Below are 72,089 nucleotides of genomic sequence, written 5' to 3'. Positions count from 1 at the left end.
TCAAAGATTTGACCGTACTAGGGACAAGGATCAAAGATGACATTCGTAAAGGGCTCTTGTCCAAAACGATAGGTCGTGGATATCAAGGCTCAACAAGTCGTTCTTACGGCTCCACTAGCAAGACTGATGAAGTTAACCTCCTTGAGCCATCTAAGAAGAGTACCCCTCCAAGGAAATTCACAAATCTAGGGGACACATATTCCAACGCTCTGAAAAGATTGATGAAACTCGGGAAACTTCAACCCATAGGCCCTACGCCCGAACCAGAAAAGAAATCCAAGTTCTGGGATGAGAATTCGTATTGCGAATACCATAGAGGTAAGGGACATGATACAGAGAAATGCTACAAATTGAAAAATGTACTTCAAGACATGATTGAAGACGGTCGCCTACCAATACCACCTGGAGGTAAGCCTAACAACACTAAGAATCCTCTTGGAGTTCTAGTGATTACAAATGAAGAATCTACCATAGATTGTTCATATCTCATTTCCCCAGTCGAAGATGAAGTTCATGCAGTAGAAAATGAAGGGAACTACTCCACCATTTCCCCAACCATCACTGATTTCATCGCATGGGCAAAAAGTGTGGATAGGCAAGTCTTGGAACTAGAGAGTGCAGTGGCAACCTTACGTGGCCCCAACGCCACACCTAAAGAACGTGCACCACTAGTTTTCTCTCAAAACACTACAATGCAAGAAGTAGTAGCCATGGTTGATGAACTAGTCGACCAGATTATCCAATTAGAAGCTGAAATCATAAAAATGAGGGAGCTTGCTACTATCAATGGAATATGGGCCGATGATGACGAAGATCTGTATCTCACTGAGCACTACTTAGTCAAAGTCAGTGAGGAAATAGTCCAAAATTGTGAAGATCAAGATGTAGATCATCTCACTCGTTCAGGACGCCCATACCAAAATACTTCTCAAAATGGTCCCATAGCAAACGGTCCAACTAATGTAGCCGTCCCAAATGATAATGAAAAAGGCTCTACCGACCATCTACTAAAGCAACTACAAAAGACAAAGGCTGATCTTTCAGTCTGGCAACTAGTGTCAAGCTCATTCCCACATCGCCAAGCTTTGCTGCAAGCTTTGGCCAAACTAAATGTGGCACATAACTCCACACCCGACGACGTGGTCAACTTGGTCTTCCAAGAATCACCAAAGCTAAGTAATCCTATTACTTTCTCGGATGAGGATTTGCCACCTTTCGGTGCTAGTCATAACTTGGCTCTTTATATCACCGTCATTTGCTTAAAGAAGAATGTGCCAATGACCTTGGTAGATGATGGCTCCGCGGTCAATGTCATACCCTTGAAAACGGCATATAAATTGGGCATGAAAGAATCAGATTGGACTCCTACCAATCAAGGTGTTCGCGCATATGATGGTACACGACGAAAGGTGGTGGGACTTGTTGACCTAACCATAGCCATAGAGCCGATTGAGCGAAAGGTCAATTTTCAAATAGTGGACATCGAGGCATCCTTCAACATACTTCTGGAAAGACCCTGGATTCACGCTTCTAAAGCGATAACATCCACACTCCACCAGAAAATCAAAATCCCACTAAATGGTAAGGTGGTGACGATCACTTCGTCGCCCATCAAGGCAATCATCGAAAGGAAGTCAAGCAATCAAGTCCTTACAGATCCAGTGCACGAGCTTGGGGGCTTCCATATCATAAACGTCATAGAGAGTGAATTGGCACCATTATACTTCAATCCCTACTTTAACCTAGTGGTCAACCACATACTCAAAACCCAGGGATACTTCCCGGGAATGCCTTTGAATCCTATCCGAAGGAGCACTATTGCCCCCTACAAGGAGGGTAATTCAGAAATAATACCCCTTGGATTCGGATAAAAACCCACCAAAGAGGAAGCTCTTGAGATGCTCGCTCAAATTCAAAACCGTAAGAATGTGGGAATCCAAATGCGACCCTATCTCCCTACCCTAAATGGATACTTCGTTAGGGAAGGAAGTCAAGAATTCTTTCATGGATTTCCAGAACCTTGGCATTATCTCGAAAGGAAGTTAGCCGGAATCGAGATCTTTCACGATTGTTACTTCATTCCTCCAGAAACGGTTCCTACCGTCATGACTCGCCAAGCACCTTGCCTAGACGAACAAGCCGCGAGTCTATTATTTGGAGAAGATCGATTTGTTAGAGCCGCACAGGACGAGATCATTACTATGATACTTCAAGATGATCACTTCAACCCTACTGCGTTAATCACTGAAATCAACACTAATCAGCAGAAAGGATGGAGAAAATCGATCAAGTGGACAAACAATCAAGGAAGACTCTTGATGTATGTCGTTGTGTGCACCAAAAATAAAATTTATAAAAACAAACTACTACTAGCAAGTGGTAGTAAGGGTCGATCCGCAGGAAGGTAGGGAGATAATAGTTACTTTCTATTTTTAGTCTAAGGGTAACAATGAGGGGGATTTTGAATGATTAATAGCTAAACTAAATGTGAGTAAAATAAAAAGACAATTAAAAATAAGCAATGAAAATAAATGATGTGAATAAATAATAAAAAGGAGCTAGGATGGTCGGGTCACTACAGCTACGATGGCACATAAGTCTAGGTAGGTCTCTAAATACAGTCGTGGGTGATGGGTATGACAAGTCCTCTCGGTCCAAGTCAACTAATAGCCCCTCTCGGTCTATGCTATTAGTCCCTAGGTGTCACTAATACTAACTTTCGTTCTTGACTAGTGATCCTAATGCCTAAATCACTTACCTTTCAGTCTAGCAATTCAGCCGTCTTAAATCGTTAATCTAAGCCCTTCCCTATCTTTCGATCTACGGGTTGGTCAAAACTAAGCATCTAACAAGTCTTCGCTAGGTCTCATTGATAGATATTGTACTTAACGATTCAAACGAAGCAAAACAGACACGAAGGTGGTCGATCGACCAGCTACCCCAAATGTCGGCCAACCAACTCGACTCGGCCAGACCGGATAAGCCAGTCGATCGACCAAGCCCTAATCCGAGGGTACCTATTCGTATGCCATCTACGCTAAGTTCGCCTACATCCTAGCAAATGGTATTTAGCTAGACATGCTGAAAGTAATTACGGCAATAAAATTAACAAATATGACATTAGAATTCATAATCGAAATAATTAAACAAATAACTAACATGAATCAATAATACGGCTTTGGGAATCCTAACTAGCAATTCTAACTACGGAGGAATTAAAGCAATAAACTGAAATAAGGAACAAAAAAATACCGATAGAAAGCAAGAGAAGAATCCGTAAGCACGAACGAAAATAAATTGTATGAAACGAACCCTAATTATTCGATACTTAGAATCTGATGTTGAATGACTTAAAAACTGAATTCCTAATACAGGGGAGGAGTATTACGTTATATAGCAAAGTCACGTAATACCCTCTCAAAACCTAATTACATATGGGCTTAAATCACGTCTTTTAATTTCCGTCTAACAGCTAGGGTGGTCGACCGACCACAGGTAGCAGTCGACCGACCAGATGTCGGGGTAACAGTAGCTTCTGACAAAATAAATCCCGTGCTTCAGTATACATGGTCGGTCGACCAATGTATCCAGTAGATCGACCAAACGTACTGTACAGCAATGCATTCTGACGAATTCTGCAGCGCGCGCCGATCTTAAAACAGCTGCCATTTCTTCGTTACTTATCGGAATAAAGCGATTCTCGCGGCGTTGGAAAGCTAAGAGGATAAGCTTTCACCTCCAATTATAATCACTTGATTATCAGCTCTAAAACTAAATATATAGCAATTTGAAACAGGCTGCAATATCGTGAAGTGCTTCTTTGCTTGTCAAATGCTTGTAACTTGTACACACCCATGCTTCCGCTATCTTTAGGCCTTGAAACGTGCACCAAGTTCGCTTCCCGAGTCTTTAATCCATGTCAAATACTATGCTAAACACTTAGGGACGGATTTGGCTCATTTCTACTCATTTCCGCATAAATCTGCAATATTACACAAAAATACGAAAGTAGACGAAATGGGGCAAATAGTAGCATAAACTACTTAATTGAGCTCTGAAATGCGTGTAAAATGAGGTGTAAAACATCATATAAATGACACGCATCAACTCTTCAAGCTTACTACTGGAGAAGGAGAGATGTTCAAAGGAGAACCAGAAGACGATGAATTCGAGTCATAGTCAGAGTCGGAGTCAGAGTCGGAGTCTAGAGAAGTTCCTAGAGAGTCTCCTCCTGTCGTCATTCCCACTCCCCTCGTTTCTCCTAGCCTAGTATCGAATAGCAACAGTAGTTCGGGAAATGTCCCAACCGCTGTGCCTTTGCCGCCACTGACCACAGATCAGATGGCTTCTTTGTTTCAACTTTTCTCAAATCTTAATATGAATAAATCAGGTTCTGCTTATTCTTCGTGTTATCTTGAATGCAATTCTGTTTACGATGATGATGAGAATGACCCAGACCCTGACTCAATTGAGATACCTCCCTACATAGACAAAGAAATACTACAAGAGGGGGAAGGGGGACCAGTGATAGAAAATACTGAACCCATCAACGTAGGAACTGAACTAGAACCCCAAGAACTTAGGATATGGACAACCCTGAGCCCCACCGAAAGGACCAATTTCATAGACCTTCTACACGAGTTCAAAGACGTTTTTGCTTGGTCCTACAAAGATATGCCAGGGATTGACAGGGAGATTGCAGAGCATAGAATCCCAATCAAACCAGGGTTCAAACCCGTGAAATAGAAGCTTCGAAGAATGAGGACAGAATGGGCACTTAAGATCAAAGAAGAAGTCGATAAACAACTCAAAGCCGGGTTCATCAAAGTTTTCGAGTACTCAGACTAGGTAGCTAACATAGTACCCGTACCCAAAAAGGATGGGAGAATCCGTGTTTATGTTGACTTTAGAGACTTAAACAAAGCAAGCCCTAAGGACGACTTTCCTCTACCACATATCGACATATTAGTGGATAATACGGCGGATCACGCGTTGCTATCCTTCATGGATGGATATGCGGGATATAACCAGATCAAGATGGCCTTAGAACATATGCATAAGACCGCCTTTGTCACTCAATGGGGAACCTACTGTTACACGGTCATTCCGTTTGGGTTAATCAAAGCCGGAGCTACATACCAAAGAACCGCAACTACGCTCTTACATGACATGATGCATAAAGAAGTTGAGGTATACGTAGATGACATAATTGTCAAGTCCAAGGAAAGAGAGGGACATATTGCGAACCTTCGCAAATTCTTCTCGAGGCTACGGAAGTACAACATGAGGCTCAATCCCTAGAAATGCGCATTCGGAGTAACATCTGGCAAACTCCTGGGATACGTGGTTAGCCAACGAGGTATAGAAATAGACCCTTCAAAGATCAAAGCTTTAATCGAAATGCCGCAACCTCAAACAGATAAAAAAGTTAGGGGATTCCTATGCAAGGTACAATACATCAGTCGATTCATATCGAAACTCACCATGATCTGCGAACCCATATTCAAGAAGTTAAATAAAATAGATCACACTGGGGCTACTCCTTTCTATTTAACCTACGGCATGGAAGCTGTACAACCAGTCGAGCTAAAAATACCATCCTTGTGTATTTTACTCGAAAGTCAAATACCCGAAGCCGATTGGAAGAGGGATAGATATGAAGAACTCATCCTCCTGGATGAACGAAGGTTACGTGCATTACATAATGTGCAGACATAACAGGCGCGTATCAAACGAGCCTTCAACAAAAGGGTTAAGCCAATGAACATCAAAGAAGGAGACTTAGTCCTCAAATCAGTTAGGGCTCTTTTACCTGTCGATCCACGAGGAAAATTCAAACCCAATTGGGCCGGGCTATTCCTAGTCAAGTCCATACTTTCAGGGGTGCGGTTAGGATCACAGACTTAGACGGGAACGAATTTGCCAACCCAACAAACCTTGACCAATTAAAACGTTATTATGCCTAGAGTAGGAGCAAAAAACGCGCCTCGCGTAACCTCACGTGTCGCTCTTGTGGCACAAAATAAACGGCCCCTGGCCAAGCTGAATCAAGCTAATGTCATCTTGCTCTTGCATTTTGACAATTTGTCATTCTCATATCATCAAATAAACTAAATTGCATTTTCGGAGTAAGTAAAGCACATGCTTATTTTCTAAAAGTTCATTACAAGCTCTTGCTTAGAACAATTATTCTTTTACATTTACTCGAACTACGCGCAAGGGTTTGATTTCATTTTTTAATGAATACGTAGGCAATCTTTCACGGGATACAACCCACTTAATCGCTTTAAATGTAAATAGAAGGACATTTGCAAATGCATTTGAAATTCAACAAGAATAATGAAAAGAAAACCACAACGGTTTCATAACCAATCAACCTCTTTTATTTCATTCATAATAATAATACGTTACATAATAAAATCATAATAAAAATAAATAGGCTAGGATTCTAAAAACCCCACCTTCTTATTACAATAATAATAATAATAAATAATAATAAAAGACATAGGCTACTCTTCCATTTTCCCTTTGCCTTTGTCATTCTTATCATACTTCTTGTCGCGACCTCGAGCCGGACGCTCCTGCGCCACTTTCGACCTAATCACCAATGGTCTCTCTCGTGGTCTCGCTTTGCCATTCTTGCCAACCACCATCTCGACGGCAGGAGAGGTCTTCGGTTTCTTTGAAGGATGAACAACTCGAAACCCGGCTTCTTCCTCTCCCTCGGTTATATGCTTCTCCTTCTCCATTTCCACCTCGCGAACCTTGTAGTCAACAGGTTCACGCTTTCTCAGTCTCTCGCGCTCCTCCGGAGTAGCAGCCTTCCTCCACCGCATATAGGAATCTGAAACCCATAGAGCACTGACAGAAGAATTCAAGAACCAAATGTTCCTCTGAGCCCATTTGATGGCCCACTCTCTTCGACTCTCCGTAGTAAGCGCCACGGCAGTCTGCGGGACAGTGTCAAATTTCGGGTTCATCTGCTTTAATCCAACCTGCCTCATCAACCTCTCCGGGAAGATGCATATCATAAACTCCAAACCGGGAATGCGAACAGCTCGGGTAGGATCCAGGGAAGATACTCCAGTGACAGATTTGAGGTGTCACCATGGTACAATCCATCTAACTAAGGGGCCATCTTCACTTTTCAACTTGTTTTCCCAGTAGTTGCACACTCGAGTGAAGTCCACCATGTAAAGCCTGGTCCTCATTGCAATCGAACGAGCATGATAAGAGGGAACATTAGCTGGGGGCTCGATCAATCGAAGACGCTCCATAAGCCAGACCTACCAAAAGCGGGTATTAGAAAAAAAAAAGAAAAAAAAAATCGAAAAAAAAAGAAAAAACAAAAAAAGAAAACGAAAAAAAAAAAGAACGAAAAGTATTCTTTTACCTGCAAAATAATGGGACTTCCCAGATAAGGTAGGTCGCGATTGGCTTTCCTATTATCCAAGCCCAATATGATCTCTCCTAAACATAGACAAGTTGCGCTCCTGCGCAGCTCCATTTGCTCAATCAGGCTCAAAAGACGAGGTTCGCCCCTCATGTCCTCATCAACATGCCCTTGAAGGACATATACATGTAACAGGCAGAATCTGAATGCCCTTCGCCTCGCAACATAAGAAACAATAGGATCAGCCGTATTGATGAAGCGATCGATGAAATCCAACATTCGCACTCCTTTAGAAGTCACAAGACGGTCAACATCAACTCTAGCCAATCCAAGCAAGGCTCTAAACTTATTCTTATACCCTTGAGAAGTGGAGGGAATAACAGACAAATGTTCCGGATCCCAACCACCAATCGCAGCAATCTCCTCAGGAAATGGGCAAATGTCTCCTCCAGGAAAGGCAAATACGTGATGATTCGGGTCCCAATAGTCAAGGCAAGCATCGAGAAACGGTTTGACTACCTTGATCAACTTCAGGCTCAAAAGTGCTCCAAAATTATAAGCACCCATGTCATACTTCTCCACACTAGAGAACTCATTTGTCCATTATTTTAGACGAATTTCAAGAGTATTCATGATGTAGGATTATTTTGGGAGTTTTGTGTAATAAGACGAAGAAAGACGGAAGAATTATGTGAATAAAACCTCCTTCGACGTCTCTATTTATACTAAACGTTGTTTCCTAAAATCCGTCAGAACGGACGATTTGGGAACAACAAAGCGCAGGCCAGTCTTTGCGCCTCTTCGGCGGACGCAGCCTCTTGCTGCGCCTCTTCCTCAGCTGTTTTTCTGTGATTTTCCGCGTTGGATCTTTCCTAAATTCCTCAACGAATAATTTCCTATTCATACGGGTTATTATTTTGGTAAATGCGTCAAGTTACCATATTTCATGTTTCCTAATTTCGCGGGCACGCATCTCGAGACGATATCGACATTTTCGTCATTTTAGCACACTTGTACATTTCTTTTTAATTTTCTTTTTTGGGGAATCATTTTACCAATTTAATCTCATTTATTCTTTTTTACATTTTGGTATTTAATTATATCATTTTTTTGAACTTTACCCTTTTTTCCTTTTTTTGGGAATCATTTCACTCTCCACTTCAAACTTATATGTTTTTTATTTTTTCTTTTTTTAGGGGTAACCCTCCCTACCGTCCGGCCATTTCCGACCAAATTTTTGCATTTTTTTGCCATTTCCGACCAAATTTTTGCATTTTCATTTCTGGTCATTTCTTTGCATTTTCGAGTCATTGTTTTGCGCTAATTTAGGCCATATGTACAAATATATGTTCTGTGTAAATTTCGGTAGCATGACGGCGTAAACCGTCATCTACCAAATCTGTTCAAAGCTAACCTGCGGGTACAAACAAGGCAACCCAGCAGCAAAGGCACTCAGGCCGTCATATATACGATCAAAAAGGGATATGTACACCAAACTGGGGGCTCGAGCCCCAAAACAAAATCCAAATGTCCAAAAATGTATAAATGTACAAAAATACAACCAAAAAAAACAAGAAGCAACGCGGAAGCTACTGCTCGTCGCCGTCTAGCTCAGCAACTCTCACCTCGAGAGCAGCAACCTCGGCGTCGCGAACCTCGAGCTCCCTCAGCAGACGAGCCGTCTCCTCTAGGGACTGAGCAAGCTCTCGCTCCAGCTCGCGCTCCCTCTGCAAACGACAAAACTGACTCATGCCAATCATTTCAAGCATAAAGGAAAATTAGAAAACTCAAAAATAAATTAAACGGAAGGTTCATACCTGACGTCCTCGGCCACCAGCAAGTGCCTCGACGGCAGTAGCCCGCAGCCGGTTGGCTACCCTCCACAAAGCCACGAACCGGGATGGCGCAACCTGCATTTCAAAAGAAAAATGTTTAGCAATTGAGCAAACTTGAGCAAATGTGTTCTTACACGAAAACTATGCGAGCTAGAAGACTCACCCTCCGGATCAGATGCTGCCAATCGTCCAAACCAGCATCTCTCACCGCCACGTCAAAGTCACGTAGCTCGGAGATCGTCGTCATCCCCGTCGTGTCGGTGTACTCAAGGGTCTCGGGGTACTCTGGGGGCTCGATGCCCGCCGCCTCGACCTCCTACAAAGTCAGATGATTTCGTTAACCGATGATCCTTCATCGTATGCTCAAACAATCAAAAATGAAAGAGGGCAAAGCACCTACCACAACCGGCCAGTACGCCAACCTCCCGTAGAGGAACGCCGAGTAGTCCTCACCAGGAAGGAGGAGGGCGTCTCCACCGACGCCAGCCAAGTCAGTCTCCCTCTCAGCCTCAGAAGGCTCCCTAAACATCATCCGAGGAGGATTGATGGGAACCGTCAAGACATCCCGAGAGCATTGTCGAGCCAAGCGCTCGCCCAAGTACCACACAAGACCCATCGACGTCCTCAGCAGCAGCCGGCTCGAGCTCCTAGGTCGAAGGACCTCAGCCACGAAAGGAGGAGCGCCAGCGTACTCCTCCCAAGGCCTAGGCACCCACTAGAAAAGCAAACGAAGGGTCATTCTTATGATCAGTTCTAAAAGAAAGAGAAAGTAAGACAGACAAATGTAAGGTAAAGTACTCACGCCGTCCAGCTGAAGAGCGTTCACCTCCCGCCGACAGACGTCGTGGAAGGAACGCCGACTCCTCGTGCGGCACATCACCCAATCCCTCACAACGGGATAGGCCTTCTCCACCGGCTCCGTCCTCTTGGGCGCGAAGCCCGGAAAGTAGAAGTACACCCATGCCTGTAAATCAAGATAATCAGCAACGGTCTTTCGTGATTTGATAAGAAAAAGGAATGATCTTTCATGAGAAGAAGTGAAGGCTCATACCTCCAACAACAGTCTAGGGCCGACAGCAGCAAGAGAAGTCCCCTTCTCCATCAACTCCGGATGAACCATGGCCCTCATGAAGCGGATGAGGACCGCAAAACTAGCAGTGACCCAGTCCCAACGGCCTAGGGAGCTCAAGTCAGAAACAAAGGGAAGAAGCTTTGTCGAAAGCCTCTCTCCCTTGTCTCCGAGGTAAATCGAAGACAAGAACCACCAGAGCCACAAGCGGACTCTCTGCTCTACAGTGCAGGGAGGAGGAGCCTTCTCCCTCCCCTCGATCACCACCAACGCTGGGGTCTTCCCCGCGAAGTAGTCCCGCACGTAATAACTAGGCACCAAGCCAGGTACCGCAGCCGCCTTCGGCGCCAAGTTCCAGCCGATCAACCTCCTGGCCTCCGCCGAGTCAACCCTCATGGCCGTCTCTGGCCACTCCACCACCTCAAAGACCACACCTGGCAGAAAAATCATGCCGTAATCCTCCAACGTGACCCCCACCTCACCAAAAGGCATGTGAAACGTAGAGGTCGTGTCCCAAAACCGGTCCAAGAACGCTCGGACGAGACTGAGGTTAGCCCGAAGCTTCCTTCTCGCAATATCCCTCCAAGCCTGCACCAAGGCGCCGAACGCTCCCCGCTCGATCATGGCCCGCTCCTCAGCCGACAGCCTCTCGTAGCACCTCATCGCTGTCGTGTAGCCCGAGAACGACCTGATGTTCCCAAATTCCTCCTATGTTGATTTGAAACAAAAGCTATCTTTAGCTCAAATGAAGAAGAAAAGGAATGACAAACAGAGATGAAAAAAGATGAATGAAGAGTTATGAATCCTATTTACCAAGCTCTTCACCGTCCTGTAGGACAGGTGACCCTCCGCAGCCCAGAGCAGGTGCCTACTGTCCTAGGTCTCAGCCCACGCAGGTGCTTCCCTCATATGGCGACCACCTCGTCCAATGATGGCCCGTCTCGGGGCCTCCTCCTCCTCAGCAGCCTCCTCCTCCCGGACCTCGTCCTCAGCAGCCATCACCGCAGAGGTGAAAGCCTCCTCCAACGCCTCCTCAAGCACCTGAGAAGAGTGCACAGCAGTGTCCACGTCCATGGGAGTCCTCCCAAACGTAGAAGCCTCGTCACCTGCAAAATTAAAGTAAATTTAGGCCGCGTCAAGTGACGACAAGCCTTGATTAGGGGATTTTCGAGTTTTCGGAGCTCCGAAATCGCTCTTTTCTCGCCATCTTTGGCAATTTTCCCATAAACCCGCCCGCTCATGTGGTAATTTGGGTCAAGTAAAGCCTAAGTTGAAGCCTAGTCATGGGTTCAAGTCGGAATTTCGGCAGCATTTCGTTATAACGACGATTATGCCCTAGAAAAGTGTCCTGAAAAAGCCGTCACAAACCAAAATTCCGAGATGGTATGAAGTTTACCCATCATACAAGGATTCCAAATATCAAGTTTCGTCACAAATGGGCAATCCTAAGGCTATTTTCGAAGCAATTTACGGTTTAGCTGTGAAACCGTCTCAATTTCACTCAAATGCTCAAAACTCAACGAAAATTCGAAACAAATACATGGTTATGATCCTTATATTACCAATTGGCCATTTACAAAGTCAATTTTGCAAAGCAAAATCATTTGGGGGAAAAGCCCCAAATTTTCGACTAATTAGGGTCGAAAACCATAATTTTGTCGATCCCATTTGAGCAAATACGGAAGATAAATGCAAGATTGATACACATATCTCGATTAGTCATGGCAAATGCAAGCTTTTGGATCAAATTTTGACGGAAATGGTTGGAATTTGAGAAAGTAATTGAGGAATTATGTTTCGAAATAATGAAATGAAACCCCTGTTTCATCGGGTTTTTACGCAGAAAAGACACGCCCAGGAAAAGACGCAGCAGGTGTTGCGCCTCTTCCAAGAGATGCATCTCTTGCTGCGCCTCTTCCTCAGCTTCCCTTCATACGAGTTTTCAAAAATTCATTGTGAGTTCGTTATTTTTGTGGGCCCATCCTTGGTGCGCCTCTTCCTTGATGCTACATCACATATTTGGTCCGTTTGACGTATGTTCTTCGCCCGGATCCACATCTTCCAAGCCAACAACAAATTATTGCCTTATTTTTTACCCAAGACCTAGCTTGTCACAACGAGCATTCCTTCTTTGACAGGTGTTTCGACACGCCTTTATTCTGTTCCCCCAGCGAGAGTACACGGATAGACTTTCCCTCTCGAGACATGGAGATCAGTTCCCGATTACGTTCCCCCAGCGAGAGTACACGGATAGACTTTCCCTCTAGAGACATGGAGATCAGTTCCCGATTAAGTTCCCCCAGCGAGAGTTCACGACCGACAGTCACTTCCTCTCGAGACATGGAGATCAACATCGACCCCAAATACTTCCGAAGTTTGTTTGAAGTCGAACACAAGCATTTCTCCCGGCGAGCCCAGATCGTGTCCTGCTGTCTTCTCCCAATATCGCGTTTCGTTTTCCCTAGAGTTTCAAAGAATTTCAGGTATGGTTTCTTCTTATGGTCAAGCGAGCCTCCTTACGTAGTCTAATGGACTTTAAACGACCCTCCCTAAGTCGACGACTCTAAAATGTTCCCGACGACAGTCATTGGTTCGAGACCCCTTGAACCGCCTCGCGTCGCCATAGTCGTCGGGTTGTAATCTTCGATTGACCTGATGGCTATACTTTGACATTCGCCTTGTCCAAGCCTCGGTCAAAGTGGGGGCTCAGAGATACCTCATTTCTGCACCTTCCGCGAACCACCCGGTGATGATTGGGCCGCATGTTTGGTACGCAGAACTATTTGTGACAGTTCGTAAGTTTATCGTCAAGTGATCGCTCAAACATTTATGTCTACCTCTTAATTGTCATCTACGTGCCGATACGGTCGTTTTGACAGTAATTAGAGTACATTTGGAGTCCGGGCCTAAAATCGTCTTCATTTTCTGACAACCATTAAAATGCTGAGTCGGAATGTTCTGGAATGTTCCGGATATTTCTATTCTATATTTTATAAATCTTTTAATCTTTGGTAAACAATTTCCCGTAATATTCACACAAAATATTAAGGAAAACCAAATTATTCCGTTATTCCATAAACTAAACACGGAAATCTTTCTTCCGCGGGAGGAAACCACTTGGGAATAGACGCAAAGCAGTCTTTGCGCCTCTTCCAAGAGACGCAGTGCTTGCTGCGCCTCTTTCCAAGTCCTTTTCTACGTATTTTTCGTATCTTTTCATATTTTTTCGAGATTCACTTCCAAAGTCTCTCCGAAAAACCCTACTTCCTCCACGTGATTAGTATAAATAGAGACCTTCGGTCTCACATATTTCTCACGCGAGTGTCCGCCCTTCTCTTCTCCCTTTGCATTCTAGACCATGTTCTTACTTTTTGGCGCCTACGTGCTTGAACTTTCGACCACGTAAGCTCGGATCTTTCTGAGTACCAGCCTCGTTTTGCATGACCGACCAATTTGACCAACTCCACCATAATCATCTTTAATCAATCTATTTTAATTCCTCTTACGAGGGCACTTTCGTCTACATTCGAGTCGAGCATCACTAATCGATAACTTATTTCATCTCATTTCGTCAAACATGTAAGTCTGAGGGTGTAAATCTCTCTTTTATTCATTGTTATTTATTTATTGTAATCATATTGTAAGATTTATGTCGAAAATACAATTAAAACCGATTTCTAAAACCCTTTGTTTAAAACCCTTTTTTACGGATTATCATAGGACAACCGTCGAGAAAGGACGCAGCAACTGTTGCGCCTCTTCGAAGGGACGTTGTACCTGCTGCGCCTCTTCGTAAGGCTGTCGCAGTTCCTGCTTCTTTTCTTCTTCCTTCGTCTTTCGTTAATTCGTTTATTTTTCTTTTGTTTTCATTTGTTCCTTGTTTTAATATAACAATCTGAACATAATAATTTGACATGTGTATTATTAATCATCATTAACATATAATTCATCTCTTAAATTCCCGACTTAAATCCCAAGTAATTAATATTTGCGGGTTTTCGTCATTAAAGTCAAATCCGGGTTGTAGAAATTCGATTCATTCATATTGGGTTTCTGGAATTCGATCTTTGATATATTCTCACCTGTTTATTATCATGTTCGTCATTAGTCCGTAATTAATCCATCATATTTAACCTAATTAATTAGTTATAGTTTGTTTAATTTATTTCATTAATCCTCTTTAATTTTGTAATAATTCGTTCTAATCGTTTTCATCCATGTTTATTGCTTTTATGACCGTTAATCATATGTAAATAACCTGATAATCACTTTCATCTGAGTAAATAATACTAATCAATCATTTAAATCACCAACGAATATTAACGACTTGCAATTCCAGCTTCACAAATTTATTGAGCCAAGAACGACGCGAAAGAATCGCTGCGCCTCTTCCCAAGGGACGACTCTCTCTCGCGCTGTTCTGGTTGATTTACTGTCTCTGAACTCCCGTGTTGCCTTGACGTAGTTTTAGTTACGTATCTAATTAACTATTAATCGTATTATCCCATAATCTGTTCGTTAACTCCTTCGTTTATTCTTTCTCTTTTCCAAATTATCCGTTTTAGATGTATTTTCGACACAAATCAATAAACCCGATGTAATTATTGTAATTTTCCTTTATTGTATTTATCATTGTATTTCTTTATTATCACTTGTATGCCTTCATATGTAATTGAACTTAAATCCCGATTCGACCTAATTGTATGCTAAATTACATGTTTTACCGACTTAGTATTAATTCTCACATGTTAGGATTAATCTAATGGATGTTGCATTGCATGCATATAATCGACAGTATATCGAGTACAGATGATTTTCCCTAATCATTAGTAGAGGCCGCTATCGAGGCGGGCGGGATTAGGTGTTCGATCAAAAGAGCTTCCTAATACGTACCCTCACCCCTTACTCCAGATCTCTGTGAACATCCGTGTTCATTGGCATCCACGAGAGTCATTCTAGACATAGAATGCTAAGGGTAACGAGTTCTTGGTGTTCATGTCACTATTTTGTGTCTTGACATGACGCGAAGTATTCGAACGGTTTCCAATTTTCCACAATAAATTGGTGGCGACTCCACAAATGCAAACGCTTGTTTCCCAAGCGCCCCCGTGGCCCATGTCCACACTCGTGCACTCATGTCTCTTGTGGCCTACACCGCCACAGCCAAAGCAGGTCATCCCCCAACTACTACTACCGCTCCCACGGCCACGTCCAAAGGAAGCCCCAAGATCAACCCCGAACTGTAAGAAAACGCTCTAGCCTGATTATGGTTGCCTTTCTTGTAATTAGATTGGCCACCAGCCTCACTCTCAGCCTTCCTTTTCTCACCTCCTCTCTCCCGGGCCATCTCTACCAACCTCTCAGCTCTCCCAGCCCTCTCATAAGCTTCCTTAACATCTGTAAGGATTCCCACGGGTAACTTCTCCATTATCCTGGGGGTCAACCCCTTCTCAAACCTCAGAGCTAGGTTCTCATCACTCAAACCCATATCCTCAGCATACCTAGACTTCTCATTGAACTGTCGATAATACTCAGCTACCGACATATCAGATGTCATCTTGAACCCATCAAACTCCTCCCTCAGCTTACTCCTCACATGCTCCGGCAAGAACTCCCTCTTCATAGCTTTCCTAAACTCTTCCCAAGGAATAATAGGCAGCCCCTGCTTCGCATACATATCTCTAGCGCTCACCTTTACCTTATCCCACCACTCTCCTGCTGCCTCTCTCAAGTAGAACGCAACTTGTTCTACTTTCATCTCATCGGGACAATGTACCAGATCCAGAATGTTCTCCATCTCACGATGCCAATTGTCAAGCAGAATTGGCTCCCCGGTTCCCTTATACTCTTTTGGGTTAAACCTCGCTATGTATAGACTGATCTTTGAGTGATCAACCTCCTTATCTTTCCCCACTCTCTTAAGGGCCTCCGTAAGAGCATCTTGATGCTCCAACATCTTAACTATATCGTCAACGTTCATGCCCTCAGCTCTCGCATACAAGGCGGTTTTCTTTGGCGGCATCTTGAAACTATATAAGAAAAGGGTAGATATAAACATACATAGTATGACCTAAAACACGAAACAACCTGCCCAGAACCCACTCGATCGAGTGCCCAAACCTACTCGATTGAGTGGAGGCTACTCGATCGAGTGCCCAACATGCTCGATCGAGTGCCCCGACTCCAGAACCCAAACAGACCTTCTGATCTCTAACCCACTCGATCGAGCTGACAAGCCACTCGATCGAGTGTCCCTACTCGATCGAGTGCCTCTATGTACTCGATCGAGTACCCAAAAACACGATTCTGATCATAAAAACGTCAAATACCCACTCGATCGAGTCAGACCCACTCGATTGAGTACCTCACCCACTCGATCGAGTGCCCCCCACTTGATCGAGTCATGCAGACTCGTGAATACTACCCGCATGTTATCTCACATACCCCAACGTACTATGCATTCATTATTATCTCAACATTATAATTACAACTACGCATGCAAATCTACGCAACTCCTCATACAATCAACAAAATAATCTACTTCATGTTATCAAGTGCCACGTTATAAACAACCATCATGCTTCTTTATTCAAATCAACATATAAACATACTTTACCGACTTCTCAACCACAATTTCAATTCTCTACTTCCAACATTCAATAATTCTCAACATATATCGTTACGTACTCATACAAACCAAAAGATAACACATACGACTCTGACATATACCCCCCATGTGACCGGTTCAAAATTGTAGGGCGAGTTCGCGAATTTAGAACGTCTCCCAAGTCTTTGCATTAGCCCCTACAACCTTTACCCCGGGTTCATTTTAGATGACTCCCTATGTTCATTAAATTCATTACTTACAGGTTTCAGGATCGTCGCTCTGATACCACTTTGTGACACCCCCATACTTCAAGTGCCTTACCAGGACTACTCAGGTATAAGAACGTCACCATCTCGGTTTCCCGAGACAATGATAATAAAAAAACAATAAAGAAACAACAATTAAATAGTATAAAGTTTAAGTGAGTAAATACAATCCAAAACCAACTGCCAAAATACGGTTTACATAATCTCAAAACAACTGTCTAAAAACTATCAAAACTACATCGAAAGACTCTATCATCTGATGGCGACACATCCCAGCTATCCCATGTATCTCGACTCATACCTGCTCAAGAACTGCTCACCATCCCCGAATGGATCACCACAGTTTTTAAAACAATAAAACGAGGTCAGTACTAATCACACAATTTACATAACTCAACAAAATAACACACAACACAGCTCAATCGTCACAGATATAGTCCGAACTCCATCACCAACTCCACAATACTGACTACACACTAAAGTGTGTAGCCCTGCCAGAGTACCCATCACAACAGGTTACTCCTCGCCGCCAGTGGGGGACCGCAGCCGTTCCCACCTAAGCCCCGCTAATCTCCATCGAGCGATAAACTCAAATTCATTAATGTGCACATCCCTTCTGTGGCGGGTTCCACAGAAGGCGAATCATGGGCGTGAAGCCACTCCCGCAAGTGACTCCACTCAGCCAGGGACGCACCCAGAAGAACACAGACAGATACAATCAATCGCAACTACTAATCAGCAATCAAACCCAACAACTGTCACAATACGAGTATGATAAAACTCAACAATCACAAAGCACAACCAACACATCATGTGACTAATACTGAGTAGGGAAACCCTATCTGGAATGCAATACAATCAGATGATCTCAACAGCTGTTATCAAAAAGCCTCCTCTACGAATCCTCCTCCTAACATATGATCACATAATTACTAACAATCATAAAAACTAACAAAAAACCCCAATCCCCCAAATTAGGGTTTAGACAAACTTAATAAAATACTATAAATTCGGTACGTAGATCTTACCCTCGACGCAAGGATCACAAGAATGTAAAGGATGATGAATTCCGACCTCAAAAGCTCCAGGATTTGTCAATAATGCGAAAGATGCGAAGAACGTAGTTTGAAATCTCTTTTAAAGTGATTAGGTTTAATAAAAGTGTTTAATGATGATGACGGAAAGTTATATATACCTATTCGCATTATTAACAAAACCCGACAAAATATTACCCGTAAACCGAGCCACTCGATCGAGTAACTAACGTACTCGATCGAGTGCCCCCTACTCGATCGAGTACCAAGGCTACTCGATCGAGTACCCTACAGACAGAACACTGTTTTAAAAACCAAAACAACCTTACTCGACAGAGTAAGGCCCACTCGATAGAGTACCCAGAGACTCATAAAACCGTAGTATTACATCCTCTCTATTTTTTCTCATCTCCATTTCCTTTCATTACCTCTCAATAGCCCATATTTTGGCCCGAAACGATCCAACGGTTAATTATTTGGCGAGATGGAGAATGGATAATGATTTAATAAGTGGCTTGAAGTTATTGGATTATATGTAATTTAACCCCTTACTAAAATATTTTTGTCTCACTTTCATGTCATTTTAATCAAATTTTTTTAGATTTTATCGATATTATACTACTAAAGTTATTGGGCGTTAAATGAGGTTATATATGTAACTATTCTAGTTATTAACTTAGGAATTATTGAAGTTAGATTTTTATCAAGGTTGTATTTTACATGTCAGTTTCATGATATTTGAGTCAAGCTGATATTACCAATCTTTTAGGGTGTGTTTGGATAGTAAAAGTGAAGGGAAAGAGGGAGGAGGGGGAAGAAGGGAAGAGAAAGGGAGATGAGGAAAGGGAGGGGCAATGGAGTGTGGTTGTTTGGATACAGTTCCTTTCCAAATTTTGTCTATTGTAGAGAGATTTTGATTAGGCTTGAAGGAGGGAAAATAGATCCTTCCAAATCTCTCCCCAAGCATTTCCCTTCACCCTCATTTGCTATCAAAACAAGAGATTTTAAATTACCTATTCTCCCTTTCTTTCTTTTCCCTCCAAATCACTCAATCCAAACATACCCAGCGAATAACAATATCACGAGTTTCAAGTCTTAATAACGAAATACTTGATATTATTCGGGTAAAAAACAAGGGAAGGAGATATAAGGCTAAAAAAACAAGGGGGAGCGAGAAGAAATAAATATAGAAAATAAAATCTTGTTTTCAACCATAAAAGAGTAAAATAATACTTTCTCTTATTCACTATTTTCTTCCCTATTTTCTTAAACGGATTATTCAGATTTTCTTTCCCTTTCCGATTTTGGAAACTTTTACTCTTATTTTATTCATTACTCTCTTCTATCATCAAACCCCATCCAACTCTTTTACTCATATTTTATTACTGTCCTTAATGTTTTGGCCCACAATTCCTTATTTAACTCCTAATTATTTATCCCTCTCTACTATCATCAAACCCTACACAACCTTTTTACTCATATTTTATTCTTTTCCTTAATCCTTGTGCCCTTAGCAAAATGAAACAATATGGAGAATAAGAGGGGGTAATAATTGAAGTATAAAAAATAGAGCCAAAGCAAAATGGACAACATGACAATCACAAATACTATCCTACAAGGCTACAATCAGTTGCATATTAGCATCGTGCAACCAACATATATCTAGATGTGTAATTTTTTTTTGATCATTAAGTGAGTGAGTTCAGAAACTTTCTGATATAGCTTGAATTCTAATACAAAACTCGAAAACTGTAATACTCCCTCTATTTTTTTTATTTCACCCCATTCCTTTTTGCACGGTTATTAAGAAAACCGGTTAAAGAATGGAAAATAATGAAGGAGATGTAAGTGGGCCTTGTTAATAGTAGAAAATGGATTAAAGAATGGAAAAGTAATGAAAAAGCAATGACAAATATTGTAAATATACAAGTGAAATAAGGGTACTTTTGTCATTTGGATGTCTAAATAAGGAAAGAAGAGAAATAGAGTGAAAAGAAATAATTTGCTAAAAAGAGAAAATAGGGTGAAAATAGGAAAATGGAGGGAGTATAAAACTAGAATTTTCAACCGTCAGTTATAATACAACTGGTTGTATAATTTATTAACTGCGTGCTAATGTACACAGACTTATCCAACAAGCAAATACCAGAAAAACAAGAGGTTTGATCACAAGCTCTAACATAGTAACATAGTAACATAGTACCAGCCTGGATCATTTTTTGTTTCAGTTGTTCCATCTCCAACAACTGTTGTTTGGCAGCAGCTAATTGTTGCTCAACGCTATCTCCTGCCATTTTTTTTTTAGTTTTTTGTGGTATTTGGTGGTGGGCTTTTGATTATTTTTGAGTTAGATGCCCCACGGTGGGCGCCAATTGTTTTGCGGGCTTTTTACTTGATCTAGAGCGTCCTGCCAGGGATTTATATGTAGGGTGATCTAACTCAAACAACTCGCTTGATTGGTATAATTAGGTGTAAAACGAACTAATAAACAATGACACAAAGATATTTATACGTGGAAAAACCACGGGAATAAGGAAAAACCACGGGCACCAAGCCAGGAGTGATTGTTACTATGATTTTAGATAGCCTTTGTGACAGTATTGTTATATCGGGCGTGATGAAAGAATATATGGCTTAAGAATACAAAGAATATATGTCAAAAGTGAGTGTCTATCTCATGATCCTTCTTATCTTCTCTTCTTTTCTATTTATAGGTGATTTTTTCCTTCCTCTTAGGCCGTTTAGGTTTTCCTGGTAAATAGGGAATGTGCCCTATTTACCCGGAGGTAGTTGCCTCTCTCTTAGCTGTTTGTTTTGACTGCTTCCTTTATTATAGCCTTCTGGAATTGGTCTTCCTTTTTTGTAGGGAACATATATCAAGCGCCCATTTGTCGCCTGCAGTGGCCTGGTGCTTCTCCTTTTTAGGCTGCTGGTTATCTTTTGCCTGTCTTTTATCAACTCCTGCTTGGTGCCTGTCCGTGTTGAAGTAATGCCTGATTTTAGATATCTTTTGTCTTGAAGTTGTCCTTGGCTGTTACCTGGCCTACATCAGGTCAGACAGGACAATTTAGGGCCCAACAGTAACATAGTAACATAGTAACATGTGGTAGAGAATTGTTTTGCAAATAATAAGTCGAGATGTAACAACAACAACAACAACAACAAAAAAAAAAAAAAAAAAAAAAAAGTCGATCATATATCCTTGCAATAAAATTACATCATACTCCGTATATTCTTTTTTTTATTCAAAAACAGGTTCGGCTCTAGTTCATGGCTATATGAACTGGATCTGGCCCGGGATGGAAATAGAGTATTTCTGATCAAATATCCGTATAAGTCCGACACATACAAATCTGAAATAGAGCTGAACCCGATTTTTACTTGAATCTAAAGAAAACGCGTTTTGTCAAAAGCCCTTGCGATTGACTTGAGACAGTGTTATAGTCTTATAGAAGTACTCCGTAGTCCGTATATAAAAGCCGCTTGATTTCCATTTCTATATTAAATATCAAACCCAACACATTTGATAACCTTTGCCATCTTAATCCCTTCATTAATCTAAACCATCAATTCAGTTAAATGAAGTCTAGCAACCATAACTCGACTCTCAATTTTCTGAATAATGTACCAAGAAAACGAAGAAGCACTTCACTTGACAACAAACCAAAACCAACAAGTACTAATGAAGATGGATCCAACGAAATTCCAACTATTACCAAGATTCTAATTGGAACTTGTTTCGCAGCCATCCTTACACCTCAAGTCACTACCCATTCCACCAGCACAAAACTCGAGATCATCTTTGAGTGGGTGGCGATATTGTCAATGATGGCGGGATTGTATATACAAGGTAAAAGGCCTAAGCTGTCCAAGTGGCTTCAACGCTTTGGCCATCTCAATTGCTTGGTTGGTCTGATGGTAATTCAGGGGAGTATGTTGCAGCTTCCTGTTACTTATGCTTGGATTCCGCCTCTCGGAGTTGCTCTTATTCTTGGGGCTGCCATGTTTTTCCAACCATAGTTCTCTATAATCGAGCCTGTATGTTTCTTTACACTTCCCTTGCTTAATTTGAATTATACTATATTTTCTATCTAATAGTAAATTTAGCCCTGCTTTCTTTTTCTTTTTTTAATGCAGGAAATTTGGAGGGAGCAGTAACTTTTCCGATGCTATGTTTTTACAGAAATGTTGTGTTATATTAAACTGGTCCAATCACACTTGTGTTATATTAAAAAAATAATGCTGTTGAAAAATCTGGGATTATATTAGACAAACTGGTCCAATCACACTTGGATTTGGATTTTCCGTGTAACAATTCTCGTACATTAAAATCGCTTATTTGAATGAAGGTTGTTTTGACAGTCTAATACAATGTTGGCACGGGAAAGTGGTGGCAAGCAGGCAAGTTTTTGCGATGGCCTTACATGTGAAACTCATATAAGACTCACTAATCCGACTATCAAATGATAAACAAATACGGAGTACTTTAATTGGGTTGATCTCACATGTAAAACTGTCTTGTAAAAAACTCGTTGTTCCTTAAAAACAGAGGCATGGCTTATTTTTCTTTCGAAAGCAGGGAAAATTTCTAGGCAGTAATTTACAATATCAAATTAAAACTTTAATTATCATATGAAAACTTGCATCGGACTCAATTACATAAAACGTGTAAGGACGATCACAGTGTAATAAGAACAATAACATTACATTTCAGGCACGCGTATATAGAATATAAGAAGATGATACACATATATATATATAATTCAGAGATCAAACAAGTAATTTTTTCACATTGTTGTACTGATTTTTGAGACGAAATGCCGGATATAGCATTAGATAGCCCAAAGGAACGATGAAAAGAGGAATAACGCAAGGGCGGTGAGGATGGAGAGAATAGCGAGATCCGAGAAAGAACGCGTGACTTTCTTGAAGTTAGACATGGTGTCTATGGACAAGAGGGAAGCCGCAGCTGCCAGCATAAGTGCAAAGTTGAAACCATAGAAGAGCCACGGATTGGGGAGAAACAAGTTCGGGATTTTATCCCCATAAACCCGAGGCAAGAGGCAGAGAATCAAGCTTGAGACAGTTAAGATTAAATACAGTAAATTCTTTAGTCTAGACGGCTTTTCGACTACACCCATTATTTCTTGTTCCTCGTCATCTTGCTCATCATGGTCTCGAATACCCCTACAATAACCACCAGCAATAACTCGATCTTGATCTACTTGTTCTTGTGTAATGCCTCCGTCCGTGATACTAGTCTCGAAAACTTGAGGCGCGATGTTATTCACATTACAACAAAAACCTGATATTATTTTCTTACAGCTATTTCTAAGCTCCTCATCATCTTTGTCTTCGTCTTTCATCTCGTGTTTCGGCCTAAGGACTCGATAAATACCAAGATTTACAATGCTCTCTTGGAATTTTTGGTACCTACTCCAAATTCCTTCATTAACGACATCCAAAGAGCTACTAAAAGAATGTTTTGACTCCAAGGAAGACTGGCGAAATAATTCCGTCTTCCAAATAATCTGCGATGGTTTTGTTGTTTTGATTTCGAGTTCCATAGTTTTGAAACGAAACTATTAGAAAGATGAAGTGAACGAAGGTGAGAATGAAGGCTATAGTCTAATATAGGTAAGAGTTCCTAAACTTCATTTCATTTGTTTTTTTTTTTTGAAAAGTCTACTTCTTAGAAATTGCGAAATCAAGCTGTCATTTTCTTGAGAAATTTCCGGGGAAATTACTATGCACTTTGAAAATGGCTCCCACTTAGTTACACAACTTTTATCGTATACGGAGTACTATTATTAGTATTCGTATATTATCGTCCCCTTCTGCATCCAAATAACGTTAACAATTCATCAAAAAATGTCACTTCCTTCGCTATTTTATTATCGTCCCCTTCTGCATCTAAATGACTCTTAGAACTGAAGTCCAATCGTTCACATAAAATCACATAGCCTAAGGAAATCGAAAACAATGAGACTAATTTCCTTAACCCTGTAATAAAAATGATCATTACATTTTTAATTATTCAATTTTGGTTGGTCTAAACGTACATATGAGACTATCTCACGCAAAACTCGTTCTTTCTACAACACAAAACTTGTTTCACCGCACAGACCGTCTCATCCAGGGCTTACTTTTTATCAGCTGAACGACGACTGATCCTAAATTCCGAAGCTCATAGCTGATTCATGAGATAACTCCTCTTGTTCCATATCAATAGACGACGACACATCACCATTATCCCCATCACCAACACTATGATCAGCGTCATAATTATCGCCATCACCAACAATATGAACAGCGTCATAATTATCGCCATCACCAACATTATGATCAACATCATCATTATCATTATCATTGTCATCGCCTTCCTTATTACTACTACTATCAGAAACCTGATCATCATGAACATCCATCTCAGTATCAGTAGCAACAATACTGAAAAGCGGACTTCCATGGTCAGTAATAGACGAAAAAGACTGAGACTTTTCAAGGTGATCGCCTCGACAAACATCTGGATCACCATACCTAAACCTATAAATATCAATCTCAGCTTCCAAATCCTTAATTTCATCCTCTCGTTTTGCGAGAAATTCCTTCAACATCTGTATAGCTTCCTGATCATACTCTGCTTGTTCTTCCATCATCCTCTGGTACTGTAATTGCTCCATCTGTGCAGCCGCTTTTTCCGCCTGTAATCTCGTAATCATAGCCATTGCATTGTTGGCTGCGACTGCTGAAGCGCTCCTCTCTTCGTCTAACTCCATGTATAAGGCAATAAGTGACTTCTTATCCATTCTGACTTGGTTCTTTAACCGGTTCAAGAGTACTTCAGTGTTTGTCTCGCTTCCTGCAATTGCTTCTACAGGATCTGAGGCTAGTTCAACTCGGTCGAGCAGGGATTTTCGAGGCATCCTGTTGGCCCACCTTGGACTTGAAGCTGCTGAATCTGTTATATTAAAGAATCTGTTTCCTCTGGCAAATGTAGGTGTTCTGCCCGCTTCTTCGAGGTTAAGATCGTCTGGTTGTTCTGTTGGTAATGGCATTGTTGCAGCTCTGGTTTCTTCCCTGAGTGCTACAAGAAAACAATTGATCTAGATATGACAATGCTGCCAGTTTGGTAAAATTCCATACACAATGTTCACGACCTGGCAAATGAGTCACTCGGGTTTGATAAGGTTCAGGGTTATTTGAGTTTGGTTGGTTTGGGTATACTATGCACTTCGGGTTGTGTCATGTCATTTTGGGTCGGGTTTATTAGATTTTTGTTATTTTTTATGCACAAAAAATTAAGGGATATTATCTCGTGTATCCTTGAACTTTTTCGTTTTCTAAGGTGTACTCCTCGTTTTTCACAAAAAAACCTTTGACCGACAATAATTCTCTGTTACGAGTTCAGAAAACGGTAATTTTTTTTTTCAAACCAACTATCTCGTCGTCAAGGCCTTGAATTTGAAAAAAAATTCACCGCTTTTTGAACTCGTAGCCGATAGTTATGGTTGGTCAAAGCTTTTTTAACGAATAAACTTTGACCGGCCATAATTCCCGACTACGAGTTTAGACGTCGTTGAATTCTTTTTCAGACTGAAGACCTCTTAAAGACGGTCAATTTGAAAAAAAGTTTATCGTATTGTGAATTTGTAGCCAAAAGTTATTGACGGTCAAAATTTTTTTTTTGGTAATAAAATAGGAGAAATATCCCAAAAGTTAATTAAAATGTAGAGTTAGTCATTTTATGTCATGTATATTAGCTCGACAAAGTTTTGATCAATACATATCAAATCGAGTGGATCAAGGTAATTTTATTTCAGTCGGGTTAATTTTACCAAGTCTAGCCAACGACTAATACAATTGTCATATCAGCAAAACCATACAATTACCTGGGGTCATTGGATTGCCTTTATCCTCATCCTCTAGAAGTCCAGTGCTATCAGCCATCTTAAGCTCCGTGCATCTAATCGACGACAATTCCAAGGTGGCTCGAGCCTCATCCGCCCTCCATGCGCCAAATGGAGCGCGCGGTGAAGGCGCTGGCGCCTGCTGCGAAAGCCTACTTGGAACCCTTTGAAATGTCGAACTCACAACATTGTTACTGCTATTATTGTTACTGTTACTATTACTGTTACTCATAGTATTGCTCTTCTGATAACCCGAAGATTTAACCTTCATAGGCTCGCCACAACACGAGCACAATACCACATTCCCGGCCCCATTAGCGGGCTTTTCCCCACCCGGTGCAGCCTCAACCGGCCCATACGGTTGTAGCTTAAGCCTAGCCCTAATTTCCTCATCAAATACCCCAATATCTTTATTCATACCTCCATTATTCAAAGATTTATATGCTTCACCATCCGATTTATCCGATTTATTATCGGTTTTGTCGGTCGCAAAGGAAAGAAGACATCCTTCACACATTCTTTTAATATCAGACAATTTCCTATGAACATGACAATATGCAAGAGATGATAAATCTCTTTTATGCCCTTCACATATCGACTCATTATAGCAATACCGCAATTTTTTACGCATTAGAATGTGATCGATTCTCGTACATAGCACACATGGCGGTCTTAAATCGAAATACTCTGCAAATTCGCTCGAAACAAATGCTAGGAACCCATCTAGGAAGAGTATGCCTATAAGGGTCCATTCTAGGATGGCATAGATTACAAAATGTGGGAATTTTCCGAGTTCTTCTTCGACAAAATGCCGGAATTCACGTCCTGAAGTCATCTATCAGGCTTACAGAATCAAGATAAATTCAATCAATGTGCATGGAAATGAATATGAAAAAAAATCAAAGATTTGAGATTTGTCTGAATTTATGTGTTTTGGCATGAAAATGTGAGGAAATTAAATGTGAAGTTTTGTTTCATATGAAAATGAAATTAAATGGATTATAACTGATGATGGCAAAGGTTAGATCATGATATTGGTGACAAATTTGTTGTCTAAAATCAAAATAAATTAAAAATCAGGGTTTATTTTTCATAAAATCAGTTTTATTTTCCTTGAAGAATTTCTATGGTGGTTATTTTATTTTATTTTTCTATAAATAGAAGTGTCACCATACTTTGCCAAAAACGTATGCAGCCATGGACAATTGGTTTTGGTAAATTATATCCTAATCCTATGAATATGGAGTAGGATACTCTCATCATTTAGTTATTGGAAAACTATAAAATTAAAATTTAAAACCTTTAAAATTTAAATTTGATACATTTGAAAAATATAAAAATTAGTACCACAATTTATAATTTTCGCTCCTCTATAAATAGAGATCGCTTTTGATATATTTTGGTGTTTATTTTGATTTTACTCACATATTCACATCACATAATTGACATATTCATAACAATGAGATATTCACATCACGTAACATACTCATCATCAGATATTCATATTACATAATTAGCATATTCACATAGATTAAAAATTATATTCACAAAGTAAAACTCACATACTCGCACAACTAATATAGATATTCAAATAATATAACACACACGCTCACAAATTACTTATTCATAAGAGCAGCAAACATTTTATTGAGTTATTCACAGATATTCATTTAACAAAATATACATATTCACACAATTTAACATGTGAATATGTCACTTAAATTTTGTGAATATATATTTAAATATTATAAAAGAGTTTCAAAATATAGCAAATATGATCTTTTTTTATTGAGTAAAAAATATTATGAACATTAGTGATTTTTTATTTTTTAAAATTGGTAGTTTGATTAAAAATAAAGTCATTTTAAATATATATGCACATTTTAGTAACTACCCACTAATTACATTATAATTAAAAAAAACTGATGGGAGTACCATGCACCATACTCTTGGGTGCATGGTATAAGAATTGCTGATTTGGGTTTAAATGAGCACAAATTCTCATTTGTGACGGACATATCAGTCGCAAGTTTGCGACGGGTCAAATACTACCCAAATACGGAGACAAGACAAAAGCAATTTGTTTAGGGAGTAACATTCTGTTTTGTCTTATCTACCCATGTGGATAATATTTTACCCGTCGCAAACTTGTGACGAATATACCCGTCACAAGGAAGACTTATTGTTAAATGAGTAATCTTGAATCTATCGAGTTATTTCAGTCCCTTCCGCTTTTAAAAAATAATTTTAATGATTGATTTGTTTGTATGAAGAGTTTTTTTTTAAACTAAAGTCTCAGAAAATCCTCTTTTGAACCAAATCAATCACCAAAGGTATTTTTGATGTTGATAACATAACTTATCGTAGACCAATTACCCCACATGGCCACCTATCTCTAATTCAAAAACTATATTAAGACCCCAAATCCAATCTAAATCCAATCCAATCCAAATCATCCTCACTAGTCATTAGGGATGGTCAAATGTTCGGGTCAACTCGACCCGCTTGAACCCAACCCGTCTTTCAAGTCATTTTAAACCGGCTAGCCCAACCCTTGACTGGCCTGCCCCGGCCCGACTTGAACCAGGGTCTGAGTCGAGTAAATATAGCCCAGGCGACCTTCGACGTGCCCTCCACGAGACCCACCCTCAACCCAAACCCACACTATAATTGCCCTTAACCCGCTCTCGAGTCTCAGTTCACTCTCAGGCCGATTTCAAGTACCGTCTCAGAAGGGCCAATCCAACCCGTGATAACCTATCCTCCCACCAGGCCGTGTATGGGTTCACACAGGCCACAGCCTAGCTCGGCCCAATCCTGCCCGCATGTTTGACCAGCCTTAATCATCATCCCCAAGTCCCAACTCAATAATTTTTTTCTCATTTTAGAAAGACTCAAGTTGTCCACTTTTAACATATCTTAAGCTACCATCAGTCAATTATTTCCCATTCCAATCCCATCCCATCCCATCCACCAGCCCTACTAAAAATTCTTGTTTGAGAGAGTATATTCTCCTCATCACACTTCCCATTTTCCACTCCTTCCTTTCTCTCAAACCCCACTTGCATTCATTCATTCATTCATTCATTCATTCACTCACTTGTTCATCTTTAACACTCCTTCCCTTTCTCCCCTTTCTAAGATGTAACCTCCTCTTTTTCAGCCTACCCAGAAAAAACCCCCCTTTCTTGGTTGGCTCCATTACATAAATCTCCGTACACAAATTCTTATGTAAGACGATCTTACCCGACAATCAGACACACTCCCATTTCTTGCTTTCTTACATTACATAAACTCTTTTATAAATCTCCGGGTACAAATTCTTATGTAAGACGGCTTTACCCGTCACAAAACTAATCCTATCATCTTTAGCTCATAAAAAAACTTATTAATAAATCTCCGTATACAAATTCTTGTGTAAAGCGACCTTAATTAATATAACCCCCAATTTATACCATTCAAAAAAGAAACATGGTATCAACATCACAACAAAGCAAAAACTTACACAAGATCTTAGCATCAAAACTAACCCTAACAATCCCAAATTCATCAAAATCATCTTCACCAACTGAAGAATTCGACTTTTCTGATGTTTTTGGACCGTCACAATCACCTTCTTCTTCTTCATCATATTTGAGGGACCCACCTCCTCAATTACAAGTAGTTATTCATAACAGATCACATTCATTTGTGGGTCCCTCTCCTAGGGTAACTACACATCCATTTCATTTATTTCCTGAAGAAATCAAATCCCAAATTACTGATGATGATGAAATTGATGTTGTTGTGGAGAAAAATGATGATTTTGGAAGTGGGCATTTCGTCGAACAGTTGGTGTGCATGAAAAATGATGATGATAATATGGTAAGTAAGGTGGGCCCAGATGATTTTGAGATAATTAGGGTTATTGGGAAAGGTGCATTTGGGAAAGTGTTTTTAGTGAGGAAAAAGGGTGGTGATGATGGTGGCGATGATGATGATGATGATGATGATGATGATGATGATGATGGTGGTGATGAAGATAATGATGGGTTGTTTGCAATGAAAGTAATGAGAAAAGATAATATAATTAAGAAGAATCATGTTGATTATATGAAGGCTGAAAGGGATATTCTTACTAAAGTTGTTCATCCTTTTATTGTTCAGCTTAGGTACTCTTTTCAGGTAGGAGTACTATTATTCATCTTTCCTTCATTTGGTATTGTTTAAGACCGTCTTAACTTAAGACCTCATTTCCGACTCTATTTTGAACGGGGGTGAGAGCCGTCTTAGTTTAAAACAGTCTTTTTTTTAGTAGTATCTGTTTTAGGCTGAAAAGATTGGATTTTGATTGGTGGGTTTGATGCAAAATAATTTAGTTTTGTATTTGGGGGAATAATGTTTTGTTCTTGTGAAGTAAGAATTGATTGTGTGTTATTATGACTGATTGTGATGATTTATCTGGGTTTTGTAGGTGTTTAGGATTAAAAGATTGGTTTTTGATTGGTGGGTTTGATGCAAAATAGTTTTGTTTTTGGAAAAATTGATTGTGTAGTGTGTTATTACTCCGTCTCATTTATTTGTTTACCTTTTTAATTCTGTGGGAGATAATTTTAATCGAAGTTAGTATATGAGATGGTGGGAATACATTATTGCTCTTTTTTTTCTATTGTGGAATCAGGTGACTTTGGTGTTTCTTAATTATGATTAGTTGACAGTTATGTATTTGCCACTGATATTCTCTATGGTGAATGAGATATGATAACCAATTGAATGAATTGGTGAGGAATTGGATATATGTGTTTCAAGCCCAACTTCAATTTTGGTCACATCTAGTCGTAAATGTTAATGGAATGGAATTGAATGAGATACCACGGGGAAATGGATTTAGAACCTCATACATATTAATTCTTGTATGGAGGAGGGAATGGAGTTTGAAACTGGAGAGGGAAGGTGGGTATGGGATTCCACAGGGTTGGGGTGAAATTAGAATCCTGATTCTAACTCCATTCCAAAATGCTCCAACCAAACACTAGAATGGAGCAAATTCATTCCATTACATTCCAAGTTCCAACCTTCTCAACCAAACACCTCTAATCTCATATTAGAGCAAAGTGAGTGATTCATTCTTTCAAGTTTCAAGGCGGGTGAAATTTTGTTGTGTTGATTTTGAGCAACTATTAGTAGGTGTGCTTGGCTTATGGACTTCTCAGGTTAGTCGGATTGTTCTAATTAGTTGAAGATTTAGTTGGCTTCCTAGTTGCTCCATCTCCGTCTGACAAAAACAGTGGTAGCTTATGTCCATGGTCCGGATGTGACTTCATGGCCTTAGATATGTCAAGTTATCAACTTTGATGCAAATACTTTTGTACTCAAAAGATAATGAACTTTGGATGTGGATACTGTAAAGAAAGAGAAAAATCGGGATTTTTATCAAGAAATAGGAACCTGATTAGCTGTCCTTCCCAAGCACCTGTTAGATTGATAATTGGTTGGCCATCTTATTCTGTAGTTATATACTGAAAAATTTACAGACATATGTGCATAACTTTGGGTGTGTGAAATGAGCCACAAGGGTGGTACAGTAAAGAGGAAAGGGGAATATGAACCTACGAGTTACGACCCATCTTTCATAGACTAACAGTCTTTACTAGTAGGCCAAGATATCTTTGGTAGACTGTTATGCTGTGTCAAGTTGCTTCTCCTCAGGTCTACTATCACGAGTTATGAGAAGTCGATAGTCCCCATTTTGACCCATCCTCTACATTGACTGCTCATAGTTATAGACCTTTTATTGCTTAGGCCATTAATTTAATGGAATCACATGCTGTTAAGTAATCCATGTACACGTAAGCTATAGAAAAGTCAAGCACCATTGAAGCCCTTCTGCTCTTGCATAAGGCATTACCTCTGATAAAATTCATCTTATGCTACTCTTCATCGCAGCGGGTGAGTGGGGCAAAATCATTTACTTGAAAAACTTGTTGAGTGCCTTTTTAACTGTATCCTTCACGGTCTTAAGAATCGCATTTTGTTGTACTTATAAAAGTTTTTTGAAGATTTTGTTGTAACTTGACAGATATTCTGTTCTTTGATTCTGGATGAGATTGTGAGCTTTTCTGTTTTTCTTTCCCTTTTTGTAACTGCAGACGAAGACTAAGCTCTATCTAATCCTAGATTTTATAAATGGAGGACATCTATTTTTTCATTTGTACAGACAAGGAATTTTCAGGTACTCTTTTTGAACTTCAACTGTTTGACAGCTTCAAGTGCATGTTGATTCGAGCTAATCCTAGCTTCGTGATGTATTTGGATAGTGAGGATCAGGCAAGACTTTACACTGCTGAAATAGTATCAGCTGTATCTCATCTTCACAAAAACGGGATTGTTCATCGAGATCTAAAACCTGAAAATATACTAATGGGCTCTGATGGACATGTAAGACTAACAGATTTTGGGCTTGCTAAGGAAATAGATGAATCTAGCAGATCAAATTCTTTATGTGGAACCATGGAATACATGGCGCCAGAGATTTTACAGGCTAAAGGTCATAATAAAAATGCTGATTGGTGGAGTATCGGAATTCTCTTGTACGAAATGTTAACAGGACAGGTAAGATAATCCTTTGTTGTGCATGCTTGTTTCATTGGTAGTGGCATGCTGTTGATTATTAAATTTGGCTTTTCTTTTTCGGAGACATGCTCTGTCGGATGTAAGAATTCATTAAATATATAGCATCATAGGTGCAAGCAATTGGTTAAATCTTAGTATTAGATTGCTGATCTTGTTGACATCTTTTCGTAGATGATACACTTGCATATCCTGAGCTTTGCTCATGTCCTATTGACTTCTATTCCTCTTTTCTGTACATGAAGACCTGTCGTTTGTGTACCCCAATCTGATGCCGGGAACTCAGAGCATGGATTATAATTCTCTTATTGAATCATGTTCTTTTTCTTTGCATATTGCATTCCTTTGTTAGTCTCTTTGTTACTTTTGAGTCTTTGACACTTCACTTGGCTGTCTATCGCATGTCGCGGCAGTCCGACACCTCGGACTCGACATCACACAACACTCAGGACACTTTATTTTATTCCAAAAAAATCATCCAACACTTTTCAACAAAATAGTCTCGTCCCACACTTCCAAGCGAGTCTGAGTAACATAGGTTGCCCTTCTTTCTAGACTAGGCAAAACTAACCCGGCCCAAAACATTATTTATATCCAAACAAAGAAATCTGATTTGACTGGTCTGACTAATGGCTGACTCAGTCTTTGTTAAACCCGATACTGACCTGCTTGGAGACGAATATCCCCGAAACAATCCAGCCTGAAATAGTTCATTCCAGTCCAACCCAAAGTGCATGTAATACCTTAAAACAACTCGACCCGGCTCAAATGTCCATTTACCAACTCTATTTCGGTAGCTGCTCTCTTCACCGACTGTTTCCTGAATCTGCCTTTGTGGTTTCTGCAGCCACCATTTGCACACGCTAATCGACAGAAGCTCCAGCAGAGAATACTCAATGAGAAAGTAAAGCTTCCGCCAATGGTCTCTACTGAAGCACACTCTTTACTCAAAGGGGTGAGTGAACCTGTTTCTTATGACGATATCTTCCTTTGTCCATCAACTTCTCTTGCTTGAAAATTCACTGTCAATTTCGGTGCTTTCTCTGTTCAGTTGCTGCAGAAGGATCCATCAAAGAGGCTAGGCAGTGGGCCTCAAGGAGCGGATGAGGTGAAGAGCCATAAATGGTTTAAGCCCATCAACTGGAAGAAATTAGAAAGTAAAGAATTAGAGCCCAAGTTCAAACCCGATGTTAGCGGAAAGGAATGCACTGCCAACTTCGACAAATGCTGGACGACAATGCCTGCAAATGACTCGCCAGCTCCAACCCCTACTGGCGATGAACTATGTTTTCAAGGTTACACTTACGTTGCTCCCAACCCGTGGCTTTCATCTCCATAATTGCAAGACAGTAAGAACTAAGAACATACTTAGAGAGGTAGCGAACGACATGAAAACTAGGAAGCTGTACTTACATTCTTTGGTGATTCTTAGTGACTTCTAAATTGAATTCCTACAAGAGGTAACATGAATGTACAAACTAACTATTACTGCTTTGATATTCAAGGATTAATGGGTTATAACAGCACAGTTAATCTTGTATTCTATTGGTATTATGCTACGTCCATCTGCGTTCATAATGGTTTGTTTCTACTCAAAAAAGGCGATTTTTTTTTTTCCGGTGAAGAATGGAAATCGAAGAAAGTGAGCTATTTTATGAAGTTACCGAATTCAATTGAGTTGAGTTTATTTGCGTATTCATACCGGCCTTGGGAGTTGAGCTCTTTTACAATCTACCAAGTTTAGTCGGCTTAGTCGAGTTGATTCCTTTTGTAAACATTACCCTTTTTTACTTCACATTGTCGCTTTTTGGCATAATATTTCCGACTTTGTCGCTTCCCCTCTTTCCCTCACTTTTACCCTCTAAGGTTTCAATGAGGATTCTCTGTTCCATTTGATATCTCATTTCGTGTTCCATTCCATACACATTTTGACACTTCAACACATTAGAGTTTACCCTCTAAAGTCCCTATCCCTTCCTCATTTTTATTCTAACAGTTAAAACCAGAATTTACAAAGAAGATGATAACTAACATCAATAGCTTACAAATCAACGCAAAAGTAAACTCATAAGAAAACTTTTCTCTTCATTTACTACGATCAACATATTGTCCTCTTTAACACAAAATAAATGATTAATATTATCTCATATAGGGGTGTAATCAATCCGATTTGAGTTTGAACTCGAATGGACTTGGAATTGGCTTAGAAACTTGAGCTTGAGCTCGGAATTGATTCTGATTTTTCCGAGTTTAAAAAATCAAAGCTTGAATTAGGCTCGAGCTCAACTCGAGCTCGGTTAAATCATTATTTCTTTATTTTCTTGAACTTTAAATCAAATTTAAAATAAAAAGTTAAAAAAAAATGCAATTAGAAAATACTTATCAAAAACACTTGTAAAATGTCAAATTAAATAAGAACAAAAAAAACGAGCTTCCGATTCCGAGCTCTATTAAGCTCATAATCGGCTCGGATTTGATCCATCTCGGTTTGAAATCGGCTAGAAATCACTTTTGACCGATTCTGAGCCTAACTTTAACCTAGTTGATTTCGAGGATTCTATAAACTAGCTCAGATCATCTAGAGCCATACATCTCATAAAAAACGATAGTAAGACAAAGTCTAAGAAGAAATTCAACGAAAGAGTAGGAAGAGATTAGTTAATTAATGATGGGTTAGTGTTGAATAATTATGCAAGTCTAGAAGATAAGACAAGGGGTTAGAAAGTAATTAGCATGTGCGAATTATGCATAGGGATACGAAGTTTGCGGCTACTAATTGACACGTCCAACTGCAATACAGTTACCCATAAAATTCAAGATTATTACATTGGGCTTCTAAATATGCTCCTCTCTTTTATTACGGTCTTAGGTAGACCTGTCCATTGTCCCTTCTTGTCCACCACTTCCTACTTTTACGCCCATTTATTTCATGTCAAATGATCTCCTGTAAAACAGTCTCATATTAAAAGCATATCTTGAGCTAAATCATAGAACTAAAACATGTTAAGACCTTGTTCTTTTAAATTCAATTTCAACTTATTTTGATTCAATTTTGTTTTATTCAGTTAAGTTCAAGCTTTACTCAGTTCAACTCCATTCAATTTAATTCAGCTCAGTTCAACTCATCTCTTTATAAATTAACTCTTGTATCAGTTCAGTTTAGTTCCATTAAGTTCAGTTCAATGCAGCTCCTTAAGTTCAGCTCTTTGCCTTTTTTCAGCCAAAAAACAGGGCTGTCGGGTCGGGTTTGGGTCGGGTCGGTTCATTTCGGGTCTGTAGACTTCGGGTCAAACTGAATCAATTCGGGTTTTGGTCAAGTTCGGGTATCGGGTCAATTTTACCAGTCTACTTAATAGTAGCAAACCAAGAAAAAAAGGAAAAGTAACCACCTCTCACATAAAAAGTCTTACATATATTACTCGTATAATAATATAACTAGATTTAATGTCTGTGCAATGCACGAGTCGTTTGGTAAATAATTAAAGTGCTTTAAGATAGAAATTGTTTGATAAATACTTCTTCCAGACCAATATATGTCTCAAGTTCCATGCTTTCTCGTGTAAACAACGATCAAATAACGAACACTTAAAAGAAGCACGCACAAGATCAACATACATCAGCAAAACATAAAAAAAATGATTACTCCATTCATTCTGATCATTTATTTAATTATTTTATTTATGGATGAAACTTGATAAACAAGCAAAGCTATAATAGAAGTGTGTTATATACATAAGATAAGAAAATTATCAATCAATCTGGTCTAATCTTAAATCAAAACGTCTTGCTTGTGACGGGCAATATACGTTACAAGCTGAAGACGGATAGTGTTACTCTCACAATAAGGCAAGTGGGAGGGCAAGTGGTGGGAAAATGGAGCAACCCATAAATAGTGCCACTTGCATATTATGAGAGGGACATTATCCGTCTTCAACTTGTGACGAATAGTATCCATCTTCAATAAGAATTTGTGATCTTAAATTATCAACCAATTCAGTAGGATGATTAATTATACCATCACAATATTCACATCCACCAAGTTCCGCTTCACTCCGATGTGGTAGCTCATGACTAGGCCCCAATTTTACGCAACAGTCGACCCTCATACCCCGAACAAAACTCAATTGCGCAAAGAATGTCTCGACTGGAGCGCTTGCACAATCTTTTTCCTTCGCCTTGAAATTAAGATGATCCAATATAGGATCGATTGACACAGTATGACCATGCTCTACAAGCTCATACGTTTTACCCCCACCTCGGTTATTAAAGTACTCTAAGGCCGCCTCTGCATACTCTCGACAACTAAATGCTAGAATCTCATCTGTTAGCCATATTTCCTTTCCGTCCTCATCTTCATCTTCTGACGTATGGCAAGAATACATACCCTTTATGTCCTTGTTCACGACCTCGTCATCTTCATCAAACCAGGAATCATCATGTTTAGAAATTGCTTTCGCCATCTCACTTAATCTAACTTTTGAACCCCTCTAATTATTATACCATCTATTTTCGCGCTTATATAGTACGAATATCACCAAACTTTATAGAGTTTTTGGTAATGTAGCTTCCATTACTACTCGGTTTAGGTAACTTTTTTTTTTTTTCCTTTGTAGATAGGGAGGATATAATTCATGAGAAATTCCAGTTCCTAATTGTATTGAAAGACCGATGTAATACAAGTATAAATGTCAATGCGTATGTGAAAAAATATAACCCGTCACACATTCACATATTATGGTTGATGTACCGAGTAGTATACTTGTGTGATTTAATTTAACACTACCAAGTCCAAATTAAGACACACAACTACACAAGAACACAATTTAGCTTTATTATCTCCTCTAAAATAAGAAATTGAGATGTCTACTGCACGAGTCTTACCAAAGTGATCAAGTTAGGTTGGAAAGCAACTTCAACATATATGATGCTTTATGCCTTTATCCATCTCACCTTTTAATCTAGAAGTCAATACTTTATCAACTAATTATAATGAACCGAAAGTGATATTTATATTACTCCATAATATTGAACTTTATTATATCTTGAAGAAGTGTATTATTCTTATATTCCATCTACCACCTTCCGGGGGCTAGTAAAGTACTCTGTAAATAGTTTTATGTCGAGTTTGAACGTTCTCAGGCCCGATAGACGGACGATAATAAAGTTGATCCTTTTAAGAGGAAAACTCTATGTGTTATTTGCTAAAATTTCAGATATAAAACTATTTACAGAGTACTTTACTAGCCCCCGGAAGGTGGTAGATGGACAATAAGAATAATACACTTCTTCAAGATATAATAAAGTTCAATATTATGGAGTAATATAAATAGGATTTTTCTATAAAGTAACCCTGTATTTTTTCAAATTCTACATGGTAACCCTAATTTTCAGATAACACACATGGTAACCCTCAACTTTATTAATACGTATTGGCGTGACCTTAAACTTTTTTTTCCATCAATATTTTCCGTTAAGTATATGACGTGGCCAATTGGATTTTAGATTTCTACAATGTAACCCTATGTTTTTCTTTTAAATTCTACAAGAAAACTCTATTTGTTTTTTGTGTTTATTTTTACAAAAGAAACACTCTTAAAAGTACGTCCTTAGTTCCTCAATTTATTTCTTAGCACGTTTTTTACTCGATTACTTAGAAAAAATGTCAACTCTCAGTATCATTATCTCTTTAAGGTATCATTATCATGAATCTTCAAATCAGGTTCAATTAATAATTAATAAAGAAATCCACTATTAAGCCCATTGTTTACAAATGAGTCTCCACTCTTCAATTGTATCAAACTTTCAATTGTATCAAACTTTATTGTGCCAATTTGTCGAATAATTGAAATGAGTCATTGTTGTGTTTGTTCAATTTTGGGTATTTGATGAAGTTTCGAAAAAAAAATTAATTAGATTAAACCTATGAATCAAAATTTGGATTGATTATTATAATGCTCGGTATTGAGTACTTTTATTACTTTGGTATTTAGAATATCTTGTCGGGAATTTTTTAATATCCAACAAAGTTCTTACTAGATTTTTCTTTTAAAACTTGGTTAATTGAAGGTAATGAGGGTGGATTTGACAAGTTGGATGTAATTGAGTAAAACTGTGAAAAGAAGATTAATTAACGGATTATGTTTTTAAGAACGTGATTTGTAGAAAAAGTAGGGTTATCTTGTATTATTTTTAAAAATATAGGGTTACCATGTAGAAAATCTCAAAGTTTAATTGGTCACGTCACATACTTAACGGACAAAATTGACGGAAAAAAAGTTTAGGGTCACGGCGATACGTATTAATAGAGTTGAGGGTTACCATGTGTGTTCTCTAAAGAACAGGGTTACCATGTAGAATTTGAAAAAACACAGAGTTATCATATAGAAAAATCCAAAAAAAAAAAATAATCTCCAAGTCAAATTAGTTCAACCACAAAAGTAAATGACCAACTAAAAAAAGCACGTAAAAGTTCAGTTAATCTCCTTTAATATTAATTCATTGATTATACAACCAGTTGTATATGTTGTACGATGTAGAATCTTAGCTTTGTGATAAAGTATCTGAGTTTTATGTTAAAGAATATGAGCTTTATAAAAAAGTATTGAACTCATCCATTTACACATTATAAGCTCGAATTCTTATACCATGGTTGTACCATGCTTATGGTACAACTAGATGTATAATCCTATTTGTGTTTTAATATAGATGTTTTTAACAATAAAACGGATTAAGTATCATACTAAATTGTGGTTATAAGACAAATCTGCTAGTTTTCTCTATATTCATAATATTTAACTTGTTGGGTTCCTTATGGTTGATGATGACATGCCCATTTGATTTGTATTATCTTAGTTTACCTTTTCAGGATTATTGATGTAATCAAGCTTGGATTAAGAAGTGTTGAAGTTGTTAATCATCCCTTTATATTGAGTCTTAGTGTCATCTAATGTACAAGCGAGAAAGTAGAGTATCATAGAGTAATAGAAACAGTCAAGTCGACTGTTGCTTTCATTAGAAAACAGCTGCTTGGATTGTTGCCACAATTCGTAAAACTTGAAGCCCTTTTTATCTTTTAAAAAGCTTTCACGTGACTCTTATTCTTCAAAGATAAAACTTCAGATTTTATTAGGAGATGATCTTCAATAAAGAGTGGTTTGAATTATTATTAATTTCAAAATATTTCCTCTTTATGCAAATTCAACCCTTTGGTTCTTTAAGAAAACAAAAAATGCTTTTTGCCACTTTAGTGTTAACTTGATATCATGTGACTTGTCTTTTCTCTCTTTGTTTTCTGAATTTGCATGAGCTTTTAAGGATATCTTTCAAACACTCTTTCTCTATTCTTGCCTTTGCAAAAGAGCCCTCTTTGGTGCAAGTTTTGGGTGGTTGCAAATGTCTTTCACATGTGTGGTCTTTGACCCTTCAAAACCCTAACAACCTCCTCACCCATTTCCTCTATAAAAGGCGAGCCATCCTCCTCATAAAATCCCAAGACTTTTCTGAAATAATTTTTCCAACTTTGCAAATTGTTTTTAAAGCTTAAAAATCGTGAGTCTTTGCAAAAACCTTTAAAAGTCTTCAAGTTGCTACAGTCGTGGCTACTGTTACTTTATAATACTAAACTCTCTTGCTTAAGAATTGTTGATCTTGTAAAAGTTGTCCATCTCTATTCTTTGCTAAGAATATGTTAGTGGAAACTTGATCCTATAACATTCTAAGTGTGTTAGTAGAGTTTAGGACGGAGTAGTCTTTAACTCTTGGCAACCGGAGTAGGTTGCGAGTTAGCTTGTCATAAGAACGAAGTAGTTCTTGTACTAGCTTTACAACCGGAGTAGGTTGGTTTCTTTTATTGTAAGGGTCTTTTAGTTGTCGGAGTAGATCACTAAAAGAAAGCAATAAAAAGGTAGATTGGACGTAGGCACTTGAGTTTATTGCCGAACCAATTCAAAAATCTCGTGTTCTATTGTTTTACTTTATTTCCGCTGCAATTTATTTTGTTTGTTTGTTTTGCTTTGCTAAACCTACGAAGTAACAGTTCATCATACTGTCACATTTGGTCTGCAGTCGTATTCCACAAACTGAGACAAATAGCTACAGTCAGAACGATTGTTACTTTCATACTTCAGCAAACATTTATCGTGATACTTGTTTAGTCTTTCAATATTATTCAAAGTATCTTCTCATCTCTTTTGTCCTCATAACTCACTTTAATTCAATAAAGTTGAAGTTATAATTTTTTAAATAGTACCTAATTCACCCCCTCCCCCTCTTAGGTACTTGAATCCATAAACTCAACATAACTCACTTTAAGCCTAAAACGGATGAACAACTGTAGGGCAGAGTACGGATCGGGTATCTGATCCAAAGTGCTAGTTCGGATCGGGTATCCATATTAAAAATCCTGAAATTAGATATCCAATATCCAAACCAAATATATCGGATATCCAATGTTTGGGTACCCAAAATAATCGGATCGGATGCGGATATCCATCGGATATCCATACTTTTGAATTTACTTTAAAATTAAGTTTAAAACACGATTATATTTATTGTTTTACATGATGACTTTCTTTTGTATTCTTAATCCAATATTCTCGACATAAAATTTAAGTAGCACTTAATTATTTCTCTAATATTTTAAATATTAATTAAGTTGTTGTATCAAATAAAAAATTATTTTCTCGAAATTATACTAGAAAAACAAAGTTGCGGATCGGAACGGATATCCAAATGTTTTAATTCTAATATCCATATCCAAAGCAAAACCAAAGATTTCGGATCAGATATCCAAACCAAACTTAAGTTTCGGATCGGATATCCAAAAATTCAGATCAAATCAGTTTGAATAATCGGATTTTTTGCTCAGCTATATAAATAAGTCTCTTAAATAGGAATATGTACCATTCACTTTTATTTTTCACCCGTAAAAATAGATACCACATCCTTGCATTATCGAGTAGTGGCACAAGCAATTGAGTGAATCGAGGCAATATATTCTCGGCCTATGGATGGCCATTAGACCAAGCAAATGCGCAAAACAATGCTATTCCGATTTATTGTCAAAGAGTTTGGATAACATACGACACACACCCCATATTATCTCTAACCCACATCATTATAGGTAGCAAATCTTTAATTGAGAGGCTGATATTGACTCTTTGACAACAAGCTTTAATCACACAATTAATAGGAGTAACACTTTATTAAGTAAGAGTGTACTACCAAATTAATTACTCCTAGAATCTTAAATCCAATGCATATTTGTTTGGTCAATATATTATCAAAGGAACGATTCCGATCGTATAGATTTAGGTCACTGGTTTTAATTCATTCATCTCTTCTTAATTTACGGTGATGTGAGTAAGTGTACATTTCGTTACAACTTACAACACCGAAAAGAAAAATTGGTCTCCATCAACCTAAGCTCTTATTGTCATGCAAGTATGCAACTTTCGGCATCCATTCACCTAATCTCTTAATCCAAAAAAGATATGTTGTCGTTTATATGTTTGTTCATTAATTTTTAAAATTTTATTGACTAGATTGAAGTTTGACTTTCATCACCATCAATGAACCAACGTTGAAGTTACGGTCAACTAAATCTGAAGTTTTGTTTTACTTATTTATCAAATATTTTTTACAAAATTAATTTGATCATATTTATTTTATTCAATAATCGAACAATAATTCAATTAAAATGAATATACCAGAAATACAACTACTATAAGCGCGACATTGAAATTTAAAATAAAATTTACCATTGTGTAGTTACTCACTTATTGTAGATCGATTGCAACTTGCCATTTATAAGACCACAAAGTTAAAGTTGGGAAAAAAAAAAAGTTGATCTTGAAATATTCGACTTTAAATTAGCATTATAATAATTACGGATAATCCATCTAAATGAACTAAACTTACTAAATCATTGTTTTCTCTTAATCAGCATTACAAATTCATCAACCAACAAAAGAAACTCTTAAATCATCGATTATTATCGATTTATCAATTGTTAAACATTCATCCACCAGTTAATTAATTAATCAGATACGAAGTAGTAACAAATTAACTAAAACAAGAAAAACTTGATGATCAAGCTACTACACCACGGTAATCATCCCTTCCTGATTACGGAAACCTTGCATAACCTGAAACGTTGAATTAGCCGTCTCGGTCGACATAGACAGAGATAGATTGAGTGACAATGAACTCGAATTCTTATTCGTGTTCATGTTTGTATTCGTGTTTAGATCGAAGTTCATCATTGACATGTTGCTGCTATTAGCTGGAGTTGGATCGTAGATCGGCGATGGAGATATCGTAAATTTAACCTTTGGCTCTTCAAAACTCGATTGCATTAATGTCGATTGATTCTCTTTACTCATCTGATCATTTGATGAACTTGCAGGAACCTGTAATCAAACAATAACAATCGTTATAGTTCAGATTAATCGAAAAATGTCGAGAAAACAATGATTTGAGTTGAAAAGAAGAAAGAAAAATTACAGAATCAGTAGTGATATCAAAGAGACTAGATCGACGACGACGGCGATTAAGATTACTCCGACGAAGAAAGTATTTCTGAGCATGACTAGCCACTTGAGTCGGCGTTCGAGTTTTGACGTAATTTCTCGAAATACCTCGCCAATCTCCCTTTCCTACTTTCTGTAATCCAACTAAGAACAGCTTGTGTTCTTCCTCCGTCCACGGTACTCCTACATTCATCAATCACAACAACAAATCATCATCAATTTACTTAATCAGTTAATCATCAATCAAATCTAACAATTCTTCGCAATTAATACCTTAATTAATATCCTATTTCACACAATTAATACTTTTGTTAACTGTTTTTTTTCACAAGAATCATGATTAATGCTCCTTCCGTCTCAATCAATAAAATCATCCTAACAATAAAGTCAAATAGTCTCTCCGTCTCAATCATTTTGTTTAAATTAAATTAAAATACGTTTAAAAAAAAATGATCGTAACAGAGGAAGTAATATAACTATTGACTGGAACGGAGAAAGTATATTCCGATGTGTACCTCGTTTACGCTCACGGTTAACAGCAGCGACAGTAGGAGATGATTGTCGGTGAACGACAGCTTCATCAGCGGAAGCGTAATCAATAACAGCGTTACTCGCGGTGGCGGCGGTTAACTTAGCGTTATCGGTTTCGGCATCGAGACGGTGTTGATACTGAGAAAGATTATTAAGAGAAACACTTTTTCTCATAGAGTCAACCACAAGGCGGACGCCGAACAACATAATTTCGTTGCGTCCGCCAGCGGTATTTGTTTCCGTCATTGATTAATTGATTGATTGATTATCGTAAAGTCGTAACGACTCTTAGAGAGAGAAAAAGTAGAAGGGAGAGAAAGATGGAAGAGTAGATAGAAGGAAGGGAAAGGAAAGGAGGGTTTTGAAGGAATATCTATAATGGTGAGATGAGGTGAGGGGGTCCGTACGAGGGGGGTTATATATATTATATTTATTTAAAGGATTGTGATTGGATGGAGTTTAATTTATTTTTTTAATTATTTGGAAATTAGTTGGTTTATGGAAAAATGGATGGGATTTGATAAGATTACTGGCTGTCAGATAAGGTAATGGTTGGTTTATCGCCATTGGATATTATTCCTTTTTTTATATCAACATTTTTTTTGGTAAAACAGTTGTCACGTAATCCTTGTGTAGAATACGAGTTTTTGCGATTTATTTTCCGTTTTATTTTTCACTGAATCTAGGGCTGTGTTTGACTTCGTCTCTTGTCTCTACTAGACTTGATAAGTAGGTTAATTGGGTAGGGTTTGAGTCGAGCTAATTTGAGTCGGGTTAGTTTGGATCCGCCATATTACTGGGTCAATTTGGGTCGGATTATTTTGAATTTCGGGTGTTTTTCGGGTAAATTGGTGGGCCATTTTCGGGTCAAACAGATCGGGTTATTTCGGATCCGAGTCATTTTAAGGTCGATGATTAAAAGAAAAAAAGTACGTTAGTATAATTATGTTTTTAATTTAATTTTGATAATTGTTTTTTTTTTAACATAAATAATATTAAATGTGCTTTTAATCTAGTCATTTCAATTCTTTTTTTTTTGTTAACTAGAGTTAGTATTTTGTCCGGTCATTGTCAGGTTGAGTAGTTTCGAATCGGTCATTTCGGGTTGGATCAATTCAGGATCAGAAATTCGGGTCATGTTCAGATGGGACGGGTCATTTCGTGTTTCAGATCACATTCGAGAGTTGTGTTCGAGTCAATTTTAGGTCTCGGATTAGCTTTTTTTGGTCAGTCGGTTTGGTTTTGTGTAAGGTCTAGTCTCTACGGCTCTACCATTTAAAATGTACTCACTTCGTTTCGAACTTAAGACAACTTGTGTTCAGAGATAAACAGAAGAACTTCACAGGTTAAATATACCCACATGGATGAATATGATGAAAGCTTAAGACATTGTCCTATATATTCATGTGATATGATATTTAACGTGTTTTAAATTAGGACAAATACCTCCGTTTTAAGTGTTCAGAGATAAACAGAAGAACTTCACAGGTTAAATATACCCACATGGATGAATATGATGAAAGCTTAAGACATTGTCCTATATATTCATGCGATATGATATTTAACGTGTTTTAAATTAGGACAAATACCTCCGTTTTAAGGAAGAGTAACTGACTGTACAACTAATGATATTTTGAACAAGAAGTTAAAAAGTGGGGTAGTCACGGAGTACAAAAAAACTAGAGTGGGACCGCCAAACCTCTCTAAAAAAACCCAATTAATCCCACCGCCAAACCTAAAATCTTCTGTCTCGCCGGCGACCTTCACCGACTCACCTCAGATCGCCGGCGGGAGTCTCCTTTTCCTTTCTGCTCTATAGGCTTGGTTGTTTGTCGTTGTTCTTTCAACTCCAAGGCGGTGTCTTTTGGTGGCCGATTAAATATTTTCGTTGTGGTGGTAGCTGTCGATTTTCTCCATCTCTGACAACCATCTGTTTTCCTGGCCTCAGCTAAGTGCTTTTCTCCTTTATCAATCTCAGTTTTCGTTTCCAGTTATGTCGTCTGTTTCCGGTACCGACTTTCTCCAATACTTTGGTTTTGTTTTTGGGAGTGACGTGTTGTGGGTGAGGATGCAGAATTTCAGAAGCTTTTTATCCAATTGGATGGTTCCCCCCTTTCTAAAATTCATGCTCTTAAAGACTTTGGTAATAGTCTTTTTCGACAACATCAGTTTGATTTTGCGGGAGATTGTTATGATAAGGCATGCCGCCAGTTGTGTGTGAATCTTAAGGATAAGAATTTTTTTTGATTTAAACTCAACCGTATCCTTAGCTATCTCTTTGTGTTTGAATTTAGCGGCCTGTTCCATTAAGCTTCGAGCATTTGAGGGTGCTCTAATTATCTGTTCTATGGTTTTAACCTTCTTCCCTAATAATTCTAAGGCCCTCTTTCGCAAGGCTGTGGCTCTTAGGAATTTAAATAGGATTTCAGAGGCATGTGTTATTTTGAAGGAGGCACATGCGATAGAACCTCATAATAAAGATATTATTCGAGAATTGAATGAAGTTACGCAGGCCCTTGAGATTAATCAAAATGGTAAGAGAGTTGTTATCGACCCTTTGGTTGAAGATTCGGTTCGCCCGGGGGAAAAGTGTGTTTCTTCCCTCAAAACTAAAGAAGCCTGTTTGGTAACAAAAATGGATGAGGACATCAAGCATACATCATCTCAGTTGTGTCCTAATGAGAATGTTACATCCTCCGTCAATCATATGCATTTTGATAGTAGTAGTGGTGCTGGTAGTAAAGTTTCATCCTCATACATGAATGTTGTTGATTCTGCTACTCCGAATCAAAGGGATCATTTTCACAAATTCAACAAGAAAGGTGGAGGTCATTCCCACCTTAAAATTGACGCCAGCTCCTACAATAACCTTCTACAAGGTAAGGAAGTTCATGTTCACCATAGTAAATCTTTTACTACAATGATAGTTCGTGTTCACTCGCTTCCACATAAGGAAGCCCAGACGGGAACTCCCCATGAAGTGACTTCAAGGGAAGCAGCAGTTCCCCTTTCTAGCTATTTACCCGAGATGCGTAATCAGATATCTACAGTTGTCTCAACGGATGAGTCAACGGAGGCAGATGAGGTTAAGTTGGTTGAAGAGGAGGCCATCATCCATATCGAGAAGAAGAAGCGCCTTTCGCAGAACATTTCTCTTGTTAGCAAATGTTCAGTGGATCAGTTTCAATTTCAATTTGCTCCTATTAGGGATAATTCAAGCATGACTTGTAGTGATATTTCAATGATTGAAGGCGCCATTTTGGACCAGCCTGGGATCCCCGCGCCATGTCAAAGCATGTTTATTTTCACAGCCATGAAGACACATTCAAATAGGGCTTGTAGCAGATTTGAAACGAAGACTATTAGCCGGCAATGTTCAACCTCGGTTCGAGCAAAGGTAAAGGGTAAGTCTTTGCTGACGGATAGGAGTTCATCTGTTTTTTGCAGGTTTGGAGCTGTGGAGAAGGTTACGAGTTTTAAGAGAAAAGAGGAAAACACAATCCTTTTTGATAGCCATTTCCATCCCCCGTTTAAAAAGCGTCGTCTTTGTGTTCTTGTTAATTCGATTTGTAATAGTAGTTATGTTAGTTGTGTTTCTAGTAGTTTAGGGGTCTTTTCTGGCCCTCGGTTTGTTTTGTAACAGCTTCGTTTGTACTCGAACCTTTTTATATATATAAAACTAGTACACATTTGTCAAAAAAATAAAAAATAAAATAAAATAAAAAGTGGGGTAGGAAGAGGAGGAGGAAAGCAATGAATATGTCGAAGTTGTCTAAGCCTAACATGTGGCTTTTAAATCAAGGGTCTATCCTGTTTCTCCTTTCTGTCTCTTTTGTTGAGAAAGTTTTTATTGGTCCATATTATTTGACAATGAATATGGGATGAATAAGAGGATAGCCCACTCATTCATTCATTCATTTATTCATCACTCAAACATAATGGATGGGTGAATCCTACAACAGTTATGGTCTTCCGTACTGGCATGAGGTGCTCATGTTCCCTTTCCCACCATTTCATCCGAGACCGTCTTTTTTAAAACGAATATATTTATCTTAAATACTCCCTCCTATTCACCATTTTCTTCACTATTTTTCTATTCGGATTATTCGGGTTTTCTTTCCTATTTTCTTTTTTTGGGTTGATTTGTGTAGTCCAAATTAAATTACATGTGGGTAGTGTGTTTTGTGTGATCCAAAATCGGTTTCTTATTCCTTGTGCAAAAAGGAAAGGGGAAGAATATAGTGAATAGGAGGGAGTATAAAATAGTTTTAAATACTGTCTATTTAAATAGATCAGACAAGAATTTACTTTTATTATGCATTCAACTTTTTATCTCATCCTGCTATTTGACTCGTTTTTTTGCCTAAGTCAAATATCTCCGTTATAAGACCATCCCCAAGTAGAAGGTCGAGTTAATCGGGTCACCAATATTTTTCCTCTTAATCACACCTTAATTATCTTGACCTACTTTCACCCTCTCAAGCAAAAGGTCACGACCTAGGTCACCAACCCAATCATTTTCCACTTTACAGCCAATGAGAGGGTGCCACCTACCGGGTCACCATACTCAACCAAAGGTCACCTCCCTTTGTTTTGATGGTTGTCCTTTTTTTCTGTTTCCAGCCAATAAGAGAGTGCCACATATCGGGTCACCAACTCAATTCAAGGTCACCAATTGACCCTAAGTAATTCAAGGTCACCAAAATTATCCCCTTAATCCTAATTTAAGGTGTAATTAAGGTGACCCAACAAGGTCACGACCCAGTCGGTGACCTTGCTTGGGGATGGTCTAAGTAAGAATTTGTGATTTTATCTACGGAATCAATTCCATCAAATTGCTATTTTTTTCATTTTTTTATTTGGCGCACCATGTTTTATGTTTTTTTTTAAACTTTAATAATATTCATATTAGAAGACAAAAAAAACTAAATAAATAAATATCTGTATTGTACTATGTTGTATGCATTTCACAGAGTGTATAACGAGGTGAATGAATGAAGGTATTAAACATGGTCACATGGTCCTTGTACTATTTTGTTAGTTTTTTGTTTAAACCAATTAAAGATTAAAGAGTTGTGACTTAAAATTTGAACAGAGCAATGTAATTTCGTAATTATAAGTTTATAACTTTTGGAGAAAAAAATAGCCCAATCTAAATGCTATATTAATCTTGTATGTGAATATAATAAGTTAAAATCTACCATGACACAAAAATAAATAACAATGTTTTTTTAAAAAAAAATTAGTACGGAGCATATTTTTTTGACCATAGTTAATTTGAAAAAGTGAATAGTTTACGTTTGATTTATTTTATGAGGGAAAAATCATACAAATGTAAACTATTAATTGAAACGGAGTCAGTAAAATTTAGGTCGTTATAAATTCACACTAAAATGGTAAAGTTATTAAATAATACTCTCACATAATGAGTGATCAGAGTACATTTCATCATTGACCTTATCATTTTCTCCAAAATTAATTTACAATAGCACTTTACTCCAAATAAACTCTTACTCCCTGTGTCTCAATCACTTGTTTATATTTGTTATTTTTTATGAGAAATATTTTAATCAACAAATGATTTGGACAGATAAAGTACTCCCTCCGATCACACCAAAGGTAACACTTACCTAAAATAGACGATCCACACCAAAGATAACATATCTTATTTGGCTCACAACATTACCAAGTAAGTTGTCCTTATACTCATTTTATATTTACACAAAATGTCATTACATACCCACAATTAAACCCACAATTACATGGCCCTTCAATTTTTTCCCTCTTTACCCTTACTTTTTCCACATTTTTTAAATACTTCATTTTTCCCTATATTATCTTTGGTGTGAATCGGAGGGAGTATTACACAAATATTTAATCCCATTGAAACAAAACAACATTTAGCAAATAATACTATAATAACCATATTATTTGAGACTTGAGAGAGCACTCGGTCTTGCTTCAGATGGGCTATTTTGGTCTGAAACAATAAAACGTGATTTGTAACCATTTTATAGTCAAATATAATTATTATTGAAACACAAGTTACACTAAGCTGTAATAATAACTGTTATATTTAACCATAAATAATCACATATATCTATCTGAAGGTCTAGACGAAAAGTGGTCGTTTAAAACAAAAATTTACGGAGGAGAGATAGTAGTACTATCGCATGACGTCCGAAACTGGTTTCTTTTTTAGTCCATGATAATCGAATGGCCTATCCCTCTTTACAGTAGTGGAGAATGGAGATAAAATACATGTGAGTGGAAGATAAGCTCAGATAAGATAGTTGTTGGACCTCACTAATTCACTATCATGTCTCCCTTATTTCACTTTTGCGTGCTTCGTACGGAGTAATACAATTGTTTATGGTGATAACTAGTTTTATACCCGTGCAGAAAATGCACGGGTCGTAATTAATAACATACGTTATCAATTTATCATTGTATATAAGAGCACTTAAATAATTATGATTATCCATGACTTTGTTTATCCACATCGCAAAACAAACAACAATGAGAATATATTCAAATAAAATATAAGGTTTTTTTTTTGCCAGCGGTAAAGATAAAAACAAAATATAAATATATGTTTATAAAATGAATTTTAAATTCATGATCAATTACATTGATTAAAAGTATCTAGTGAATATAACGTGATTATAATACATTTAAACTGATATGAAGAATAAAGAAAAATCTTATATGGAGGGCCGACGGGAGTGAGAATACTGTAATATTATCTCGACATGTTAAAATAAATGTACATCTATAAATTATACTCCTACAATATTTAGATCAAAAATCCTAATGTGCCTAAATTGTAATTGGGCCGACATTCTCAGTTCTTTAAATGCACATACGACTAAAATATGAGTCCAAAACTATTATTCCCTCCGGCCGGATCATTTGTTATCTGTTTTTATTTTAAGTATATTATTTATACCTTATCTATTTCCATATCAGGTAAATAACTTTTCACAAAATGACAAATATGTCCCTTACACAAATTATGAATAGTATGACATTATACTGTAAACGGTCTATTTTTATTAGAATTTTTTTTATTTAATGCTAATAAATATTTGTAATTTTAGACAATAAAACTGTCTTATCGGGCAAAACCACTTCACAAAAACTACTATATCCCATATTATTCACTACTATCGTACGCCATATTATTAACTACTACGTACTCCGTAAGTCCGTATTACCTACCTATAAATTTTGATTTTGACATATAAACGGATAAACCCACAAAACTTTAAAACTAAACAAATTATACATAACCAAAAATATGTTTTAAGTAATTAACCCTACCCAGCCACCTCCTCACTCATTTTACCCCCTCGTCCCATTTCATATGGCTCTCTAACACCATCTTAAAGTTCCGCCGCACTCCTCATCAGTCACCTCTTATATTTTTAAGCTTCTTTAAACCAAACTTTAATTTGTTCATCATCTTCTTTCTCCTTTTTGTGATCCTACCCATTCTTAAGTATCACCCTCACACTTTTCACCTCTTATTCCGATCTCTATCGGGTCTCCACCCTAACAGAAAAAAAAAAAGATAAATTTTCCTCTAATTTTCCGCCTCATCAACAATTTACATCAATATACATATTCTTTAACCTTTAATGCCTTTTATATTCGAATTTAATAAATTTAATGTCAATATTGGAGTTAATTGAAGAGTATAAGTAGAAGAAATTCATGTAAGTATGATCCAAAAATTATACTATCCGGGTTCTTTTATTCGCTTGGTTCATTTCAAAGTGCATATTTTTTTCGATTTTTAAAATTTTCTCAATATGTTTTTTCCAAGATTTTTTCAGATCTAATATACTCCTTATTTGACTATTTCTTATTTGTTATATTTGAGTATATTCATTAAGGTGTTTTTTTTAAAGGATTATTCGTAAATATTTTATTATTATTTTTTGCTTTTTTCCCCCGAAAATCTTCACTTCTACGTTAAGTGTTACTCGTATTTTTTTCATTTTAAAAGATTTATCAATATTTTTTTCGAAACCTTCAAATCTACAATTTTTAAAGATTCAGTAGTATAATTATAATTATTATGGTTATTTTTTTTAAATAGGTCGATAAATGTATTTCCAATGATTAAGATTTATTTCCGCAAAACAATTATACACATAATATTTTTAGATAGCTGATGTTTTTTTATTAAGATATGATTTTTTAAGGAATTTATATTTATTTACTAAACTCCGTACTTCTTTTTTAAACATCATTTTCTTTGAACATGAAACTATTTTTCTTTTAATTTGTTTCTTTTTTTATGTGACAGGTGACTTGTTGAAATTAAAGTTAAGAAGATTATTTAAAGTGGGTGGGATAGTGATAACTCATTTACAATTATTATTACTAATTATTGAATTTGAGTAATTAAGAATTGACAATAGAATAATCAGAATAAGAGTAGGAATTTATTAGAGAGGAGAGAGGGTAATTAAATGAAATGTAAAACATGGAGGGACCCATACAAAACCAACTTTCTAAATTTTGTCGGCCAATCAGAAAGCTTTAAAAAACCTGGCTTTTATACTATGTAGATGTCCGTTATAAATTTAAAGTAAATTAAGTATGATAAATAAAATAAAAGTATAATGAATATCTATGGATTAAGAGTAAGATTATTGCCCTAGTCTTGATAAAGTTTTAAGGTGAGTTTTAAAAATTCAAGACTCAACTTAAGATTTTGGGCGAGTTTAAACCCCACTTTCAAGGAAAATTATCCAATAATGTATCATTTCATTTTGTCCTTTTTTTTTTAAAAAAAAGTTTGTAAAAAAAAGTAGTGAAATGGGAAAGTAGAGTTTGAGGTGTTTGACGAATAATGTATAAAGTTTAGGAAGAGTCTGAACAATAAAGAAATAATAAAAGTTAGTGAAAAGTTGATGTGACAAAGTTTTTAAAATTTGGGAAAGTCTTACTGTTAATTTTACCATAATAAATTTGTCCTATATAAACAGTAGAGAATTTATTTAACTCAGAGACGAATACTATCGTTAAAGACTTGTTGATAACAATAATGTAAAATTTTCCAAATATTATGCTTTATTATTCAATTTGAGGCATATTGACTGAGCTTGGACTAATAATTGAGTTGGGAGGATAATTTTTTTAAAGCTTGGAATACAATATGCTAATGATATTATGCTAGCTAACTACTACTATCCATAATGGTTGCTTAGCTAGCTAATTATCTAAATCTAAAATGCTATTAGTAATTTAGTATAGAAGGACTATGTTTGGTTGCTAATTTTCTATTCATTAAACTAAAAGTTTATTGCTACTCATAATTAGCTAGCTATCAATTGAGATTGGTCGATAATTTGCTATTAATTTTGCAACCAACTTGAAATTATCGGTTGGTTATATGGTGATCATTTGTGGCTAATTTACTACTAAATGACGATAATATCAATTTTTGCCCATTATCGGCCAATTTAATTAGTCACGGACTCACGGTTATTAGCTCGATTCCATTATACCTGAAAACTATACTAAAACTGAAAACGCAAAAGTAATATAAACGAGATACTTAATCAACAAAATAATAGAATTAATAAAATTAATAAAAGTAGTCTACTCCTATAGGACCGTCTTATAGCATATGACTGACCCAAAAGGAGAAAAGTCCAATGTTTACATTTAATTATATTCATATTTCGGTTTTATTTTGACTACTCAATATTTTATGATAAATAATGACATTGATAAATAATGACATATTTAAATATGTAGATTATCAAACTAAAATATTATGTTATCAAAATAAACTATTTTTTTACAAGTTTATTAAATTATTTAGTTAGGCTTGGTGTTATTAGGCTTTTGTTAAAATTGGTCTTATAGAACAATTTGTGAACCCCTTCTATTTGCCACTTTGTGTCTTGGTACTCTTGTAAAGCAAAACTTACAAACTATAATACCCGGCCTCTTTGTTCCAATTATTTATTTATATTTGATTAAAATATTTTTCATAAAAATTAGGAGAAATTAAATAAATAATTAGAACGTAGGGAATATTATTTTTCATTCATTATGAACCATCAAGGAATATAGAGATTATTCTACAATAATAGTGTTTTTTTTAAAGTATTTGCATAAAGAATCTTTTCAAGTTGCTCAAGGCGTCCTTCAAAGAAAAAAGTGGTGTACAAGAGGTGAATATTATAGCTCTTTACATTGTCTAAGAAACTTTACATTTTTTAAAAATTTTAAAAAAGGTCATTTAAGATAACATTATTTAATTAAATCTTCTTTAAAATATTCTTAGAAAATTAAGTTGACTAAGAACTTTAACCAATGAAGATTAGTAGCCAAAGTTAAGCAAAATGCGAGAATATCTCCTCGTGATTTTGTACCTTTAGTTTAAGGACACTTGCTTGTTAATTAATTATTAAATCATAAATCAAAGGTTAACACATGGATGATGATAGATCCAATCAAAGTGCTATCTTTCGAAAACCTCAATGTTATTGGTTGTCAAGTCGTTTAATAGTCCAAGCCCCCAAATATAAGGTTGTTTGATAGTCACTATGCTTTTGAGTAAACTTTGGAATCTTGAATGTGAGATTGTACAACATAAATATTTATTACTCCTAGTATTTTTTGGATGACGGGCTTATTCGCAGCTGTTACATTAAAACAGTCAAACATTCAGGTCAGGTTAAGCTGACTCAGAGGGGGTTGGCTTCACCAGGAGGACCCGGAACCAGCTCGAGGTAGGGGGTGGGTCAACACGGGCCGGATTGGACCTGGTGAAGGCAGACCCGGAAACAGCACAAGGTGGGGTCAAGAGGCGGGCCAGGGTGAGGTCGGGCTAGGGACGAGTCACGCAGGTCGGGTAAAAACCAACCCGAGGGACGGGTCAGGTCGAGACTGGCCGGGTCAGCTTGTATGTTTGAATAAGAATAATCCTAGTGCATACTGGGAAAACTTTCGAATTTACGTGATAGCCTGAAAATCACCTTATACCAAGTCAGCCACCCGAAATGACAGGTTCAAACTCCTAAAAGGCATAATCTCAGACTATAAATAACCTTTACAAAATTGCTTTTAGAGAGACTGAACTCTAAAATTCTTGAATTTTACCCAAATTTTAAGCATATCATATTATTAAATGAAGTGTACACCATAAAAACAATGTTATTGGACGTTTTACAATAGTCTTAATTGCTTAATTAGTTGGTATCATAATGTTGACCAACTACACTAGTACACTTTACTAAACTTCATGAAAAATTAATTCTAAAGAGTTACTGTACTTTATTATTCATTCTACACATTTGCATAAAAAAAAACCAGCTCGATTGATTTAGCCTGGTCCAGTTCTAGCCTTCTAGGCCACTAATATTTCATGTTCAACCCAAACTGGACCAGGCTAAAAGCCTTTGTCAGTGAACTAAGGTCTCTGATCCACCATAACTTAGTTCGGTCTTTATTCTCTAGGCCCTTGATTCGGTGGGTTCGGTCCAGAACCGGATCAAAACCTTCTATCGAGTCTGAGACTCGCATAACAATGAGTAGATTATACAACTGGTTGTATAGTAGTATTATTTGTGCATAATATGACCGGTTCACAAGCAACAAGTTATATTACAACATTCTAAAGCAAAGCGAACATTGTACCGTAATTCAGTTCCAAATGTTTTGATAGTTGACACTTCATTTTGAGCCAGTTATCAGCGATTCAGCGATATTCGCTATGAACAATGCTGAAATTAAAACTGAAACCTAGATTTGGCACCTTACTTGGTAGTAAAAGAGATAGAGTAGCGGTACAAAATTGCAGATATGCAGAAGGGATACATTAAGCAAAACATTTCTTCTACAACATGATACATCAAAGATCTAAAGCTATGCGCCTTTCGGATTTTGAACAACAGATTAACAGAAGATCATCAAAAATGGTACAAGTAGAAAAAGCTATACTACATTCCTATTTTCACCCAAAAATTCTGAACAACCTAACCAACCATGTACATGTGAAGGTAAGACCATAGGAAAAGACATGCACTCCCATTTCCTTTCGAGATTCATCACTCCGTTGTCGCACACACCATTAAGACGTCCTTCCATGTCAGAAATGATAAAACTTGTCATGAGCCTGATTCAAAATCTCGATTGCTGATGGATCATATTCCACACCCTTCAGAATAATGACCCCAGAACATAAAATGCTCGAGTTCAAAACTCCCGGTCTTGGAAGCGATTTTCTTGTGAAAGTGGGTCCTTGAGAAGCCAACAATCAAATAGAGTTTTGTTCTTCATTAAACTGTGCTAGAAATAAGCTCTTTGTCGACTTTGTGTCTTTTACTTCTTGTATCTTTCTCAGCTCCATTAAGCTGTTCTTTAGTATCGGCTCTTGAAGATGTCTTTGATAAAGGTATAGGCATGGGAGTATTGGCAAGACGAAGTAGTTGGTCTTTCTCAGACTCGGGAGACTCGGAAGAAAGCTGCTTTAAGTCTGCTAATAACTGCTTTAGTTGTGAACGTTGGCTTACAATGCGACCGTTATTCCAATCAGGAGAAGAAAAGGATGATGACATCACACTATCTTCCAGGAACGCATGAGCAACCTTCGAAACAGGAAAATCCCGAGTAACATCACTCTTCTCCATCTTTCCTCTTCTGCTAATAAAAGGAGAACAAGTAATTAGTCAACATTTCGATATGATAAAATGGAATAAAACAATATGACTCGCTAAATCCTGGGAAAGGAGTCGAATTTCTTGCTTTAAAATTTACTGTCATTGTTCACGGTAACAAAATCCTGGGAAAGGAATCTAATTTCTGACCTGGTTATCGATCACCATTATAGAAAAAGAGAAAAGCTTGCATTCGATAATTGGAAAAAGAGAGAGGTGAGAACACAATGAGGAAGGCTTACACTACAACAAGAGTTGCTATTTGTGGAAGATCTGTCCCATTTTCAATCATCTCTAACATATCACTGACCCAGACTGATATTGCCAAACATGCACTACCAGGCCACATTCTGCACATTGACCAAAGGTACAATTCAAACGGGTATAAATAAAAAAGATGAATAAAATAAACAAAAAAATAATTTATTTTACAAAAACGTAGATGAGACAGTCTATATGTGAGACCAACCCATTAACCCTGTAATTACAAAAGCAATACCTAGGGGTTTCGGTTGGTCACACTCACACATATGAGACCGTCTCATATAAAATTTTAGTAAAACCATTTTACCTGTGTACATCAAGAGACCACACCAACTTGTTATAGCGAAATAGTTCAGGAAAGAGTCCCCTTTTCGTAGCTTCTTTCAGAACTTTTGCAGCCCTTGCCTTCTGGCCTAACCACCATAATGCTTCTAAGAGAGTGTTATAAAATTTCATTCCAAAGGCACAACCTTCAGAATTAAGTTTGTCGAAAACATATTCTACCATCTGCCAGTTGGAGTCATCGTCAAAATCCCCTGTGATCATCTGAGCAATCACTTGATGGATGTTAGAGGTCCTATGTCCAATCATCTCATTCAATAACTCGTACGCATCATCTAACCTGATTCATATGCAGCTCAACAGATGAAGTGAAATGCAAAATCAAAAACAAAATGGATAATGGTTATGAAAATTCCAAATTTGGTGAAATCTGAGTAACATGATGCAATATTAATCTTCTGAAAGAAAGGGTCTGAGGTCTCAATTGACGATCAGAGGCACACTTGACAAGAAAAATAAAGTAAACATGAAAACATTGAAGTCCATCACATTTCCGTTACATGAACTATAGTAAAACAAACAACAAACAAACAAAGAGTCCAACAAAATTAAAAATATAATAGTAGCTGGTAACCCACAGATTATTATTCCATCAACAGCATGTATTAAGTTGAGCACTTTCGACATGGCAGTTCTTTGGGGTAACTACAATTAGTGGTGTTCAGTGGCTTATCTCAAGAATAGATAGAGTCGTAAAAGGACTGCGTTGACAAAAGTAAAACTAAGTCATGTCTAATAGACATAAACCGAATTTTGGATGTCAATTACTTGTTGTCATCCATTTGGGTGCTTACCCTCTCATTTTTCTCTCCGCTTCCTGCTTTATCATTCCTAGGAAACCTTATGCTAGTTCATGTCAGCTGGTTGCAAATTCTTTTGAGACTAAGACTATCATTGGCGACTTTTTCATAAGAAAGGATATCAAGATTATACTCTGAGAAATAGAAAAACTTGCCAGCTTATGGATAAAGGCAAAGGACAGAACCCAAAAAAATCTTTCTTCTATGTTTGATGAACTGCATTCTTCTGAATATTTGATTACCTAAACTCTTAAAGGTAACTATGGCACAAACTTATTAACTTATAAAGACTAAACGTCTAAACCACAAGAACTTTTACATCAATTGCGTTGATATTGATTCTCCCACTTTCCTTCTCAAAGAATCTCAGATGCGGACTTAACGTCTTAACATGGAGCACATTGAACCCAATGCTAACACCTGGAAGCCTATACCATATTTGGTCTAACCTAAAACTCCCTTCCCCCATTTCCTCTGCTTTTGACTTAAAACTTGGTCCAAATTGAAATAGGAAGAGTATGATGGGAAGGGGAGATTGATTGATTCGAAAGCAAGCAAAGTATTTCCAGGCTTAATTTTTTTAGGCAGAATACAACTGAAGTAGAGATACATATGCTCGTGCCAGTGTTTTCGCCTTCTGTGGTTTTCTGGCCTTTAGTTGATTTTCGTTCTTAATGCTGTTTCTAAATCCTACACTTGTATGTCAGCATTTTCTTAACAATTTCTGGTTCTCTTTTGGCTTTAGATCCCAAGGAAAGATAGGTTGATTCCAGATAGATAACAACAACAGAGTAAGGAAAACTCTAACAGATATCCTGATACAAGGGAGCTCTACCATCGAGCTTTGTATTAGCTTCCAACTCGTGTTGTGCTATGACAAATTTCACGTTATTTCCCATAAGCCTACTTTTTCAGGCAATCCACAAACTAAATAATTTCTAGAAGTACATGTCAAAGAGAAGCCAATAGAGCAGCTGATTAATCAGAAAATGAAGTACCTTGGTATGGGACATGAACTACAATATATAAGGGGCACTAGAGTAGTGAACTCTATACGACTGCAGGTCTTTTTTTAGTCAGAACATCCTACCGATCCTCTTAAGTAATAAAGGATTTCACTACATAGTAACATTCCCTTTGTTTCCTTCTCTCTGACACTAAAAGACATGTGAAGCACGCCGAATACTCTCCCACAAAATAGGCAACCAATGGTAATCAACAGGTGTTCTGGTATCGTGCTACATCATCATCACGACGCATGTTAATGTTCCTAACGTTATGACGACATCAGTACCACTGAGATATATAATGAGTATATGACGCGACAATAATATCACTAAAAGGAAGCTCAAATGACTGCAAAACTCACCTGTCAGTCTTTGCATAAAGAGCAAGCATCATACAATAAGACATCACACTTGGCAGTATTCCCAAAGCTTTTATTTCCTGAAATTGTTCTGCACCCTCTTCAACAAGTCCGGCAAAGCAATAAACACTCAAGACTGCTTCAAGTGTCTGCTCATCAGGGTCACATCCTGCATTTTCCATTTCCACGTAAGCATTGATAGCCGCTTCAAACTGGCCTCCCTGTCTAAGACCTTCAATAACACCATTGAATGTTTCCATGTTCCTCGGTATGCCAGATTCGTTCATTATACTCAAGATTGCTTCAATCTCCTTGTAAAGTCCACCTCTTGCAAAAGCATGAATCAAAGAACTATAAGTTTCCACATCAGGCTTACTCCCCACCTCATTCATCGTGTTATAAGCAACAATAGCTTCCTCATACAATCCAGCTTGTCCGTAAGCCTCAATAACCCCAGTATATGCCCTTGTACTAGGCACCAAACCTTTCTTGTTCATATGAAGCAAGATGTCTTTCGCATCGTGATACAATCCCCCTTTTCCACAAGCAAATATCAATCCCTCATAAGTCTCCATATTTGGCTCAACATTCTCCTCTGCCATGTCATGGAACAGAGTTACAACTTCCTTGAAATATCCACCCTCGCCAAAAACCTGTATTAGGATATTGTAAGTAGCCGCATCAGGCTCAGTATTACTCACTTTCATCTCAAGGAAAAGGTCTCGAACATCCTCATATCTCCCCTGGCTACCGTACAAATTCAACAAAATACTATAAGTATTGGCATTTGCCATGCAACCCGCTTCCTGCATCTGCCTAAACACCCCCATGGCCTCTTTAATAGACCCTTTACTTGCATAAGCTTCCAACAACACATTATACGATGATATATCCGGTAAATTACCACTCAATTCCATATCCTTCAAAAGATCAGACACCTTCCCAAGATTACCCAACTTGTTAAATGTCTCCACAACATAAGTATAAGTCATTATATCGGGTAAAACCCCGCTCTCATTCATAGTCCTAAACACCATCTCAGCCTCATCACCGAGCCCCCTACTAGCGCAGGCACTAAGCAACATATTATACGTCACTATATCAGGCTGAATTCCCTCATGCCTCATCTCCGCAAACAACCCCAATAACTCCTCCCAATCCAACCCACCTCTAGCACACGAATTAATCACGGTATTATAAGTCAATATACTCGGCACAACCCTTTCTTTCTTCATCCTACTCAACAACTCAAGCGCCGTCTCATACTGACCATTCCTACCATAAGCATTAATCAAAGCAGTATAAGAAAACACGCTACGAGAAACATTATGTTCAGGCATTTCATCAAACACCTCATGTGCTTTCTCAAGTAACCCTTCTCTACCTAACACCCCAATAACAATTGTATAAATATGTTCATTGGGTTTGCACCAAATTTGGCGCTGCATATATTTAAACAGCCTCAACGACCTCTGCCAATCCCCTCTTTGAGCAAACTCCTTAAAAACCGAAGCGAAATCGTTCAACGAAAGCTTATTCCTAAAAACATCAAGACACCTAGCAATTGAACCTCTAGGTGGAAGACTACTTAACTTATCAATTAAAGTCTCTACATCATAACTATACTTACCCTTTTCAACTGAAATTGATGGGGTGCCCAAGATTAAATCTTTCGGTTTCGCTTTAATCTTGAATCCAGAAGATAAGAGAATGTAGGGTTTTACAAAAATTGAATTTGGAGGGAAATTGGCAAGTGGGTTTTGCTTAGGAGATAGAAAAGTTTGATGGGTTGAAGGAGAAAGTGGAAAATTTAAGGTTTTTAGCATGTTGGTATGAAACAATTGGGTATTTTGGGGGAAAAATTAGGGTTTATGTGAGGTTTAATTGGATTGATTGAAGTTGTAGATGGAGAAGAAACAAGTGAGGTTGAAGAGAGTGGAGGGGATTGTTTTGGATAACGAATACCGTTGGAATATTTACATTTTTTTAATCTCTAAATTAGGATGGTCGGATTATTTTATTAGTATTTTATTCATTTGACTAATTAATTTTGGGAAATTAGGTATTGTTAGTTAAATTTAGTTGATTAAGTGGTGCTTACCCTTTGACCTTTGTTTTCACCTATTCAGTTGGTTTTGCTTAAAACCGTCTTAGCTTACAAATTGTTACAATTTTTTTTTATATTTCTACTTTTATTTTAGCGCGGTGTAAGAGTCGCGTGAGTTAAATCGACTTAAAATAAGCATTGATGCAATATTTTATCTCATTTTAAGATTAACATAAGTAACATTTATGATGAAAGTCCTGAATCTCTCTCTCTTTTTTCAATTTAATTAGCATATAAGAAATGTCTTGTCATAGAAATAAAATTAAATAATTCATATCCATCCATAAAAGAATTGATTTTTCATATGGCAGAATAAATTTTGTAAAGAATTTGATAAATGACAGGGAGTCGAACTTTACCCTTTTTTTGAAGAGATCCACATTGCAAGGGTAAATGTGTTGCATTTTTAAAATGTCACTACTTTTCAGAAAAATACTCCACTCAATGGTCATAACATCACTAATTGAATGGATGATAGTACTAAACAAATTCTACCACAAATGTAAACTTTCAAAAATAGTTATCATAATCTTCTTGCAAATTTTGTTAGATCTTGCTTTGTTTTTGGTTTTTTTCCTTTGTTTTGTTTTCTTTGAGTTTAGTTGTATTTTATAGGCTTTATTTGTTATTAAGAAGCCGATAAAAAAAAAAACTATTTGTTCTATGGAGATTACATTGCATGAAGAAGATTAAAGGTAGGTTAATATTTGTTTCAGGTTCAATTTTTCTTTATATTGAACTAGCCTTAGTTTTTGATGACATATCGATACATTGAGTCTTGAGATCGTTTTGAAGACTGGATGAAAATAGATCGGAGATCTTGTTAGAAAGAATGGTTCAATTATGGTTGTTTTTTATTTGTTTTGCAGCGAATATTGATTATAACCAAAAACGCGTTGATTGAGACTCAACTATCACCTTAAGTGAAGAACATGGCGGATGAACCAGAAGGTTCTCTTCATGGACAAGGTACTCAATTCCTACCATTTAAGACGTCACAAAGCGCGCTAGAACCAATATTACTCCATGGAACCTTAGACATTTGGGTTAAGGAAGCCAAAAAGCTTCCAAACATGGATCAACTACACACAATGACTAGCTTTCTCGGTGGTTTATCGATCAAGCGAAAATCTCATGGAACAAGTGATCCATATGTCACAATTTCGGTTGCTAATGCAATCTTAGCAAGAACATTTGTGATGAAAGATAATGAAAATCCGTCTTGGATGCAACATTTTCATGTCAATGTTGCTCATACCGCTTCTGAAGTACATTTTGTAGTTAAAGACGATGATGTTGTTGGTTCTGAGATCATAGGCGCAGTAGGAATTCCGACCCAAGAGTTAAATTTAGGCGAAAAAATTGAAGGAAAATTTCCAATTTTGAAATCAAATGGTAAAAATTGGGAGACAGGAGCTTGTTTAAGTTTATCAATTAAGTATTTTCCGATTGAAAAAAGCGCTCTTTATGAATCGGGTGTTGGTTCAGGTCCGGATTATGGTGTCCCTAGGACTTACTTTCCCCTTCGAAAAGGGAACAGAGTTACTCTGTACCAAGATGCTCATTGTGAAGATGGTATGCTTCCGAATATTAAACTTGATGATGAGAAAGATTATGTCCATGGGAAATGTTGGCACGACATTTTTAACGCGATTTCTAATGCACGTCGCTTGACTTATATCACTGGGTGGTCTGTGACACACCTTGTTAGATTGGTTCGCGATGATGATGAGTTTTCGAGTATAACATTGGGTGATCTTTTGAAAGATAAAGCACAACAAGGTGTAAGAGTGTTGCTTCTTGTTTGGGATGATCCTACTTCTAGGAGATTTTTTCAGCATACCACTGTAAGAATTAGTTTCTCCGAAATGCTTTTGTGATTTTTATTGAAGTCGAGTAATTTTTCCTGAAATCCTGCAAGTCACGGGTCATTTTCACAAATACTACCCTACAACCAGTTGTATAATAGCATTGTACAACCGCTTCAAAGTTGTTGAGCTATTTTACAAGTTATTGAGCTATTTTGCGAAGTTATTGAGCTTAATAATTATTCTGTTCAGCTTAATAACTTTGTACCATGGCTCGATAATAGAGATCGACAACTTTGTAACAACGCTCAGTTTCATTGACTAAGTTTTATATACAACCAGTTGTATAATACATTAACTGGGTCATCTTAGGTCGTGTCATTATCATGTTAGGTTAATTAAGTTTCCAGTTGGTTTAGAATCAGGTCAATTTTACCATGTCTAGTACATACAGAAGCCGTTTGACGCTTTACTAAGTGATGTTTTCGTATTAACACGAGATTTATGAGATGTAGGAAGGTATGCTAGGGACTGATGATGAAGTGACTTACAAATTCTTCAAGGGATCAGCAGTCCAGGTTGTGCTTTGCCCAAGGTCTGGAGGAAAAGGTCACAGTTTGCTCAAAAAACAAGTAAACACTTGTGCAGATAATTGTCGGAAATCGTAATGAATATACTGTTTGCTCTAAATTGCCTCTAATTTTGATCCTGTGATGAGTACGTAGGAAGCTGGAGCAATTTATACTCATCACCAAAAAACTGTAATTCTAGACGCCGATGCAGGAAATGGGAATCGAAAGATCATTGCTTTTGTTGGAGGGCTTGATTTATGTAAGGGACGATATGATACTCCGGAGCATCCTCTTTTCAGAACATTGGAAACGGACCATAATGACGACTATCATAACCCGAACTTTGTTGTAATTATCTTATCTAACTTCTTTCCTTTGTTTTAGCATTTCACTAGTTTATATGGAGTTGAGTATGACTTATATATGTAGACCTGTCAAACGGGTTGGGAGGTTCAAATTACGATTTTAGCTCTATACTCGACAGGGTTCAAGCAACGGTTGTCCTAGAGAACCATGGCATGATTTACACAGTAAAATTGACGGACCAGCTGCATACGACATTTTGGCTAATTTTCAAGAGCGTTGGTTGAAAGCTTCACGTCGTGGGATTAAAAAGCTTAAGGGTAATCTTGACGATCATCTACTTAAAATAGATAGGATTCCTGATATCGTTGGAGATGATGACGCGATGCACCTCACCGATGATGAAGAATCATGGGATGTTCAAGTAACTAAAACTTACCTTCTTTATCTCTATTGATTATAGTTTCTTACATAGCCAAGATGAGAGCGGTAAATGATCTGAGCCGGCTTGACAAGCCATCGGAATCAGCTCGTTCAAAGCTCAGCTCGTGCTCGGTAAAAACCAGCTCGAGCCGAGCTTAACTAAATGCGAGCCGAGCCCGAGCTCACTAAGGCTTGGCTCGGAAGCTCGTTTATAATTTTTTTTTATGATTTTTATACTTTAATATTAATTTTATTTTAAATTATATGTTATTTAGCCATTTATACGTATATTATAATATAATATTATTATTTAGTTTTTTATAATTTTATTTGTTATTTAAAAATATTTATATTTAGTTCGATTTAAAAAGTGAGAAAGTGAAAATAATATAAAGACAAAACGAGCTCAATTCGAACTCGAGCTTCAGTTTTTTAGGCTCGACGAGCTTTGAGCCGAGCCCGAACTCGAGCTAAAAATTCCGAGCCAAGCCCGAGCCCACCCGAGCTCGAGCGCAGATCGGCTCGTTTAGAGCCCTAGCCAACATTCACGTCTGGTCGGCCATTTGGAAATAGTCTCATTGTGTTACTGAGGTGAAGTTCTGAAAACCGAACCTCTTAGTCCATTAAAAATTGACAGTCATATTTTTTACGACATTGAAGGTATTCCGTTCAATAGATTCAAATTCAGTGAAAGGATTTCCTAAGAATCCAAGAGATGCAACAAAATGGGTTAGATCATTCTCTCTTGATTTAGATTGTGTATATGCTAATTTGCTAACTATGCGAATAATTGACGATGTTTTACTTAATGTCGTGTGTTTATAACAGAATCTTTCCTGTGGGAAAAATGTACTCATAGATATGAGTATACAAGCAGCTTATGTACATGCCATACGCTCTGCGCATCACTTCATTTACATCGAAAATCAGTATTTTCTTGGCTCGTCTTTTAATTGGGATTCTTACAGAAGCTTAGGTGCGAATAACTTGATACCGGTTGAAATTGCACTTAAGATAGCTAGCAAGATCAGGAAACATGAAAGATTCGCTGCATATATTGTTGTTCCGATGTGGCCAGAAGGTGATCCTAAAAGCATGGCTATGCAGCGCATTCTGTTCTGGCAGGTATAAACCCGATTAATTAGCATTTTGGTTCTTGAATCTTTGATATCAATCGGATGATGAAGAAGCGAATTCTAATGCATCATTTTCTGCAACTGAATTGTACAGTACAAGACGATGCAAATGATGTATCAGGTAATCTTCAAGGCCTTAGAAGAAACAGGAATGGAGCATACTTATGAACCTCAGGACTTCTTGAACTTTTTCTGCCTTGGGAATCGCGAGGTTTCAGATGAGATATCAACTGCTGATTCTAGCAGTGGATCTAGCGGAAGTAGTCCACAGGTAGATCATGAATATCCCTTTTTGTTTACGACCTTGACCCTGTTCTTTTCGACTGAAAAGAGCTGAACTGAACTGAAACAGAATAAGGCCTTGTTCTTTTTGGCTTAATTTCAGCTCAGTTCAGTTCAGCTCTTTTCAGTCGAAAAGAACAGGACCTTATTCTGGTTTCAATAATTTACACTAATAACTGAAAATTCAGAAGACTTGTGACATGTCTAACATAACAAGTTGTCTTGGGTGATGCTAAACAGTCACTATTAAGGAAAAATCGACGATTTATGATCTATGTACACTCGAAAGGAATGATAGTTGATGACGAGTTTGTCATTTTGGGTTCTGCAAACATAAATCAACGATCTATGGAAGGTACTCGAGACACTGAAATTGCAATGGGTGCGTATCAGCCTCATCATACTTGGGCTCGGAAGAACTCTGGTCCTCGTGGTCAGGTATGGCTCTGTTCTTTTCAGCAGAAACGAGCTGAATTGAATTAAATTGAATGGAAATGAGCTGGAGTGAATGTAGCTGAACGCGTTAATAAAGTGATGAATATCAACCTTAATTAACTTTATTAACTAATCTAGCTGACATTTGCTTAGTCGCGTCAGTATTAAAAAGTTTAAGTTGGTGACGAAATATTATATGTGGCTGCAGATATACGGATATAGAATGTCACTATGGGCAGAGCACCTCGGAACAACGTCAAGTTATTTCATGCAGCCGGAGAGTGTCGATTGTGTGAGACAGGTAAGGTTTCTGGGAGAGCAGAATTGGAGACAATTTGCAGCAGACGTAGTTACCGAAATGAAAGGTCATCTACTTAAATACCCTGTGAATGTTGACAAAAAAGGAAGGGTTGGACCGCTTTTAGGGTCCGAAAAATTTCCAGATTTAGGAGGAAAGGTTATAGGAACTTTCTCTGGTATCACAGAGAATCTTACAATTTGATTCAAGCATTTTGTACTTAGCAATGGAGATTTATTGAGAATTGTAAAAAAAAAGAAACTCAAAGTTGTGTAGGATTAAGTGATTAACAATGTTTTTCCAAGACTTTTGTAGAATCAGTTGTCCTTGTTTGTGACGTCTCACAATCCTTTCTTTTTTAAGATTATTTAAAATGGTTGTGAGACGTCACAAAAATGTTAGTGTGTTAGAGACATTCGTCCACAACTTCAAAACACAGAAGATATTCAAAAAATTGTTAGTATTTTAATTGAACAAGATGTGCAAGTTTTATAAGCAAAATAAACAAATTTACATAGAAATAGGCAAGTAGCGATGTAGCCGGACACACTATGAATAGCTAGGTCTCAAGACCACGCAAATTAGAGGGAAAATAATACAAATATATGTTCAAATATAAAATGAGTGAATATTTTGAAATTGTTAAAACATTTAACCTTAGGCACTCATTTTTTTGGCTACGCCATTGCTAATCCGAGAAACAAATTGCTGAAACAAGAATAGCTACGAGTAAAAGTAGGACGAAGCCAAAGAAGGGAAGGGGCATTTTTTAGCAAAGGGGTGTGGTCGTGTGGATGAGCATCAAACAAATCAAGCATATAAAATGCCCGACTCTTTGTAACCATTTCGACAACTTTGGCCACTTAACTCGTACATATATCCCGATAATCATCAAGATTAACGCGATCAGATGAACCGTCATATAACCATCATGACTCTTTGGATTATAAATTTGCTTACACTTCTATTTTGGCTCTTCAAAGCCAAATTCAGATTACGGTAAAAAAAAAAAATGATTAAAAAAAACGTATCAAAATGGAAAGCGAATTCTTTATCACAAGCAAGTAGACTAGTTCTCATCAATGTAAATTTAGCCTCAAAATGAACTTTTTAAATGCAAAGCTTCCTTCTTCCCTCGTCAATCCATAAAAGATTGGATAAGATTAATAGAGATTTTCTCTGGAATATGAATCCTTCTCAATAATCCCCTAATTTGATTGGTTGACAAAAAGTTTGTTTACCGAAATCTTTGGGTGGACTAGGAATAAAAACGTCTAAAGCAGCTAACAAAGCTCTCCAAATGAAAATATATGGGTCAAAGTGATAACTAAAAAATACTTAAAAAATTGTTCACTTTTTGACCATAAGCCAAACTCAGTATCTTCTTGGCAATGACGTAAGCCTATGAGTCTTCGAAATCTTTTTAGAAAAGGACTAAGATGGCAGGTAGGTAATGGTTGCAACATTAAGTGTTGGTCTAATAATTGCGTTTTTTCACACCAACTTACAAGCAGTATGGTTGATGATGACAGTAACCGTGATCCTAATCTTTTGGTTAAGGATTTCATAACCTCAGACCAATAATGAAATGTTTTTAAATTATCCAATTTAGTGAATAACGACATTGTTAATCAGATTACTAACATTCCACTGCCACATAATGATATTCCAGATACCCTCACTTGGGGTTGTCCGTAGATGAAAATTTCTCTACCAAAACAGTAACTTGGTTAGCGCAAAGTTTGTTCGATCATACTCTTGACAAATGTGAATTTCAGTGGATTTGGAAATTGAATATTTCTCCAAAATTGAAATTTTTTCTTTGGAAAGCCTGTGTTGACGGTCTTCCGACGAAAAGTAGATTTCTCAAGAGTCATATGGATGTCCCACCTCATTGTGTTCTGTGCAACAATCCTATTGAAAACAAAGATCATTTCTTTTACGAATGTCCATTGATTGAGTCTGTCATCCAAGACCTGAACATATTAGTTTCAACGAGTTTTTGTCAAATTATAATAATATTACAAGTCAAAGTTCTATAACGAAACTTAATTATCTCAAAGATTTAATTCCAAAATTTGGTTTCATTAAGATTATTTTTATTTGGTGGAATGCATAGTTTCATAGAAATGATATTATCTTTAATAATGTTAATTTAAGTATAAGCAAACTTATTATTTTATGTAATAATAGCACTAAGACTTGGAATGTGATTAGCTTTAAGGATCTCAACAATTCCGAGATAGAAAAGTCAGCTAGAAACAACTCTACTAAGGAAGAAATTTGGTGGGGAAAACCTGGAAATGGTTTTCTAAAGCTAAATTTTGACGGATCAAGAATAGAAGGTAATAAAGCTGCTTTAGGATATTCTATAAGAGATCACAGTGGTAAAGTCGTTTTGTTGGGAGCAAAAAAGTGCGGATCCAATAGTATCCTTGTTGCGGAAGCTCTTGCCTTAAAAGAAGGCATTTTAGGGGCTAAATATTTAGGAATCTCAAAGTTAATTGTGGAGGGTGATAATTTATGTGTTATTAACTCGAATCGATGTACTTGGCAGATTCCTTGGGAAATCTCTAGTATTATCAAGGATGTGAAATTAGACCTTCATTTTTTCGATGAATTGATAATTAAACATTGCTTTTGTAAAGCCAACAAGATTGCTGACTTCATGGCTTCTATTGGACATTCATGTCCAACTCTTTCGAGGTGGTTTGATAGCCGGTGGCTTCAACTTACCTCCCTCATTCGAAAGGATGAGATATGTTGGTCCTATCCTAAAGGATCAACCTAGTTTTCTTATCTAATCCAAAAAAAAAAAAAGTTAAAATTTTGATTTAAAGCACGCGGTGGCAACTTTTTCCAGTCATGTACTGCTCCATCGCTGCCTACTCGAGTACTAGCACTCCAATATTGTATGAAAATACGGAGTAATATAACAAAGGGGAAGCATTCTTAGCTTAATTGGATTACTCAACTCTTCATATGACAATTATACTTCATTTTATCGAAAAAACATGTGAAATTTTCATAAAATAGTCGAGGTCAACACTTGGAGATGTTGTTAGAGTATATAATCATTAATTGGATCTCAACCATCACCTTAAAATTTTGATTGAGATGATCTTTTCATATGATGTAATGGAGAAAACGGGCATTTATACAGATAGTGTCGAATTGTACTTCTTCCTATGGGCTTTTGGTCCTATGTGCAAAGGCCCACTTAGGCTTGTTATTATCTCTTGGTCCAGTAAAATAAATAAGGTTGGCTCCCCTAGGTTGCGTGCTCTCTTGTATATGTACCGGCCCATATTCTACCGGACGAAGACGCTTTCATGCACAACTTGCCAAAAGAAGCTCTTCGCCCGAGCCACAACTGCAATCTTCTAAATCTCCCCCCATTACGAGAAACACAAATTCTCTGACGGCACGTATCCGTCACTTTGGAGAGACGGATACCATTTCCTCTCACAAATGACCCAAATAGAGGAGAGAGGGAAGCACATGGGGGTGCCCCCACCTTGTCCCCCTATTCGTTTTGTGAGTGGCATTACCCGTCACTTGCTCCGACCCGTCTTCAGCAAGACTAAACTTTATTTGTTTTTGAACATATGTGTTTTTTCTAAACTTATTTAAATTTATACGTTAGATTTTAATTTTTTTTTCCCGTCAAAACTCAAATTTAACTAAAGTTATATGTAATATTTATGAGTTTTATTGTAATTTTTTGAGGTTAATGTTTAAGTGAATGAACTTACAAATTTTATAGTAAAACTCATAATTTTTAAAATAAAACTCAAAAACTTTATTATAATGCTCAGAAATCGAATATATAATCTACTTACTACCTATCATTCCACCGTCAACGCTTCCGTTTACTCCAAACTCGCCTTATTTGTCACTATGGTTCTATACTTCTATTCTATCTGACCGTAGGAAATGTTCACCATTCTTCTCCCACTCTCAATATGTAAATTTTGATCATATGCTCCGTACCGCCGTACGTAGGTGATAAGTTGCAAATACCTGTAATGAATTGTCATATAATATTAATTTATTTATATTTTATCTTTTAAAAATGTTTTATAAAATTATATTTTTAACAAAAAGAAAAAATTAATACTCCCACCCAAATCATCAGATTCGTTACATTTTATTTTCTCGGTATATTCAACAAATTCTTTACGTTTTACTTTTTAGGTTTATATGGATAATTAAAACAGGATAACTACCCTTAAAAATTACATGCATGTGAAATCTCCTAAAAGTTTGCACTAAAAGCAAATACTCCCTTCATTCGACTTCTATCACCCTATTTCTCTAATATATTTGAGGAATATTATATTAAAGCTGAATGAAGGGAGTATAGGGAATTCGCACTAAAAACATGATCCCGAATTTCGTACTTGTACAGTTGTACTAACAGCAAGTTTCCTTTGTGACGGGCATATCCGCCGCAAGCTTGCGACGGATCAAATACTACTCACATAGGTAAATAAACAAAACAGAATGCTACTCATTAGGCAATTAGCCTTTTATCTTATCTCCCTATGTGAATAGTGTTTGACCCGTCACAAATGAGTGTGCAGTCAAGCGGGAAGAGAACAAAATAATGGAGTAAAAAACTAAGAAATTCCTCGTTATAGAAAGGTTTAGATTACGATTTAATCATTCATCAACAAAGACGGTTAACTTTTCTTTTTGCTTTTGTCAACACAAAATCACCAGTTCATTCGATGTATACCTTTCTTTCATGTCTTGATGATAAGGTGCACAATGTCATTTTCATTTCAAAAAATTAGGTCACAATTATTTAACTCGTATATATAAACAAACAATCTTATTCAAATATTAGCCGGTGTGATTTGTCCACTTCATTCCTCCACTCATTCTGATTCCTACTTCAAATCAGCAATGACGCACCAGCAAATCAGCAATGACGGCCGTCGTCAAGTTTTCTTAACAACTAAAATAATCGGTAACTTTTACATAAAATAATCATTAATTTTGTGTTTGTAAATTTCCGTCGAAATAACTTTTGTTGCCTTTTCTGAGTCACAACCAAGCATTACCAGCTCTTCACTGTGACGCAACCCTATCCACTTCGCCCAAAAGACGACCCGATTTAGCCTTGAACTCTGGTGGACATAACCGGTAGAATGGAGGCTTTGTCAATCGTTAAACACGTATACTTTAGGAATGTTGGCATTGCTTGAGAGAATGTTTAATATTGAAAATTCAATTGATAAGATTTGTGGTAGCCCTAAATTGGGTCATTTTCCTTTTTATTCTTAATAGAAAAGGTAAAAAAGAAAAAGAAACTTGTTTAAACGGTAGCTCTAAATTGGGTTATTTAATAGGAATAATCTAAACTATTAGGGTGCTTATCAAAATATTACAAATACACCTCTGAGGCTCTGACTATTACACCCCTCTGCTTTTACTACAAATACACCTAATCGGTTTCTTTTTCTTTTTACCTTTTCTTTC

General features: G+C 37.3%; 5 protein-coding genes across 6 annotated transcripts; 2 read left to right on the top strand and 3 right to left on the bottom strand.

The window, feature by feature from the left end:
• Positions 1-24,179: 24,179 nt before the first annotated feature.
• On the bottom strand, positions 24,180-27,134 carry LOC141652003 (putative myosin-binding protein 5). The gene is made up of 2 exons (XM_074459676.1): positions 26,097-27,134; positions 24,180-25,291 (listed from the first exon to the last, which is right to left on the bottom strand). Exons 1-2 carry the CDS (start codon positions 26,947-26,949, stop codon positions 24,378-24,380), a joined length of 1,767 nt encoding a protein of 588 aa, XP_074315777.1. The 5' UTR covers positions 26,950-27,134; the 3' UTR covers positions 24,180-24,377.
• A 1,939-nt stretch (positions 27,135-29,073) lies between these two features.
• Positions 29,074-34,298, top strand: LOC141652668 (serine/threonine-protein kinase AtPK1/AtPK6-like). The gene is made up of 5 exons (XM_074460230.1): positions 29,074-30,278; positions 32,243-32,325; positions 32,411-32,705; positions 33,571-33,678; positions 33,775-34,298. The coding sequence occupies exons 1-5, from the start codon at positions 29,586-29,588 to the stop codon at positions 34,060-34,062; spliced, it is 1,467 nt and encodes a 488-aa protein (XP_074316331.1). The 5' UTR covers positions 29,074-29,585; the 3' UTR covers positions 34,063-34,298.
• An 8,285-nt stretch (positions 34,299-42,583) lies between these two features.
• Positions 42,584-44,342, bottom strand: LOC141652667 (transcription factor MYB1R1). The gene is made up of 3 exons (XM_074460229.1): positions 43,768-44,342; positions 43,227-43,435; positions 42,584-43,132 (listed from the first exon to the last, which is right to left on the bottom strand). The coding sequence occupies exons 1-3, from the start codon at positions 44,027-44,029 to the stop codon at positions 42,821-42,823; spliced, it is 783 nt and encodes a 260-aa protein (XP_074316330.1). The 5' UTR covers positions 44,030-44,342; the 3' UTR covers positions 42,584-42,820.
• Positions 44,343-55,597: 11,255 nt separating this feature from the next.
• Positions 55,598-61,238, bottom strand: LOC141652666 (pentatricopeptide repeat-containing protein At1g74850, chloroplastic). Of its 2 annotated transcripts, none has more exons than XM_074460228.1 (4): positions 59,242-61,238; positions 57,038-57,352; positions 56,709-56,816; positions 55,598-56,449 (listed from the first exon to the last, which is right to left on the bottom strand). In XM_074460228.1, the coding sequence occupies exons 1-4, from the start codon at positions 61,062-61,064 to the stop codon at positions 56,089-56,091; spliced, it is 2,607 nt and encodes an 868-aa protein (XP_074316329.1). In that variant the 5' UTR covers positions 61,065-61,238; the 3' UTR covers positions 55,598-56,088. The 2 variants fall into 2 exon arrangements, with proteins under 2 accessions (XP_074316329.1, XP_074316328.1); XM_074460227.1 differs by having other exon boundaries at positions 55,598-56,452; positions 59,242-61,207.
• A 982-nt stretch (positions 61,239-62,220) lies between these two features.
• On the top strand, positions 62,221-66,859 carry LOC141652002 (phospholipase D gamma 1-like). The gene is made up of 9 exons (XM_074459675.1): positions 62,221-63,192; positions 63,669-63,785; positions 63,879-64,073; positions 64,210-64,452; positions 65,112-65,180; positions 65,280-65,576; positions 65,682-65,858; positions 66,110-66,307; positions 66,513-66,859. The coding sequence occupies exons 1-9, from the start codon at positions 62,278-62,280 to the stop codon at positions 66,804-66,806; spliced, it is 2,505 nt and encodes an 834-aa protein (XP_074315776.1). The 5' UTR covers positions 62,221-62,277; the 3' UTR covers positions 66,807-66,859.
• Positions 66,860-72,089: the final 5,230 nt, after the last annotated feature.

The sequence above is a fragment of the Silene latifolia genome, chromosome 4 (genome assembly GCF_048544455.1).
Source record: "Silene latifolia isolate original U9 population chromosome 4, ASM4854445v1, whole genome shotgun sequence".
Lineage (NCBI taxonomy): Eukaryota > Viridiplantae > Streptophyta > Magnoliopsida > Caryophyllales > Caryophyllaceae > Silene > Silene latifolia.
Note: the sequence above shows the minus strand (reverse complement) of the source record. Positions and strands in the feature narration are given on the sequence as shown.

Coding starts and splice junctions, on each gene's coding strand:
- LOC141652003 (XM_074459676.1), bottom strand. CDS start 26,949: ATGACTTCAGGACGTGAATTCCGGCATTTTGTCGAAGAAGAACTCGGA. Junction 25,292..26,096: donor AGGCAATCCAATGACCCCAG/GTAATTGTATGG, acceptor GTTTTCTTGTAG/CACTCAGGGAAGAAACCAGA.
- LOC141652667 (XM_074460229.1), bottom strand. CDS start 44,029: ATGACGGAAACAAATACCGCTGGCGGACGCAACGAAATTATGTTGTTC. Junction 43,436..43,767: donor TAACCGTGAGCGTAAACGAG/GTACACATCGGA, acceptor TGATGAATGTAG/GAGTACCGTGGACGGAGGAA. Junction 43,133..43,226: donor TTGATATCACTACTGATTCT/GTAATTTTTCTT, acceptor GTTTGATTACAG/GTTCCTGCAAGTTCATCAAA.
- LOC141652002 (XM_074459675.1), top strand. CDS start 62,278: ATGGCGGATGAACCAGAAGGTTCTCTTCATGGACAAGGTACTCAATTC. Junction 65,181..65,279: donor CAAGAGATGCAACAAAATGG/GTTAGATCATTC, acceptor TGTTTATAACAG/AATCTTTCCTGTGGGAAAAA. Junction 66,308..66,512: donor ACTCTGGTCCTCGTGGTCAG/GTATGGCTCTGT, acceptor ATGTGGCTGCAG/ATATACGGATATAGAATGTC.
- LOC141652666 (XM_074460227.1), bottom strand. CDS start 61,064: ATGCTAAAAACCTTAAATTTTCCACTTTCTCCTTCAACCCATCAAACT. Junction 57,353..59,241: donor CTTTATGCAAAGACTGACAG/GTGAGTTTTGCA, acceptor CATATGAATCAG/GTTAGATGATGCGTACGAGT. Junction 56,453..56,708: donor ATAGCAACTCTTGTTGTAGT/GTAAGCCTTCCT, acceptor TCCTTTTATTAG/CAGAAGAGGAAAGATGGAGA.
- LOC141652668 (XM_074460230.1), top strand. CDS start 29,586: ATGGTATCAACATCACAACAAAGCAAAAACTTACACAAGATCTTAGCA. Junction 30,279..32,242: donor AGCTTAGGTACTCTTTTCAG/GTAGGAGTACTA, acceptor TTGTAACTGCAG/ACGAAGACTAAGCTCTATCT. Junction 32,706..33,570: donor ACGAAATGTTAACAGGACAG/GTAAGATAATCC, acceptor TGGTTTCTGCAG/CCACCATTTGCACACGCTAA.